The following is a 70,295-nucleotide window of genomic DNA, read 5'->3' as shown; positions in this document are numbered from 1 at the left end:
TGAGTGGTCAGGCTGAGAACAGTGACACTGGAGATGTGAATGTGAATTCTCCATGTTTTTCTTTCTCTCTTTGAATGAATACAACGTCGCCCGGTTGGAATATTATTGCTATTTTACGAGAAAAATCGCATAAAAATTGATTTTAAACAGCGTTTGACATGCTTCGAAGTACGGTAATGGAATATTTTGACATTTTTTGTCACGAAATGCGCTCGCGCGTCACCCTTCGGATTGTGACCTGAACGCACGAACAAAACGGAGCTATTTCAATATAACTATGGATTATTTGGAACCAAAACAACATTTGTTGTTGAAGTAGAAGTCCTGGGAGTGCATTCTGACGAAGAACAGCAAAGGTAATCCAATTTTTCTTATAGTAAATCTGAGTTTGGTGAGGGCCAAACTTGGTGGGTGTCAAATTAGCTAGCCGTGATGGCCGGGCTATCTATTCAGAATATTGCAAAATGTGCTTTTTTAAAATCTGACACTGCGATTGCATAAAGGAGTTCTGTATCTATAATTCTCAAAATAATTGTTATGTATTCTGTGAACGTTAATTGTGAGTAATTTAGTAAATTTACCGGAAGTTTGCGGTGGGTATGCTAGTTCTGAACATCACATGCTAATGTAAAAAGCTGTTTTTTGATATAAATATGAACTTGATTGAACAAAACATGCATGTATTGTATAACATAATGTCCTAGGAGTGTCATGTGATGAAGATCATCAAAGGTTAGTGCTGCATTTAGCTGTGGTTTTGGTTTTTGTGACGTATATGCTTGCTTTGAAAATGGCTGTGTGATTATTTTTGGCAGGGTACTCTCCTGACATAATCTAATGTTTTGCTTTCGCTGTAAAGCCTTTTTGAAATCGGACAGTGTGGTTAGATTAACGAGAGTCTTGTCTTTAAAATGGTGTAAAATAGTCATATATTTGAGAGATTGAAGTTATATCATATATGAGGTATTTGTATTTCGCGCCACGCAAGCGTCCCACCTTGCCCAGGGAGGTTAATTTAGGCGGATTTAAAATGGTTATAGTTTAAAAAGTATAAATAGTATCAAAAATCCTTTGCCGAGCAATCAGATGGTCAGTCTGAACATCTCAGTGGTTTGGTGATAGCTTAAATGTTGTAGGAGGAGATGCACGCCTACATTTTCACATTTTCCTATGCCTTCAGAAAGTATTCATACCCCTTGACTTATTCCACATTTTGTGTCACGGCCTGAATTCAAAATTGATTAAATAATTTTTTTCTCATCGTTTTGGAATATATATTTTCTGCACAGGCTAACTTATTTTTACTCTGTCATTTAGGTTAGTATTGTAGCCTAACTACAATGTTGTTGATCCATCCTCAGTTTTCTCCTATCACAGCCTTTCAACTCTGTAACTGTTTTAAAGTCACCATTGGCTTCATGATGAAATCCCTAAGTGGTTTCCTTCCTCTTCGGCAACTGCGTTAGGAAGGACGCCTGTATCTTAGCATTGATTGGATGTATTGATACACCATCCAAAGTGTAATTAATAACTTCACCATGCTCAAAGGGATATTCAATGTCTGCTTTTTTTTCTTACCCATCTATCAATTGGTGCCCTTTGAGAGGCATTGGAAAACCTCCGTGGTCTTTGTGGTTGAATCTGCTTTTGAAATGTACTGCTTGACTGAGGGACCTTACAGATAATTATATGTCTGGGGTACAGAGATGAGGTGAAACACTATTGCACACATTGTTATGTGACTTGTTAAGCACATTTTTACTCCTGAACTTATTTAGGCATGTGATAACAAAGGAGTTGAATACTTATTGGCTCAAGACATTTCAGCTTTTTATTTTAAATTAATTTGTCAGCATTTGCAAAAACACAATTCCATTTTGACATTATGGGGTATTGTGTGCAGGCCAGTGACACAAACTCTCAATTGAATCCACTTTAAATTCATGCTGCAAGACAAAAAATGTGGAACATGTCAAGGGGTGTGAATACTTTCTGAAGGCACTGTAAGTCAGTCTATGGCCCTTTTATTGCCATTTGGTTTCATGTTCATAGTTAAAATCGTTTTAAGCGATGAAGCTAATTGGTGAAGTTAGCCGTGTTCGAAAGCATCAACTATGATGTATCATGTAAATTGTGACTGACTGATCTACAAATAATGAGTCATTTTTTATTTACATTTACATTACATTTAAGTCATTTAGCAGACGCTCTTATCCAGAGCGACTTACAAAATGGTGCATTCACCTTATGATATCCAGTGGAACAACCACTTTACAATAGTGCATCTAAATCTTTTAAGGGGGGGGGGGTTAGAAGGATTACTTTATCCTATCCTAGGTATTCCTTAAAGAGGTGGGGTTTCAGGTGTCTCCGGAAGGTGGTGATTGACTCCGCTGTCCTGGCGTCGTGAGGGAGCTTGTTCCACCATTGGGGTGCCAGAGCAGCGAACAGTTTTGACTGGGCTGAGCGGGAACTGTGCTTCCTCAGAGGTAGGGGGGCCAGCAGGCCAGTGGTGGATGAACGCAGTGCCCTTGTTTGGGTGTAGGGCCTGATCAGAGCCTGAAGGTATGGAGGTGCCGTTCCCTTCACAGCTCCGTAGGCAATCACCATGGTCTTGTAGCGGATGCGAGCTTCAACTGGAAGCCAGTGGAGAGAGCGGAGGAGCGGGGTGACGTGAGAGAACTTGGGAAGGTTGAACACCAGACGGGCTGCGGCGTTCTGGATGATGCGTTTTATGATGCAAGGTGAGTTGTAGGTCAGTCAGTCGGCAGTCGCCTGCACTGTCGGCTGCAATGTCGAACAAGCCCGTAGGCTAGCACTTTCTAGCATAGGCAATTTCAAGATACAAGACCTGGTTAGACTGTTTTAAGTTATCTAGAAGGGTGAAAGACTAACTGTGTACTGTTTTGGCAGTGTGCATGTACAGTGGTTCCTCCGTTAAAAGTTGCGTCATACTGTGGCACACCTTGCGTGCTGCCTCAGCATTCTGTGGCACGTCATTTAATTCTCAGCCATTTCTTGTGTTACTGCAAGCTATTGCTAGTTTGACCACCAGAGGGCATCTTTGAGAAGCATTTGATAGTATTCCGTATCGGCATTACCAGAGAATTTAAAACCTTTTTTGTAATAACATAGTATACGGTCACCTAATCATTGTCAGTTTTATTTGTATTGCTTTTAAATCTTTTTTATTATAAATTTTTATCTTATTAACACTTTGTTCAAGCTAGCTATTTGGTAGGTAGCTATCAAGTAAACACTGGCTCATTCATCCCCCTCCTCTCCACTGTAACTATTCCTCAGGTCGTTGCTGTAAATGAGAATATGTTCTCAGTCAACTTACCTGGTAAAATAAAATACATTTAAATATGGGATTGATTTTAAGAAATATGGCTTAATTGTTTTGATTAATATTATGGTGTTTCTATTCAGAGAAAAATGAAAACCGAAACCCTCCGGGTTTCTATGGCGCTGTACAACGTGACGTCGGAAGTAGGCTACAGGATCGGATGATTCTAAATTCTTTGCCTTCATTAAACAACTGTGTTCCGATATTTCAGTAAATCAGTGATATTTATTCCCATAGTAATTCGTTATGGATCCATAACTAAATCAACATCTGCATTTTGAAAGAGTATTTTTTATCATTATTTTAACGAAATGTGTTTATTTGTTTATTAGGCAACTGTGCAGTCTTCAATAAATATTGTAGTAAACATGGGAAAGTGCCCAATTCCTTACATCAAATCAAATCTAATTTATTTACATAGCCCTTCTTACATCAGCTGATATCTCAAAGTGCTGTACAGAAACCCAGCCTAAAACCCCAACCAGCAAGCAATGCAAGTGTAGAAGCATGGTGGCTAGGAAAAACTCCCTAGAAAGGCCAGAACCTAGGAAGAAACCTAGAGAGGAACCAGGCTATGAGGGGTGGCCAGTCCTCTTCTGGCTGTGTCGGGTAGAGATTAAAACAGAACATGGCCAAGATGTTCAAATGTTCATAGATGACCAGCAGGGTCAAATAATAATAATCACAGTGGTTGTCGAGGGTACAACAGGTCAGCACCTCAGGAGTAAATGTCAGTTGGCTTTTCATAATCGATCATTCAGAGTATCTCTACCGCTCCTGCTGTCTCTAGAGATGAAAACAGCAGGTCTGGGACAGGTAGCACATCCGGTGAACAAGTCAGGGTTCCATAGCCACAGGCAGAACAGTTGAAACTGGAGCAGCAGCACGGCCAGGTGGACTGGGGACAGCAAGGAGTCATCAGGCCAGGTAGTCCTGAGGCATGGTCCTAGGGCTCAGGTCCTCCGAGAGAGAGAAAGAAAGAGAGAAAGAGAGAAAGATAGAGATTGAGAATTATAGAGAGCATACTTACATTCACACAGGACACCAGATAAGACAGGAGAAATACTCCAGATATAACAGACTGACCCTAGCCCCCCGACACATAAACTATTGCAGCATAAATACTGGAGGCTGAGACAGGAGTGGTCGGGAGACACTGTAGCCCCGTCCGACGATACCCCCGGACAGGGCCAAACAGGCAGGATATAACCCCACCCACTTTGCCAAAGCACAGCCCCCACACAACTAGAGGGATATCTTCAACCACCAACTTACCATCCTGAGACAAGGCCGAGTATAGCCCATGAAGATCTCCGCCACGGCACAACCCAAGGGGGTGCGCCAACCCGGACAGGAAGATCACATCAGTGACTCAACCCACTCACGTGACGCACCCCTCCTAGGGACGGCATGGAAGAGCACCAGTAAGCCAGTGACTCAGCCCCTTTAATAGAGTTAGAGGCAATGAATCCCAGTGGAGAGAGGGGAACCGGCCATGCAGAGACAGCAAGGGCGGTTCGTTGCTCCAGTGCCTTTCCGTTCACCTTCACACTCCTGGGCCAAACTACACTCAATCATATGACCTACTGAAGAGATGAGTCTTAAAGGTTGAGAATGAGTCTGCGTCTCTCACAAGGGTAGGCAGACCATTCCATAAAAATTGAGGAGAAAGCCCTGCCTCCAGCTGTTTGCTTAGAAATTCTAGGGACAGTAAGGAGGCCTGCGTCTTGTGACCATAGCGTAAATGTAAATGTAATGTACGGCAGGACCAAGTCGGAAAGATAGGTAGGAGCAAGCCCATGTAATGCTTTGTAGGTTAGCAGTAAAACCTTGAAATCAGCCCTTGCCTTAACAGGAAGCCAGTGTAAGGAGGCTAGCACTGGAGTAATATGATCACATTTTTTGGTTCTAGTCAGGATTCTAGCAGCCATATTTAGCACTAACTGAAGTTTACTTAGTGCTTTATCCGGGTAGCCGGAAAGTAGAGCATTGCAGTAGTCCAACCTAGAAGTAACAAAAGCATGGATGAATTTTTCTGCATCATTTTTGGACAGAACGTTTCTGATTTTTGCAATGTTACGTAGACGGAAAAAAGCTGTCCTTGAAACAGTCTTGATATGTTCTTCAAATAGAAAGCCATGTCTGTACTACAGAACGTGGGAGACCGGTGTGATGTCTTCACTATTATTCTACAATGTAGAAAATCCTGGAATGAGTAGGTGTCCAAACTTTTTACTGGTACTTGCTTAATTCATTTGATTAATATTATGGTGTTTCTATTCCATGAAAAATGAAAAACCCTCTGGGTTTCTGTTAGGATAGAACGGAAAATAAGGCGCTGTACAACGTGATGTCCGGCAGTACAGTACTGGGCTATTTAGCTAAAGAATCCCTGTGTAGTGCTTGTCTCAGAACAGCAGCGCGAAACAGTCCTAAACTTGTTGTAGGCTTTTGCTTCTAACTTCAATATGCTCTTTAAATAAATAACACCTACACAATTTTTAACAGTATATCTAAAAAAACTAACATTTTAATGATGTGACTCTCCGTCAATAATTACATTTAGAGGATTGGAGGACTCTATATTAATATCGAAGGGGCATTTTCCATTAGGCTCTGTGAGAATATCTAAGGGGCTTTTATATCATTCTAAATGAATTAATAATAATAATCACTTTGTTTAAAAAGTTACACTATTTTGGAGATTTCGTTTTAATTGAACCTAGTGTAAGCGAGAAAAAAGCAATTCTTGAACATAGGATGAGACATTCTCACTAATTTGTAAATAAAGCCAGTTATTTAGAATTATTTATTTCTGGAGAAACCTAACTTGATTATTTAGCAGACATCACTTGCTTATATTCAGTCAACACATATCTTAAGAATATCATGGAATATTTGAACATTTTTGTTTATCCATGCTTGTCTCAGAGCAGCGCGAAACGGTGCTGAAATGGACGGCCACAGCGGGAAGGCTATGTTGTCACAGTATCCAACGAAGGTGGCGCCCCTCCTCGGTCGGGCGGCGCTCAGCGGTCGTCGTCGCCGGCCTATTAGCTGCCACCGATCTATGTTTCTGTGTCTTTTGGTTTTGTCTGTCTATCCTCTATCCCCCACCTGTTTCGTGTCTGTCATTAGTGGGGGGTTATTTAGTGTGTATTTTCAGTTTGGGTTCTCGTGCGGGATTGTTTATTGTCCACTCAGGACAGTTGTGTGTGTGGCCTGTTTCGCTGGCCTGTGTAAGATTTATTGCCGGGCTGCGCCCCGTGCGCTTTTCCTCGTGTTTTTATTTTGGGAATGTGTTTCCCTGGCGGACTTTATTAAGCGCCCTGTGCCTTTCGGCTATTGTGTTTTGTTTACCGTGGCATTAAAACACTGTTGCTCCGGCCCTCTGTCTCCTGCGCCTGATTCCGCATCTCCACTGGTCCTAGAATTCCGTGACATATGAATTCTGTGCCCACTCATGGTATCTCTTTTCAGTTACACATCCTTGGAATAGCAGAACAGCATAAAGGTCCGGGCGGCCCTAGCTGTGCCTGGTGGTCAAGTTGGTCATGTTCTGTTGTCAGAAGAGGAATGGAAATGTCAGGGTGAAGAGAAAACCTGACAAACCCGCCACGTACTGTATGTTGACTCTGCCTGTTGGAGGTGGAGTTCCATAGCTCACAGGTGTGCCTGGCATGGATTGGGACTCCATCTCGTTCCTTTTCAACGCGTGAGTGAGTCAATGACTATTCAAGCCATTGACTCACTGATGAATGAAGATGATGAGTGATCGCCAAAGGCAATCTGTAATCTGCGGGCATCACAGCTCGGTAAGAAATGTTTTATAAATATATATATTTTTTTAACTCTCAGAACATTAACCATGTGTGTTCGCATGTTTTGTACTGTTCTGTAGTTTCGACCCAATGATTTGCTTCTTGCAGGCCCAGGCATGGATCAAAGCTGGCGAGACATCCAACAATGTCATCTTCACAGACGAATCAACCGTGGCCCTTGAGCAATTTGCTCAAAATTGCTACAGAAAGATTAACGAAAGCATAAAGATGTTGATGAAGAAATGCTGTTTTGAGTTACAAATGTAACACAGTCCTTAAGCATCGAATACTTTGCAAGTTGAGGGATTTTCACAACAGTAGCCGGGATATAAAAAGTCTATTGTCCTGCTAATAGGAATAATTTGCATGATGGGTCACATTCTTTATTGTAAGCACAATGTCACACATAATTTGTATCTACCTTTCCAATTACTTTTAGAGTTTGGGAATTACAAATGTGCACTTTATTTTAGTTACATTGTTTTAGTTCGAATGTGCAGACTTTTTTTCTATAAATGATTGTTTTATGTAGGATGCAACATTTTTGTCCAGTTGCAATTTTAAGTAGGCCTAATAAAAAAACACTACTTCTATTAGGCTGTTAAGCCTTGTCATGACGTTGCCCTCTTTGAGTACAGGGAGGACAGTTGACCCCCTCCCCCTTGCACCATCCCCCAACCTACCTCCCCCCACCCAGGCCCTGTGTGAAGGGGTTGTAAAATTCTAGAGGAGAATCTCTTGCCACATGGCCCAGTTGAGACACAGAGGGGTTTCATAGAGAGACACAGGAAATTCTTCCAACTCACAGAATTGGGGAACCGAACGACATTTATGTTCTGGAGAAGGTATGGAAGATTGGTGAAGAATCCAGCTACGAACTGGTCCGCTTGGTACAATTTTGTGATACTCAGAAGAGACAATATAGCCATATTACCATAAAACTGTTTATATAAAAGCCTCAGCTATGGGACTTGCATCCAAATGGTGTTATAAAATGTATTAATAAGGATAAAGCTATTTGTAATACGTTGAGATGCAATATACTGATGTTAATGTGATAGAATGTATTTCTGTTCAAAAGCTTAGATCAGTCATCGGCACGCCCCCCAGGGACATGGACAGGACAAGGCGTCATGTGACAAGCCTGTTCTATGTTCACTTATAAAACCCCACCTAGAAGTTATTTCTGTAGACCAGGCCTCCACTCCATTGCGAGTTGGCCAATAGGTTTGACCATCCAATTCCTCTACTGAAAGTGAACTATACCACGTGGTTAACTTTTAGACTATCGATACCGACAGAGTAAGAACAAGTCTTTGATATTAATTAATAGTCTGCAGCTAGAAATTATATCATTGAATGCGAAGACCGATGAAACATCCATTCTATGACGACATTAACCTGTTGGGGGTAGGGGGCAGTATTGACACGGCCGGATAAAAAACTTACCCGATTTAATCTGGTTACTACTCCTGCCCAGTAACTAGAATATGCATATAATTATTGGCTTTGGATAGAAAACACCCTAAAGTTTCTAAAACTGTTTGAATGGTGTCTGTGAGTATAACAGAACTCATATGGCAGGTAAAAACCTGAGAAGATTCCTTACAGGAAGTGCCCTCTCTGACAAGATCTTGTTCTTCTTGTCTCTGTTTATTGAAGACTGAGGATCTTTGCTGTAACGTGACACTTCCTACGGCTCCCATAGGCTCTCAGAGCCCGGGAAAAAGCTGAATGATATCGAGGCAGCCCCAGGCTGAAATACATTTGCGCTTTTGGCAAGTGGCCGATCAGAGGACAATGGGCTTAGGCGCGTGCACGAGTCAACCCCATGCTTTATTTTCTTTCCTCTTTTTACCTAAACGCAGATTCCCGGTCGGAATATTATCGCTTTTTTAATGAGAAAAATGGCATAAAAATTTATTTTAAACAGCGGTTGACATGCTTCGAAGTACGGTAATGGAATATTTAGAATTTTTTGGTCACGAAATGCGTCGTGCTCGTCACCCTTCTTTACCCTTTCGGATAGTGTCTTGAACGCACGAACAAAACACCGCTGTTTGGATATAACTATGGATTATTTGGGACCAAACCAACATTTGTTATTGAAGTAGAAGTCCTGGCAGTGCATTCTGACGAAGAACACCAAAGGTAATAATATTTTTCTTATAGTAAATCTGACTTTGGTGAGTGCTAAACTTGCTGGGTATCTAAATAGCTAGCCCTGTGATGCCGGGCTATCTACTTAGAATATTGCAAAATGTGCTTTCACCGAAAAGCTATTTTAAAATCGGACATATTGAGTGCATAGAGGAGTTCTGTATCGATAATTCTTAAAATAATTGTTATGCTTTTTGTGAACGTTTATCGTGAGTAATTTAGTAAATTTTTAGTAAATTCACCGGAAGTTTGCGGGGGGTATGCTAGTTCTGAACGTCACATGCTAATGTAAAAAGCTGGTTTTTGATATAAATATGAACCTGATTGAACAAAACATGCATGTATTGTATAACATAATGTCCTAGGGTTGTCATCTGATTAAGATCATCAAAGGTTAGTGCTGCATTTAGTTGTGGTTTGGGTTTATGTGACATTATATGCTAGCTTGAAAAATGGGTGTCTGATTATTTCTGGCTGGGTACTCTGCTGACATAAGCTAATGTTTTGCTTTCGTTGTAAAGCCTTTTTGAAATCGGACAGTGTGGTTAGATTAACGAGAGTCTTGTCTTTAAAATGGTGTAAAATAGTCATATGTTTGAAAAATTGAAGTTTTTGCATTTTTGAGGTATTTGAATAACGCGCCACGGGATTACACTGGCTGTTGAGTAGGTGGGACGCAAGCGTCCCACCTAGCCCATAGAGGTTAAGACAATTGATGTATGGATGACTCTTAGTAAAGGCTGGGTTCGTGCAGCTACAACAATTTACGACATTTGGAATGAGACTGGACGTGAGGTAAAATACACCATTTAAACCAGAAGATAATCAGCCTATACTATAATATAATATATAATGTTATAATATAGGAAAGTTATATTAGGAAAATTATAACTTTGTAATCTGAATATTTTCCTTGGTGCCCCGATCTCCTAGTTAAATACAATTAAACGATTAATCAGTTTAATCGCGTGATAATAATTACAGGGAGTTAATTGATAAACATGTCTTCAGTTTAATGGTGACCCAAAGACACGACAGCCTCATAACCTCATAACCTACCTTGACTGCTGGCTACGTCCCTTCCGTCTTCAAGAGAGCGAGAGTTGCACCCCTTCTCAAAAAACCTACACTCGATCCCTCCGATGTCAACAACTACAGACCAGTATCCCTTCTTTCTTTTCTCTCCAAAACTCTTGACCGTGCCGTCCTTGGCCAGCTCTCTTGCTATCTCTCTCAGAATGACCTTCTCGATCCAAATCAGTCAGGTTTCAAGACTGGTCATTCAACTGAGACTGCTCTTCTCTGTGTCATGGAGGCTCTCCACACTGCTAAAGCTAACTCTCTCTCCTCTGCTCTCATCCTTCTAGACCTATCTGCTGCCTTTGATACTATGAACCATCAGATCCTCCTCTCCACCCTCTCTGAGTTGGGCATCTCCGGCGAGGCTCACTCTTGGATTGCGTCCTACCTGACAGGTCACTCCTACCAGGTGGCGTGGCGAGAATCCGTCTCAGCACCACGTGCTCTCACCACTGGTGTCCCCCAGGGCTCAGTTCTAGGCCCTCTCCTATTCTCGCTATACACCAAGTCACTTGGCTCTGTCATATCCTCACATGGTCTCTCCTATCATTGTTACGCAGACGACACACAATTAATCTTCTCCTTTCCCCCTTCTGATAACCAGGTGGCGAATCGCATCTCTGCATGTCTGGCAGACATATCAGTGTGGATGACGGATCACCACCTCAAGCTGAACCTCGGCAAGACGGAGCTGCCTCAATCGGCCCCAACCTCAATTAATAAATTTGGGCACAGTCTATTCTGTGCTGGACATTTGGCTAGAATGTTGAGGGTTTGAAACCTGCTCCCTGCTTGCTATAACGAATGAATTTGATACACCTGGTATTGGATATGGCTGGAAAAAAACTCGCTAAATAACGAATTTCGTAAATTAACTTTGTGACCAAAAAATATGCACCATCGTTTGTCTCTACATTAACTAACATATTCCTCTCAATTGTACATGTTTTGATTGACTCGTTATGACATTATAACTACTTAAATGAGCTTCCCCGTAATGTTTTGTCAGCCATTTTTGCTGAAGTCACCATGGATGGGTGGCCCGCGTTAAATTCGTCATTGGAACCACTCGGTATGATTGGTCATATAAAATCCTTGGGACCCAAATGCATAATGAGTGCTCTAACTTCCCCTCGTGGTGGTCTGGAGCAATGAAGCCGTGACGCTGGGTACCTTTGAGTCCCGCGGTGTAAACTCGCAACTTTTAAAGGAGGAACCACTGTACAAACGCTTGGTGTGGCCTTATTACTGGTTTGTACCCTGTAGTATAACTTTATGCTGCCAGGAGCGCTATTTTGTATTTCTGGGCTCCCAGTCCCCACCTGCTGATAAACTCAGAAGAAAATGCCTAAGAAGTATTAAAAATGTGAGAGAAGAAATTAGCATTACCGCAGCAATATTAACATCACGGCAGCAACATTAAGACTTTTCGGGTTTTCCGATGTTGCCTTCAAAATAAAAGTATGCGGTCGAACGGTATGCGTATGATACGGAATCAATACTTTTTGCAGCTTTGCATAGTACATAATGTTACCAGATTTACGTAACTACATCAGTGGAAAATCGAAACTAAAGAGAGTTACTACTTTATATAAGGTGGAGCACATTGAGAAATTGTTGGAGCTTAAGGTAATGCATGTCAAGAACATAATATTCTACAGACCCTATTGATATATGGTGTTATTTCTTGAGGGACTATGGTCCACCCATTCCATTTGTCCCAATCCAATACAGTGTAATAAATTACATATTGGCTTATAGAGAAAAAACTATTATGTGTTGATGTAAAAGTTGGGTTGGGAATACTCAGTATATGGGGTCATTTCATGGGGCTATGAATAATACAAAGTGTTGCTGGCCTTTTACTGTGGTCAAACAGCTTAAAATGGGGTGCCTGGACACTATAGGAAAAACAATTATTTGTGCCAATGTAAAAGTGGGGTGGGGAGTACTCTGTAGGATCTGTGGAATCTATATTATGGTGTCATTTCACAGGGGCTCTGAATAATGCGGAGTGTTGCTGGCCTTTTACTTCGCTCATTACAATGGACACAATACAAATTACTGTAACATATTGGCTTATGGAGAAAAAACTATTATTTGTGCCAATGTACAAGTGGGGTAGGGAGTACTCAGTAGGATAGGCAGAATCTATATAGTGTAATTTCATGGGGGACTGAGGTTAATATGCCCAGCAACACTTTCTACTCCACCCACTCAGAAAAAAAGTGGTAGATATTTAAAAAAGTTCTCATTGGTAGGCCTATTTGCACCCCCGAGAAGCGGGGTCCAGAAAAGTTGAATCCTCTGCTTCGACCTTTTAGAAAACAGTAGCAGTTGTAGTGTTTATGTGTGCTTGTTCTCTAAAGTAGTTTTTTTTCACAATGGCATGCGAGACAATGTTTTACATGCGTTATCGGAGAGGAAATTACTTAGTTGAAAGAAGTTAAGGTTTTAAGCTTGACCAATACAGCAGACTGATGAAATTAAGCTATATGCTTAATAATGAAATTATATTTAAATATCAATATCGATTCAAAAAATGCTACTGATATTTTTATTTATTTTATTTCACCTTTATTTAACCAGGTAGCCTAGTTGAGAACAAGTTCTCATTTGCAACTGCGACCTGGCCAAGATAAAGCATAGCAATTCGACACATACAACAACACAGAGTTACACATACATTTTCCAAATCAGTGCCCATCCATAATTTAATGGATTTATTTGATGGGAGATTGAAATGACAACGTCAGACCATGAATTTTTTACTGACAAATTTTATGAAATATTTAATTGAAATGAATGAATGTATCCTAGTGTGTGTTTGACCATGAACTTTAACTGACACATTTTACAAAATTGGTGACATTCATTATGTTTAAATTGTAAATAAATGCGTTTTTTTTTACATAAGCCAATATGAAATGTATAGGCCTACAGTGTATTGTATTGTCTCATCGCTGCAACTCCCGTACGGAATCGGGAGAGTGCAAAGGTCGAGAGCCGTGCGTCCTCCGAAATACAACCCAACCAAGCTGCACTGCTTCTTGATACAATGCCCACTAAACACAGAAGCACCAATGTGTCAGAGACCGTGTCAGCTAGTGCGCAATGGGACAAGAACATCCCTGCTGGCCAAACCCTCCCCTAACCTGGACAATGCTGGGCCAATTGTGTACCATCCCATGGGTCGCCACCAGCTGCGACAGAGCCTGAACTCGAATCCAGTATTTCTAGTGGCACAGCTAGCACTGCGATGCAGTGCCTTAGACCACTGCGCCATCCAGGAGGTCCAAGTGTATTGCATGAATGAAGTGGATGGAGAAGAAAGTGTTTCTGGGTATTTAGACCTCAGTCCGCCATGACATAACACCATTTATACATTCCACAGACCCAACTAAGTATTCATAACAATACTTTTACTGCAGCTCCAATAATATTTTTTGCTCTATAAGCCAATGTATTCCATATACAGTGATTCGCATTGTGGCCATTTATTTGACATTGGAACATGTTTTAAATATCACATGTAAGGTAAATGTCACTTAAATATGAACAAATATGAATCATTGTTAATGTTTCGACAATAAATGTTTTCTACTATTACGTGGGACTTTATTTAGGACGTTTCCGAAATTCTGTGAACCGGAAGTACTTTTTTTTTTAGTGTCGCTGACAGAGAAGGAGATCCCTAGCGACTAGTTAGTGACAGTGAAAATAGAAAGAAAGGTAAAGCAGATTAAAAAGATAAACGCTACAATAACCAGTAGCCAAATCAAGATTTTCAGAAACGGTGCTGAGCGTCACTTGGATTCGGCGTTTGAACTGAACAAACCACTCGTTCTAGCCTACACACCACACCCAGATTCTGGATTAGTCGTCGAATAACTTCGTCCCGCAACTAGCCATTTAAGGTACCATTTATATTAACACGTTTGATTTACAGATAGCCATCTGTAACATAAAAGTAAAGTCTAAATTGTTAATGTAAATGGTCATTTAAATGACTAGTTGCGCGACGAAGCTAGTCGTTGCATAGCGTTAGAAGCAGGTTGTATTTGAGTTTCGTGAGGAACACGTTCGCTAAAGCACAAGTTTATACTGACGAATTGCATATGTTAATCTACACATCTATTTGACAGCAATTGTTGAGATGAATAGTGAAAACTTTTCCATAAGTGAGAAGATTGTGTCGCCATCATACATTCGCCAGGGGTCCCAGGCACGTCGCAGTCATGAGCAACTGATTCGACTGCTTTTGGAACAGGTATTATCCGATTTACAGACCTTAGAATTCTCTGAATAGGGACGTCAAACGTTCAGCCTGCTACACAGACCCTATTGACAATCTAGTCTAGAGCGCCTGGTTAAATTCTGTTTAAGAGCATTTAAAAACTATTTAAATGGTTAATACTAAGACCTATGTGATTATTGAACAAATGTGTGAATTTGCTTAATTTACTATCATCCTAAATTAAGATATTGAATTATTTTACCATATCTAATTAATGTATATTACTCTACTTTCCATGATGTGGACACTAAATTACACAAACTGACGTTATGACCACATCGAATTGGGGGGAATTACACATCCTTTTTACCTCAGATTGGTGTTTCTATTTGTATTTTTTATGGATCCCCATACTCTTCCTGTGGTCCAGCAAAATTAAGGCAGTTTATACAATTTAAAAAACATAACAATACCTTCACAGATTTCACAACACACTGTGTGCCCTCAGGTCCCTACTCCACCACTACCACATATCTACAGTACTAAATCCATGTGTATGTATAGAGCGTATGTTATCATTGTGTGTGTGCATGGGTCTGTGCCAATGTTTGTGTTGCTCCACAGTCCCCGCAGTTCCATAAGGTGTTTTCTTTTTTTTAATCTTGTTTTACTAATTTTACTGCTTGCGTCAGTTACTTGATGTGGAATAGAGTTCCATGTAGTCATGGCTCTATGTAGTACTGTGTGCCTCCCATAGTCTGTTCTGGATTTGGGGACTGTGAAGAGCAGGTGATGGTAATCCGAATCATGGTTAGTTTGGCAGCTGGGGTGAAAGAGGAGCAATTACGATGGAGGAAACCAAGTCTAGATTTAACTTTAGCCTGCAGCTTTGATATGTGCTGAGAGAAGGACAGTGTACCGTCCGGCAATACTCCCAAGTACGTGTATGATGTGACTACCTCAAGCTGACTGAACAGTAGTCAAGGTGTGACAAAACTAGGGCCTGTAGGACCTACCTTGTTGATAGTGCTGTTAAGGCAGAGCATCGCTTTATTATAGACAGACTTCTCCACATCTTAGCTACTACTGCATCAATATGTTTTGGCCATGACAGTTTACAATCTAGTGTTACTCCAAGCAGTTTAGTCATCTCAACTTGCTCAATTTACACAAGATTTATTACAAGTATCACTTGAGGTTTAGGGTTTAGTTCATGTTTTGTTCCAAATACAATACTTTTAGTTTTAACTTATTCCTTGCCACCCACTCTGAAACTAACTGCAGCTCTTTGTTGAGTGTTGCAGTCATTTCAGTTGCTGTAGTAGTTGACGTGTATAGTGTTGAGTCATCCGTATACATAGACACTCTGGCTTTACTCAAAGTTAGTGGCATGTCGTTAGTAAAAATCGAAAAAAAGCAAGGGGCCTAAACAGCTACCGTAGGGAGTTCCTGATTCTAACTGGATTATATTTGAGGTTTCCATTAAAGAACACCCTCTGTGTTCTGTTAGACAATAACTCTTTATCCACATTATAGCAGGGGGTGTAAAGCCATAACACACAAGTTTTTCCAGCAGCAGACTATGATCGATAATGTCAAAAGCTGCACTGAAGTCTAACAAGACATCCCCCACAATCATTTTATCAATTTCTGTCAGCCAATCATCAGTCATTTGTGTACGTGATGTGCTTGTTGAGTTTCCTTCCCTATAAGTATGCTGAAATTCTGTATAGCGTTGTATCTGGTCAAACACCATTTTTTCCAGAAGTTTACCAACGGTTGATAACAGGCTGATTGGTCGGCTATTTGAGCCAGTAAAGGGGGCTTTACTATTCTTGGTAGCGGAATGACTTTAGCTTCCCTCCAGGCCTGAGGGCACACTTTCTCTAATGGGCTTAAATTGAATATGTGGCAAATAGGAGTGGCGTTATCGTCTGCTATTATCCTCAGTAATTTTCCATCTAGATTGTCAGACCCCGGTGGCTTGTCATTGTTGATAGGCAACAATCATTTTTTCTCCTCTTCTTCACTGACTTTACGGAATTCAAAAGTACAATTCTTGTCTTTCATAATTTGGTCCGATATACTTGGATGTGTAGTGTCAGCGTTTGTTGCTGGCATGTCATCCCTAAGTTTGCTTATCTTGCCAATGAAAAAGTCATTAAAGTAGTTTGAGTTATCAGTGGGCTTTGTGATGAATGAGCCATCTGATTCAATGAATGAAGGAGCCCAGTTGGCTTTTTAATTTTTATTTAAGGTGCCCCAAAGCTTTTTACTATCATTCTTTATATAATTTATCTTTGTTTCATAGTGTAGTTTCATTTTATTTAGTTTAGTCACATGATTTCTTAATTTGCAGTACGTTTGCCAATCAGTTGGGCTGCCGAGACTTAATTGCCATACCTTTTGCCTCATCCCTCAACCATACAATTTTTAAATTTCTTATCAATCCAAGGGGATTTAACAGTTTTGTCATTTTCTTAATGGGTGCGTGCTTATTAGTAACTGGAATAAGTAGTTTCATTAATGCGTAAAGTGCAGCATCTGGGTTCTCCTCATTACACACCACAGACCAGCAAATATTCTTTACATCATCAACATCTGAATCACTACAAAGCAATTTTTGTTTACAAAAAGATTTTCAAATCAGGTCATGCTAGAAAAAGTCCCTGCTAAAACAGACTGTAGGTCTGTCTGCTGCCTTTTTCATTGGCACAGCCTAAATGCCAATCTCCAAACGAGGGGATTATTGCAAGTGTGGTAAAACATTTTCTTGTATATGCTGTCAAGTCTTCATTCTGCGATCGAGATGGGAGTAACAGCAACCTAATTTTGTTGACAACAATTTATATAAAACAGTGCTACCGTGCCGCTCTTTTTACAGATTTATAAACTCAGCGGAGAACGTGCTGTCCATTCAGCTCCATTATAATCTTGAGGTGTGTTTCTTTTACCTGGGCATCCAATTCCCTTGATGAGAATCTGTAGTAATCTCAACTAATCTCTTTGTGCCAATGTATATGGTAGAAGGCCAATGCGAAAAAGGAAACCAAACACTTTTTTTTGACTGGATAATGTCAACGAATCATCACCTTACAGGTAGTTCTACATAGTGACATGGGGTTGGCTTTCATTTGAGTAATAGCTTCACTGTCATATGTGTATTTGTTTGTGGACCTGATTTGAACTTGCCATTTGAGTTAGATGGACAGGCGCGTATAATAAAATGAACAGTACCAAACCAAATATATGAATCTGTTTAAAGCAATCGATTTAGTATCATCTTGATGACTATAAACTTTTTATATTAACATCACCAATCTGAGGTTAAAAGGATGTGTAATTCCACTCAATTCATGTGGTACAAATGCAAGCTTGTGTAAGGTAGTAACACAAACTGTCCACATTAGGGAAATTAGCGCAATGTAAAATAATCTTGACAAAAAAATCTAACGTCAATTTAGGATGATGGTATATGTTGTCCACTCACAAGCTATTGCAACAATTACACCTATTTGTCAAAAAATGTAGAGTGTTTAGAAATGCTCTCAAAAACTTTTTAACTGGGTCCTCTAGACTACAGATCCATAGTCTGTACAGCAGCTTGAATGTTCGATTGCACTACTAGTATTGGACAAATTCAGGTAGGTCCCTCCCCGTTTCGTTCTGTTTACTTCCGTTTGGTTCTTAAACGATTTCCGTTGCAAGACGTAATGGAACCAAACAGGTCCCTCATTTGTTTCTATCTAAATTTATCCAATAGAAACTCATTTTTATTGCAAAACGCAACAGTTTGGACTAATGATTACATCCATGATGTGAATGGAGATGGAGTGCACAACAACCATAATTTAGATGGATACAACACATACATTTGTTTACAGTTCTATTTAGCCTACATAATTCAGGTGTTGTGGCTGAAGCATGTACGTTGTTTGCGTATCCTGTAACTTATAGGGCAAATGTCCTGAGGAGGGATGGAGCGAGAGCACAATAGAACTCTTCCTGAATGAACTGGCTGTGATGGACAGCAACAACTTCTTGGGAAATTGTGGTGTTGGCGAGAGGGAGGGCAGAGTGGCCTCTAGTCTGGTGGCCCGACGACATTACAGGTTATCAGCTGTTACTTGTAGCATTTTCAAAATAGACATATTTACTTTAGCTTTGCTAAATTCCAAGTAGCCTTCAGTTTTGTCATACATGTCATGATCATGAGATCTGTGTTTATTGCTTTACACAGGTTAATCCATGGGATAGGACGATCTGGTGACATTGCTGCAATTCAACCCAAGGCTACAGGTTCCAGTCTGCTGAACAAGCTGACTAATTCAGTTGTGCTGGACATTTTAAAACTTTCAGGTATGTAACTAAGTTTCCATTCAGCCTACTGATAAATTGATGTGGGGAAAAATCGATAGTAAGCCAACATATCACAATATTATTTTGGACAATATTATATCGATACTTTCACTCCCAAGTATCTATTTGTTTGTTATTTATTTTTTAATAGTATGATTATTATAAACTCAGCAAAAAAATAAACGTCCTCTCACTGTCAACTTTATTTTCAGCAAACTTAACGTGTAAACATTTGTATGAACATAACAAGATTCAGCAACTGAGACATAAACTGAACAAGTTCCACAGACGTGACTAACAGAAATGGAATAATGTGTCCCTGAACAAAGGTGGGGTCAAAATAAAAAGTAACAGTCAGTATCTGGTGTGGCCACCAGCTGCATTAAGTACTGCAGTGCATTTCCTCCTCATTGACTGCGCCAGATTTGCCAGTTCTTGCTGTGAGATGTTACCCCACTCTTCCACCAAGGCACCTGCAAGCTCCCGGACATTTCTGTCGGGAATGGCCCTAGCCCTCACCCTCCGATCCAACAGGTTCCAGACGTGCTCAATGGGATTGAGATCCGGGCTCTTTGTTGGCCATGGCAGAACACTGACATTTCTGTCTTGCAAGAAATCACGCACAGAACGAGCAGTATGGCTGGTGGCATTGTCATGCTGGAGGGTCATGTCAGGATGAGCCTGCGGTAAAGGTACCACTTGAGGGAGGAGGATGTCTTCCCTGTAACGCACAGCGTTGAGATTGCCTGCAATGACAACAAGCTCAGTCCGATGATGCTGTGACACACTGCCCCAGACTATGACGGACCCTCCACCTCCAAATCAATCCCGCTCCAGAGTACAGGCCTCGGTGTAACGCTCATTCCTTCGACGATAAACGCAAATCCGACCATAACCCCTGGTGAGACAAAACCGTGACTCGTCAGTGAAGAGCACTTTTTGCCAGTCCTATCTGGTCCAGCGATGGTGGGTTTGTGCCCATAGGCGGCGACGTTTCCAGTGATGTCTGGTGAGGACCTGCCTTACAACAGGCCTACAAGCCCTCAGTCCAGCCTCTCTCAGCCTATTGCGGACAGTCTTAGCACTGATGGAGGGATTGTGCGTTCCTGGTGTAACTTGGACAGTTGTTGTTGCCATCCTGTACCTGTCCTGCAGGTGTGATGTTCGGATGTACCGATCCTGTACCGATCCTGCGAGGACGATCAGCTGGCCGTCCTGTCTCCATGTAGCGCTGTCTTAGGCGTCTCACAGTACTGACATTGCAATTTATTGCCCTGGCCACATCTGCAGTCCTCATGCCTCCTTGCAACATGCCTAAGGCACGTTCACGCAGATGAGCATGGACCCGGGGCATCTTTCTTTTGGTGTCGGTCTAGAAAGGCCTCTTTAGTGTCCTATAGCTTGTTCTCCATCTTCTTTTTAAGTAGTGAGCAAACATGTTTTCAGCACTTATTTCCATGACTTGCTGCAGCAGACGTATACAGATCAATATGTTTGGAACATCAAATCGCAATAAAATGGCAGTATCGATTTGAAATATCCTTAGAATAATTTATTTTATCTGCACCTACATTGCATTTGGAAAGTGTTCAGACCCCTTGACTTTTTCCACATTTTGTTACATTACAGGCTTATTCTAAAATAGATTATATTGTTTTTTTTCCCCTCATCAATTTAGACACCATACCACCCATAATGACAACGCAAAACAGGTTTTTAGAAATGATTGCAAAAAAATGACAAAAAATAATAAATTGTATCATATTTACATAAGTATTCAGACCCTTGGGTATGGGTATGACGCTACAAGCTTGGCACAGCTGTATTTGGGGAGTTTTTCCCCATTCTCTGCATATCTTCTCAGTTAAATAAAAAGAATCATAAAGATCCTCTCAAGCTCTGTCAGGTTGGATGGGGAGCGTCACTGCACAGCTATTTTCAGGTCTCCAGAGATGTTAGATCGTGTTCAAGTCCGGGCTCTGGCTGGGCCACTGAAGGACATTCAGGGACTTGTCCCGAAGCCACTCATGCGTTATTGTGGCTGTGTGCTTAGGGTCGTTGTCCTATTGGAAGGTGAACTTCACCCCATTCTGATAACCTGCTCCAGAGTGCTCAGGACTTAATCAAGGATCTCCCTTTAATTTTCTCCGTTCATCTTTCCCTCGATCTAAGAGAGCAAATATTCTATGCCAGGCAACATCTCGCATTAGCTCATTGTTATGGAGGTATCCCCAAAAAATCTATAGAAAACCGCTTAACCTGTCTGGGAACCTGGGACGTTTGCGTCCCACCCTAGTCAACAGCCAGTGGAATCGCGTCACGCGAAATACAAATACCTCATAAATGCTATAACTTCAATTTCTCAAACATATGACTATTTTACACCATTTTATAGATGCACCTCTCCTGAATCGAACCACGTTGTCCGATTTCAAAAAGGCTTTACAGCAAAAGCAAAACATTAGATTATGTTAGGAGAGTACCCTGCCAGATATAATCACACTGCCATTTTCAAAGCAACTAGCATGCATCACAAATACCCAAAACACAGCTAAATGCAGCACTAACCTTTGACAATCTTCATCAGATGACACTCCTAGGACATCATGTTACACAATACATGCATTTTTTGTTCGATAAAGTTCATATTCATATATAAAAACAGCATTTTACATCGGTGCGTGACGTTCAGAAAATATTTTCCCTCAAATGCTTCCGGTGAAACAGCGCTACAATTTACAAAATTACTATTCAAAAACATTGTTAAAATTTAATATTGTCATTCAAAGAATTATAGATTAACATCTCGTAAATGCAACCGCATTGCCAGATTTAAAAATAACTTTACTGGGAAATCACACTTTGCAATAAACGAGGTGCTATGCTCAGAAAAATAGGCTAGGCGATACAGGTTAGCGCCATCTTGGAACCATCTAAAATCAAATATACTATTGTAAATATTCCCTTACCTTTGATTATCTTCATCAGAAGGCACTTCCAGGAATCCCAGGTCCACAACAAATGTAGTTTTGTTCGAAAAAGTTAATAATTTATGTCCCAATAGCTCCTTCTTGTTAGCGCGTTCCAAAGGCTACTCATAATGTATGAGGCGCGCGGGACTTGTCGTCACGAATGTGCAAAAAATATATATTTACGTTCGTTCAAACATGTCAAACGTTGTATAACATCTTTAGGGCCTTTTTCAATCAGAGCTTCAATAATATTCAAGGCGGACGATTGCATTGTCTTACTAAACGTTTCGGAACAAAAGGGTACCCACGGTCGCCCGCGTCATAGTAGTAATGGCCCTCCCCCTATGACCAACTTTCCAGGCCTCTCGTTCGGTCAGTGTTTACCAGAGAAGACTGAAACCACTTTGTAAAGACTGTTGACATCTAGTGGAAGCCTTAGGAAGTGCTAAATGAATCCTAACTCACGGTGTGTTTCATAGGCAAAGTGTTGAAGGTGATTCCACAAATCAGATTTCCACTTCCTGCATGGAATCTTCTCAGGTTTTGGCCTGCCATATGAGTTCTGTTATACTCACAGACACCATTCAAACAGTTTTAGAAACTTTAGAGTGTTTTCTATCCAAATCTACTAATTATATGCATATTCTAGTTACTGGGCAGGAGTAGTAACCAGATTAAATCGGGTACGTTTTTTTTATCCGGCCGTGCAAATACTGCCCCCTAGCCCCAACAGGTTAAACGTGAATGCAGCACCTTTGCTGTTGTTCTGGCTGTTTTGTTTGATGTGACTGTCATAGCCAAAGTTGGCTAGCTAGCAAGCAAGGCATAAGAACATTGTCAGCCATCATGGCAATGGAAAATTTAGAACGGATGACTGGGTTGCTTAATAACTGTCTTGTCTCTGGTAACCTATTAGAACGAACGACCAGCCGGCATGGGTAGCAACCCTAGATTTGTGTCAGGACTATATCTTGTGGAAGTATGAAATAGTATCAATAAATTCATCAAAATAATGTTATGTCAATCATTGTTTGAATATGTTGGAGACCTGTTGTATTAAAGTAATAATGCCCTCAAAGCCAGTGTTTGGAGGATATATTGGCTCGGTTTGCCGACCAACAAAACCCATGCCAATATATCCTCAACACCGGCTTCTCGGGCATTATCACTTAATTGTGTGTGTTTGCAGGTGTGCGAAGTGTGGCCAGTTGTTTCGTAGTTCCAATGGCAACAGGGATGAGCCTGACACTGTGCTTCCTAACACTTCGCCACAAGAGACCAAAGGGGCGCTACATCATCTGGCCCCGCATTGACCAGAAGTCCTGTTTCAAAGCCATGATCACTGCAGGTTAGGCACTAACATTAACATAAAAGTATGTTCTGTTCCTAAAATGATCCATCAACAGTTTATTGTACTCTACATTCATGCTCTGATTTGTTATTCTTGCAATAGATTTACCTATCAGTTCAGTTGGGTTTGAAAAAATTAAGAGCTGCTTAACCCTTTCACGCGTGAGTTCCAAATATCTCTAACGGTCGCCCCAGCGTGAGTTTTTTTATGCACGTGATGTTCGAACGTTCTCTCCATTCCAGGATATGATTGTTACATAAACAACAACACTGAATGGCTCAGAGTGGGAGTGAGAGGTTACCGTGATTGACTGCCTAAACGCGCAATTTGTATCAATAAATCACTATCAGAAAATGTTTTGTGTGGTATTATTGATATATTTACTATTTTATTTACGTTTTTCAATTACCCGTGATAAATCATGTGTTCCGATTTTTGCATAAATTGTAAAGGGCGCATAGTATGTGTGTAAAATAATGTTTTGAAGGTTGTACTGATTATGATGAGCTAAGCTAATTCCAGCTTTGTGTATGGAGCCATGTTTGTTGACATACAATGCATTCTGGGTTTCACTTGATCGTCTGTCGGACCAAAGATGCTATAACAAAATAGGTGAGTAAGGGTTCACTCATTTTTTGAGAACTTCAGGAAGTGAATGTGGGATGTGAATGATGGTAGACCACACCCCTTCAACAACTCATCTTGTCTTCTCTTATTATCTTTGGTTTCTGTGAGGTAAAATAGCATGGCTGCGCGCTGAAACTAATCGTCGGATTACTTTCGATTTCTAGAAAGTGTTTAACTCAATTATTTTGATCAACGGTGAGCTCACCCGTGATGTGATTAATTGCTATTAGCTAATTCATAGTGTAGTTTATGTCAGCCGAGAGTTAGAAAAATTGACCGCTTGTGTTGCGTCAATCTTTCCTCAGCGCTAGGACAGGACAAATGTAGCCTACATTTTTCCGGTTAGGATGATTGTGTTATGCTATAGATACTTCTGTGAATATCTGAACATTGCATCCAAAAATAAACTGCTCACATTCTGGAGATAACTTTGTAAGGACTGTGTTTGTGTAAATAGTTTCTGAAAAAAGTGTGGCCAGCTCAAATGTTGATTGTTGCGTCATTCGAAACTGGCCGTTCTAAATGAGTGTTCTAATCACACGGGGTGTGATCGTACGCTTCAGGGACCACTGTAGAACGATCACACCCTGTGTGATTGTACGTGTGAAAGGGTTAACATGCATGCTATACTCGACGCATAGGGTCTAACTTTTGCAGAGTGTGACATGCTCCCATTAATTACAATGAAACCTGGGCATGAGCAGCATGGGTCAATGAGAGGCTCGCCCTGCTCAGCACAAAATTACTCTTGGTTTCTATTTTCAAGAATAAGTCTCATGGCTAGGGTTGCACATTTTGGGGAATATTCAGAGGGGGAAACCCAATACACATTGCCTGTGAGCATCAGAGCACCAGTTGCATACACAGCCCGAGCAAGACATTCATCAGCATTTCTCTGACTGTTCTTCCATTGAGTCAAAAAAACACATGATTCCAGGAGGACCATGAGCTGTTGCTATTGATAAGGTGTCTGATTCATCATTTTCACCTCGAATAGAAGTAGAGGGACTTTTGTCCGAGGTTGCTTGTTGTGAACGCTGAGGGAACTTTATGTACTTGGCCAGATGATTCTGCATCTTTGTTGCATTCTTCACATATGATTTGGCACAGTATTTGCAAATGTACACAGCTTTTCCTTCTACATTAGCTGCAGTGAAATGTCTCCACACATCAGATAGTGCCTGTGACATTTTCGTGTAAAGATTAGGAAAAAATGAGTAAAAAAAGAACAAATACAATTCCATGTACAGATTAACAGTTAAGCAGTTAGATTAAACATTTCCTTTGTTTGATAAATGTTTTAAAATTAAACATGTATGGAAACAGGTGAATGAACACTCAGTTAGTAGGCTCAAGCAAGCTAAAACCCACATGGTAGCAAAAACTAACTAGCAGAAATTGTTAACAAGTTAGAAATGATTTAAACACACTTTACTGTAGGCTACTATTTACTAGTTAACAAAAAAACATATGTCATATACAATATATTCACCCCACCCAGTATTGTAATCAAAACTTACGAGAAAGTATGTAGTCCTTGGCTCAGACAGTGTAGTAGTGTGAGCTCATTAGTGTGCAAGATCTTGAGAATCAGCTGTACATGTGATGGAAGAGTGCACATGTGATGGAAGAATGCACTGCATGCAGAGGGTTGCAATTCCATTGACTTGGTGATAGTTTAACCAAAATATGCCGCATGACTTAGAATTGCCTTATGTATATCCCACAAAAAACGGTTCACTATTATAAGCAAACTTTTTTGATGAATTTAAGCAAAATTCCCAGGCTTAACTTCCCATGGAAAATTTCCGGAAAGTTTCCGACCCTTTGCAACCCTACTCACAGCTCACGCCTGTGATTGCTTAATCAAGTATCTTGCTCTCTTGCTCAATTTATGCATCCACTGTGGCAGCTAAAAACCTACTGTTTTTGCGCTGCCCCAGTGTAGTTCACCATGAGGCAACTCTTGTCCAACCCCAACATTGACAACTCTCTTGCTCCTTGTAACCATGGACAGGGTTTGAACCAGTGGTGGTTGAGAACATTTTGGAGGGTGATGAGCTGAGAACAGATATGGAAGCTGTGGAACGTAAGGTGCAAGAGCTGGGAGCAGAGAACATCCTTTGCGTCCACTCCACTACTTCTTGCTTTGCCCCACGTGTCCCCGACAGGTATGCCTTGTCCTCAAGCCATCCAATCATGGTTCAGTAGAGCTGTGAAAGGTAGATGTGCATGTCCAATTATCATGTGCTATAATAAATGGTATGACTGGAAACAAATGTTATTTGTGTAATCTGCATGTTGTTTATTATATCTAATTCATGACATTATTGACAAACATACATCTACATTACTGCAGGGTATGTTAAGTCAAGAGTATGAGGGCATTATTTGATGACTTTTCTCTGTACTTGCAGATTGGAGGAGCTAGCCACTATGTCTGCCAAATATGATATCCCTCATGTTGTCAACAATGCTTATGGAGTGCAGTCATCCAAGTGTATGCACCTTATTCAGCAGGTACCAACTCATACTCAAAATTTGTTACATTACAGCCTTATTCTAAAATTGATTAAATCGTTTTTTTCCCTCATCAGTCTCATCAGTCCCACCCCAAATGGAAATTTTTTGCAAATGTAACATTTTTTAAAGATTTTTTTTTTTGTCACATTTATGGAGAATAAAAAACTGATATCACATTTACATACACTGCCGTTTTTAAAAAATGTAACCTGTATTTAACTAGGCAAGTCACTTAGGAACAAATTCTTATTTACAATGACGGCCTAGGAACAGTGGGTTAACTGCCTTGTTCGGGGCAGAACGACAGATTTTTACCTTGTCAGCTCGGGGTTTCAATCTAGCAACCTTTCGGTTACTGGCCCAATGTTCTAACCACTAGGCTACCTGCCACCCTGCCACAAAAGTTTGGGGTCACTTAGAAATGTCCTTGTTTTTGAAAGAAAAGTAAAACATTTTGTCCATTTAAAATAATACCAAATTGATCTGCAATACAGCATAGACATTAATGTTGTAAATGACTATTGTAGCTGGAAATGGCAGATTTTTTTACGGAATATCTACATAGGCATATAGAGGCCCATTATCAGCAACCGTCACTCCTGTGTTCCAATGGCACGTTGTGTTAGCTAATCCAAGTTTATCATTTTAAAAGGCTAATTGATTATTAGAACTCTTTTGCAATTATGTTAGCACAGCTGGAAACTTGTTCTGATTTAAAGAAGCAATAAAACTTTCCTTTAGACTAGTTGAATATCTAGAGCATCAGAGACTTGTCCCGAAGCCACTGCTGCATTGTCTTGACTGTGTGCTTAGGGACCTTCAATGCTACAGAAATTCTTTGGTACCCTTCCCCAGATCTGTGCCTCCACACAATCGTGTCTCGGAGCTCAACAGACAATTCCTTTGACCTCATGGCTTGGTTTTTGCTCTGACATTAACTGTCAACTGTGGGACCTTATATAGACAGGTGTGTGCCTTTCCAAATCATGTCCAATCAATTGAATTTACCACAGGTGGACTCCAAGTTGTAGAACATCTCAAGGATGATCAATGGAAACGGGATGCACCTGATCTCAATTTCGAGTCTCATGACAAATGACTCTGAATACTTATGTAAATTAGGTTTTTCAGTTTTTTATTTTTAATACATTTGCATAAATTTAAAAAAAAACTGTTTTTGCTTTGTCATGATGGGGTATTGTGTGTAGATAACTGAGGGAATCAAATTATGAAATACATTTTAGAATAAGGCTGTAATGGAAAAAAGGATGGGGTCTGAATACTTTCCAAATGCACTGTATATTATTTTTATACATAGCAAAGTTTGGTTATTTCTATAATCTCATTAGGGGGCTCGTGTTGGAAGAATCGATGCCTTTGTACAAAGCCTGGACAAAAACTTCATGGTTCCAGTAGGTGGTGCCATAATTGCTGGTTTCAATGAGTCTTTCATTCAGGAGATCAGCAGAATGTATCCAGGTTAGTGCTGTTTAAAATTCCTAAGGGCCATATGTGTTTGAACCAGGGCTGCAACCTTTTTGTGTAAAGTTGCCATTATCTGGATTTGTTACTAGTTTATTGTTATCATGTGAGGCTCATGTAGTGTACCGTAATATCCGGACTATAAGCAGCAACTTTTTTCCCACGCTTTGAACCTCGCGGCTTAAACAATGATGCGGCTAATATATGGATTTTTCCCGCTTTCAATTTATTTTTTATCAAAAAAAAACACATTCTGTGACGTGCTCAGTTTTTTGGCGGCATGAAGCTTTCATTAGACCAATGAAATTGCCGAACGGGTTAAGGTCAAACAACTTTTTTGTTTACTGTTTAGATTAAATCGAGCGCTCTCAAACTTCCCATCATTCTGATCATTTTGTCACCCTCATCATGGCAAAGACGCGGAGAAATGCATATGATGCAGCTTTCAAGTTGAAGGCGATTTGATCTGGCTGTTGGAAAAGGAAATAGAGCTGCTGCACGGGAGCTTGGTCTTAATGAGTCGATGATAAGACGTTGAAAACAGCAGCGTGAGGAATTGACTCAGTGTAAAAAGACAACTAAAGCTTTCAGAGGGAAGAAAAGCAGATGGCCCGAACTAGAAAATGAGCTCGAAGACTGGGTCAACACACAGAGAGCAGACGGCCGAGGTGTGCGGCTTATTTATGTTCAAAATAATATATATTTTTTAAATTCAGTGGGTGCGGCTTATATTCAGGTGCGCTCAATAGTCCGGAAATTACGGTAATTGTTCTGCCAGCAATTGTTCTGCCAGCAGTATTTTATACTGTCTCTGATGTTGGTGACAAATTCTGTTTCCCCTCTGGAATATTGAAAGTTAATTAATTTTGGGAGCTCACGGTCTCGATCCAACTCCAATCCTGGGGAGCTACTTGTTGTGCAGTATTGTATTCCAGCCCAGAAGTAACTCACCAGTTTAAAATAATCAACATGTCATGAAATCAGGTATGCTTGTGCGAGGCTATAATAAAGACCTGCATGTGGCTAGTATGTGTTGTAGTAGGATATGTTGCCTAAAAGATGAGAATAGAATAAACAGACTTCCATTTCCAACTATATCAAGTGAGTGCTTATCCTCTTTTTTTTCTTTGTGATCGACTGTTGACTTCAAGCACCCTTTTTCTGTTTATGCAAGAATATAGAGTTGAGCACATTCCTTCCATTTAGCTATAATAAAGTTCTCCCTGAATTGGAGTTAGATTTTAAGCATTCAAAGCCATAATAATGAGCTTATATTTAAATTATTGTATGAATTGGAACCATTAAGGAACCAAATCGTTGAGGAATTGATATTGATACCGAAATCGATACAATCCTAGGAAGGGTTCAGATTTGAAATTGTTTGTCTGTCCCCTTTAGTATGACACTGACTTCCCTCCGTTTCCAGGTCGCGCATCAGCCTCACCCTCCCTAGATGTGCTCATCACCCTGCTCACCCTGGGAGCCAGCGGCTACAGGAAACTCCTGGCAGAGCAGAAGGTTGGGGCCCAATTCAATATTCATTCAGTTTAGGAAATAAAGTGAAACTGATTAGCATGTATTTTAATTTAGTGAAACATCTTAGTACAACAAGGGTGTAAGTCGGCCGTTATCCGTTTTTTGGCCGATTGTCAGCACTGTGTTCTCTACATGTAAACTCCAGAGAAAAAAATTAAATTTAAGTAGAGGGGGAGGGCGACAGCATAGAGATCCATTCAAGTGAAGGTGAGGAGTTTCCAAAATATAGCCCCTGTTGGCTCCATTTACTAAAATAGAGCTAACAATACAGTATACTAAAACACGTTATGCACTACACCATTCCCAGACACTCCTAGGCAATATATGCTGAAAATCAGACTTGCAAAAGGGATAAAAATAAACTCAGCAAAAAAAAACGTCCCTTTTTCAGGAACATGTCTTTCAAAGATAATTCGTAAAAATCCAAGTAACTTCACAGATCTTCATTGTAAAGGGTTTAAACACTGTTTCCCATGCTTGTTCAATGAATCATAAACAATTAATGAACATGCACCTGTGGAACGGTCGTTAAGACACTAACAGCTTCCAGACGGTAGGCAATTAAGGTCACAGTTATGAAAACTTAGGACACTAAAGAGGCCTTTCTATTGACTCTGAAAAAAAACCAGAAGACACACGTTCATCTGCGTGAACGTGCCTTAGGCATGCTACAAAGAGGCATGAGGACTGCTTATGTGGCCAGGGCAATAAATTGCAATGTCTGTACTGTGAAACGCCTAAGACAGCGCTACAGAGAGACAGGATGGACAGCTGATCGTCCTCGCAGTGGCAGACCATGTGTAACAACTGCAACTGCATCACACCTGCAGGACAGGTACAGGATGGCAACAACAACTACCCAAGTTACACCAGGAACACACAATCCCTCCATCAGTGCTCAGACTGTCCGCAATAGGCTGAGAGAGGCTGGACTGAGGGCTTGTAGGCCTGTTGTAAGGCAAGTCCTCACCAGACATCACTGGCAACAACGTCGCCTATGGGCACAAACCCTCCGTCGCTGGACCAGACAGGACTGGCAAAAAGTGCTCTTCACTGACGTGTCGCGGTTTTGTCTCACCAGGAGTGATGGTCGGATTTACATTTATCGTCAAAGGAATGAGTGTTACACCGAGGCCTGTACTCTGGAGCGGGATCGATTTGGAGGTGGAGGGTCCTTCATAGTCTGGGGCGGTGTGTCACAGCATCATTGGACTGAGCTTGTTGTCATTGCAGGCAATCTCAATGCTGTGTGTTACAGGGAAGACATCCTCCTCCCTCATGTGGTACCCTTCCTGCAGGCTCATCCTGACATGACCCCCCCCCCCCCCAGCATGACAATGCCATATTGCTTGTTCTGTGTGTGATTTCTTGCAAGACAGGAATGTCAGTGTTCTGCCATGGCTAGCGAAGAGCCCGGATCTCAATCCATTGAGCACGTTTGGGACCTGTTGGATCAGAGGGTGAGGGCTAGGGCCATTCCCCCCCCAGAAATGTCCGAGAACTTGCAGGTGCCTTGGTGGAAGAGTGGGGTAACATCTCACAGCAAGAACTGGCAAATCTGGTGCAGTCCATGAGGAGGAGATGCACTGCAGTATTTAATGCAGCTGGTGGCCACACCAGATACTGACTGTTACTTTTGATTTTGACCCCCCCCCCCCTTTGTTCAGGGACACATTATTCAATTTCTGTCAGTCACATGTCTGTGGAACTTGTTCAGTTTGTCTCAGTTGTTGAATCTTGTTATGTTCATACAAATATTTACTCATGTTACGTTTGCTGAAAATAAATGCAGTTGACAGTGAGAGGACGTTTCTTTTTTGCTGAGTTTAGCTCTTGTATTTTGCACTGGAAATGGTGCGCTGGTCTTCCCAGACAGTATTTGGTTACTTCAAACATGGTTCTTCTGTGTCACCATAAAAGATTGATTCCTATGGTATTCCATACAATGACCAAAATGCTATCAGCTTAATGTTTGCTGAAATCCTCCCAGGAGATACCTCTTGCCACCATATGACCCGGCACTGCCAGAGTTGATTGATTTCAGTTGATTCTGATAATACATTTTTTTTATGTCTGAACCAGATTATGGCCATGTTAGAATGAATCAAAGCCGTATCATGGATAAATTCTGACTGACTGATCTACAAATAATAATGAGTAGTTACGATGCAAGATGTTTTGTAGATCAGTCAGTCTTGACTCTCCTTCAAAGACGGCTGCAATGTTGAACGCGCCCGTTAATACCATCTGCAGCTTACTGATTTCATAACATACCCTTGCGAGTCAACAGCTTTGAATAATTTGTCATAAAAGGACTCTCTCTCATTAAGAGCTGGTATACCTTTAGCTAAGGAAGTAAGCACTGTAAAGTAGGGGACACACAGGACTAATGATTGGTCAAAAACAGACCATCGCCCACAGTCCCAGGGTTTGTGTTCCGTACCATTCCCAGTGGTTGGCTGACTTTGTTGATTCAACAATCTTGGTTAGCATTCGGTGTGAAAAGACATCCAAAAAAACATCTGGCCGACCAGTGCTGAATCCTTTTGGTTTGCCTTTGTTAATTTCTTTGGGGCCATACTTGCCAACATTAGAAAAAGATTAAGGTTAACTTTAAGCATTAGCCAATTAGTCTGCATAGTGTCACGGGATAGAACACTACGTTGTAGCTGGTCCCATCAGAGAACCTGGCACACGTTAGCCCTATGCTAACATCACCAGGTGGCAGTGATTGATTTCCTGTAACAACTTCCTCATCAGCCTATCAAAGACGTTAAACTTTTTCTCCACAAGTCAATGGCATTTCTTAAAATGGGTCGCCAGAGGGATTTTGTAAACCTCAAGTCAAGGTGTACTTTTGTTGCAATTACCTTCAGCCTGCTAGTGAGCAACCGTGGCAAAATTGGTTTGACTTTGGATCTCCTGGGCTAGTTGGGGACCATCAATAAGTTACAAAATGTAAATGAGACAATTTTCATGTTGCACACCTTTTAGTTTTCTCATTAAATGTTTCTATATCAATTTATAAAATGTATAGTTGGTTTAAGGTTAAGTCATTGAGATTTGTAGCTATTGAATTTTAACATATTGTCCCATGTACATTGTGTAATTTACCGATTAGTCCCAAACTAGCACCATAGGGATATCCAAAGTATACCCGTATTTACCATAAGTATTATGGTCGGATCGTGTGTAGCTGCACTCTGAAATAATGGTTACTTGTGTGCTACCAGCTGTCAGCATGTGGGCAGGATTGAAACCAACCCAACCTTCATTTACATTGTGACACAGTCATGACCACAAGTCTCGCAAAACTCAGTTTTGGATGAGACTCACTCTATGACAAAATGTTATTTACCCCTTTTTCGTGATATCCAATTGGTAGTTAGTCTTGTCCAATTGCTGCAACTCCCGTGCGAACGAGAGACATGCACCTCCGAAACAGGACCCTGCCAAGCCGCACTGCTTCTTGACACACTGCTCGCTTAACCTGGAAGCCAGCCGCACAAATGTGTCGGAGGAAACACCGTTCAACTGACGACCAAAGTCAGCCTGCAGGCGTACGGCCCACCACAAGGAGTTGCTAGAGCGTGATGAGCCAAGTAAAGCCCCCCCGGCCAAACCCTCCCCTAACCCGGATGACGCTGGGCCAATTGTGCACCGCCCTATGGGACTCCTGGTCACGCCCGGTTGTGATCGAACCCCAGGTTGTAGTGGAGCCGCAACACTGCGATGCAGTGCCTTAGACTGCTGCGTCACTCTGGAGGCCCTTTTATCACCATATCTTTATTACTAGTCTTTTGGAGCATTATTGCAATGACCGAGAATAGGGTAGTGTATTTGCAGCTAAATAGCTGTAATTGGAATACTTTTTTATGATTGTCTTAAATGAATATGATTGGGCAGTACAGAGACTGTAGGCGTTACCATAAAAGATCAGACACACCAGTAAGATTATCAAAAGTTTGCCTGCCAACAATACTTACCACCCCCTGAGTGTCAGCAGTCAATCTCTTTTGTGTTCATACAGCAAAGACCTTGAAGTCATTGTTAATATACTCCAAACCAGGAGTCAGTAGCGTCGTTTGGCAATGCATGTCCGCGTGTGTTTCTTAGTCAGAGAGGAAGAGGCAAAGTGAGAGGTTTCAGTCTCGCCAAAATCTGTACAAAATAAGCCCAATGCGTTTCTGTGGGCTTATTTTGGACCTAAGCTTGTTGCCTGCCTTCCTGCCTTTGGGACAACGACTCCCATTGTTAGGGCAGAGACATGAGCATCTCATCATTATATACAGATTACTGGCTTAGTTAATGGTCTATATTCCAATGTTAACTAGCTAACTATGCTAATGTTGCTATTTTGTATAACACCCTTGTTCATACTAGCCAGATGGCCACAGCTAGATAACTACCTAGCAAGATGGCGAAGAAACAATTTAGTTCACTCGCCATAGTCCCATACTGCCAGCGCCAGTCCGTAGCCAAATGTTTAGTTAGCTAATGTTAGCATATTCGCTAGCTAGCACAACATAGTTAGCTTAAGGACGCTGGACTAACTCGGCAGTGAACACGAGAAGGGTCAATCTGCAGACCTTGTTTACTACATGCCGTGCCCACAACGTGCTGCGCCCAGTACGCGCGTCACTTACTACATGCTGCGCCCACTGCCATTGAGGCTGCTAGCGACACAACATGGCCAAAAGTATGTGGACACCCCTACAAATTTGTGGAGTCGGCTATGTCAGCCACACCCGTTGCTGACAGGTGTATAAAATAGAGCACACAGCCATAGACCAACATTGGCAGTAGAATGGTCCGTACTGAAGAGCTCCATGACTTTCAACGTGGCACCCTGATAGCATGCCACCTTTCCAACAAGTCAGTTTGTAGAATTTCTGACCTGGTAGAACTGCCCCGGTCAACTGTAAGTGCTGTTATTGTGAAGTGTAAGTGCTGCCACGAAGTGGTAGGCCACACAAGCTCATAGAATGGGACTGCTGAACCCTGTAGAGCGTAAAAATTCTGTCCATGTTTTCAACACTCACTACCGAGTTCCAAACTGCCTCTGGAAGCAACGTCAGCACAAGAACTGTTCGTCAGGAGCTTCATGAAATGGGTTTCTATGGGCCGAGGAGACGCACACAAGCCTAAGATCACCATGCGCAATGCCAAGCATCGTGCTATAGCTAGCTACTTCCCTCGCAGTAACATTAACAGAACTATGGGAAAGCAGTGCTCAGCTGGCGGGGACAAAGGACACTGTGTAGCAAGCTAGCAGCCTCCTTCTGTGGGGTTTTTCAGCAGTTGGTGCATTACCGCCACCTACTGTGCTTTGAGTGTGGGCCAGAGACGGCGCTAGTAGCCTCAATGGCAGTGGGTGCGGCATGTAGTAACCGCAGTCTGCAGATAGACAGACATTATTGGCTAACACAGGCAGCTGTTTCATAGAAATGAATCTATAGTGACTTAATTATGTCAATACTAGCTGCAGCGGTTAGCTAACTTGGAGGAAGTACAGCGCCTTCAGAAAGTATTCATAACCCTTGACTGAATTCAAAATTGATTAAATAGATTTTTTTCTCACCCATCTACACACACATACCCCATAATGACGAAGTGAAAACATGTTTTTTGACATTTTTGCAAATGTATTTAAAATTAAATACAGCCATATCTTATTTACATAAGTATTCACACCCCTGAGTCAATACTTTGTAGAAGCACCTTTTGACGGTGATACCGAAGACGACTCAAAGCTGTTATGTCTGTATCAGCTTTGCACATCTGGATTTGGGGATTTTCTCCCATTCGTCATTGCATATTTCCTCAAGCACTGTTAAGTTAGGATCAGCAGTGAACAGCAATCTTCAAGACTTTCCACAGATTTTCAATTGGTTTCAAGTCTGGGCTTTGTCTGGGCCACTCAAGGACTTTCACATTCTTGTTCTGAAGCCATTCCAGCATTTCTTTGGCTGTATGCTTGGGGTTATTGTCCTGTTGGAACACATATCTTCACCCCCAGTCTAAGGTCGTTTGCACTCTGAAGCAGGTTCTCATCAAGGATTTGCCTGTACTTGGCTCCATTCATTGTACCTTCTATCCTTACCAGTCTCCCAGTCCCTGCCACTGAAAAGCATTCCCATGGCATGTTGCTGCCACCACTATGCTTCACGGTAGGGATGGTGTTGGACGGTGATGAATTCCTGTGTGAGGAAAGGTCATACTCTACGGATGTTGTAGAGCATGAACCTGAAGGAACAAGTCACTGATTTGATGTTTGCAGAGAACAACAGGGTATTGTTCAGGGTCACGCCAAGTTTCTTTGCACTCTCAGAGGGGGACACCATGGAGTCGTCAACTGTGATGGTTAGGTCCTGGGCAAGCTGAGATGTCTACCAGGCACACAGAGATGCGTGTCGCCACCTGGGTGTCAGAAGGGGGGGGGGGGGGGGGGGAATAGTTAAGTGTCACCCGCATAGCAATGATAGGAGAGACCATGTGAGGATATGAAGGGCCAAGTGACTTTGTGAAAAGAGGAGTGCGCCTAGAACCGAGCCCTGGGGGACACCAGTAGAACGAGCAAGTGGTGCAGACACAGATCCTCTACAAGCCACCTGGTAAGAACGACCTGCCAGGTAGGATGCAATCCAGGAGTGTGCAGAGCCTGAGACACCCAACCCTGAGAGGGTGGAGAGGAGGATCTGATGGTTCACGGTGTCGAAGGCAGTTGATAGATCTAGGAGGATAAGAACAGAGGAGAGAGTGTCAGCTTTGGCAGTGCGGAGAGCCTCTGTGACACATAGGAAAGGAGTCTCAGTTGAGTGATCTGCCTTGAAGTGGGACTAGTTAGGGTCAAGAAGATCGTTCTGAGAGAGATAACTAGAGAGTTGGTCAGAGACGGCACACTCAATTGTTTTGGAAAGAAAAGAAAGAAGGTATACCGGTCTGTAGTTTTTGACATCAGGGGTTGAGTTGGTTTCTTGAGGAGGGGCCAACTTGAGGTCAGAAGGGACGCAGCCAGTGATCAAGGGATGAGTTGATGAGCGAAATGAGGAATGGGAGGTCTCCAGAGATGATTTGGAAAGGGAGGAGGGGATGTAGTCAAGTGGGCAGGTTGTCGGGCGGCCAGACATCACTAGTCGCAGGATTTCATCTGGAGGGAGAGGGGAGAAAGAGGTCAAGGCCACAGGAGGCTGCTGAAGGGAGAACGGTTCATAATAATGTCCGGAACGGTGCAAATGGAATGGCATGAAACACCTGGAAACCATGTGTTTGATGTATTTAATACCATGCCACTTATTCCGCTTCAGTCATTACCACGAGTCCGTTCTCCCCAATTAAGGTGCCACCAGCCTCCTGTGGTCAAGGAATATGGCAAAATCAACTGTTCACAGGAGACAGAGTGAGTCAGGCCTTCATGTTCGAATTGATGCAATGAAACCACTACTAAAGGACACCAATAATAAGAAGAGACATGCTTGGGCCAAGAAACACGAGCAATGGACATTAGACCGGTGGAAATCTGTCCTTTTGGTCTTATGAGTCCAAATTTTAGGTTTTTGGTTCCAACTGCCATGTCTTTGTGATGTGCAGAGTAGGTGAACGGATGATCTCCGCATGTGTGGTTCCCACCGTGAAGCATGGAGGAGGTGTGATGGTGTGCTTTGCTGGTGACACTGTCTGTGATTTATTTAGAATTCAAGGCACACTTAGCCATGCTGGATATCACAGCATTTTGCAGCGATACACCATCCTATATTAGTGGGACTATCATTTGTTTTTCAACAGGACAATGACCCAACACACCTCCAGGCTGTGTAAGGGCTATTTGACCAAGAAGGAGAGTGATGGAGTGCTGCATCAGATGACCTGGCCTCCACAATCACCTGACCTCAACCCAATTGAGATGGTTTGGGATGAGTTGGACCGCAGAGTGAAGGAAAAACAGCCAATAAGTTCTCAGCATATGTGGGAACTCCTTCAAGACTGTTAGAAAGTATTCCAGGTGAAAATGGTTGAGAGAATGCCAAGATTGTGCAAAACTGTCAAGGCAAAGAGGCTACTTTGAAGAATCTTTGTTTAACACTTTTTTTTGGTTACTTCATGATTCCATATGTGTTATTTCATAGTTTTGATTTCTTCACTATTATTCTACAATGTAGAAAATAGTAAAAACAAAGAGAAACCCTTGAATGAGTAGGTGTGTCCAAACTTATGACTGGAACTGTATTATAATAGATGTGGCCTAAAGACGAGATTAAATTAACAATAGTGTGATGTGTGTCAATATTATCAATTGTAAAATTGAGAATGAAGAGACTGATGACCAGCGCTGTGTTCATTGACAAAGAAAAGAATGGAGCTTACCAAGTAAGCTCTTCCATATCATCTGACAGAGGTCCATGCAGGCCAGACGTTTTGATTGCTATACCCTATCAAAAAGAGCAGATTCCAAGGTTTCTAATGAACCTGTTTTTGCCAAACAACATCATCAAATCAAAGTTTATTTGTCACATGCTCTGAATACAACAGGTGTAGACCTCACAGTGAAATGCTTACTTACAAGCCTCAACCAACAGTGCAATTTCTAAGGAAAACATAGGTATTAGGTAAACAATAGATAAATAAGACATAAGTAAATAAATAAAGACAGTAAAATGACAGTGAAAATAACAGTAGCGAGGCTATATACATGTGGTACTGGTACAGAGTCAACATGCAGGGGCACCGGTTAACCGGGCTGATTGAGGTAATATGTACATGTAGGTATAGTTAAAGTGACTATGAATAGATGATAAACAGAGAGTAACAGCAGCGTAAAAGAGGGGGTTGGCGGGACACTATGCAAATAGTCCGGTTAGCCATTTCATTACCTGTTCAGGAGTCTTATGGCTTGGGGGTAAAAGCTGTTGAGAAGCCTTTTGGTCCTAGACTTGGTGCTCCGGTACCGCTTGCCATGTGGTAGCAGAGAGAACAGTCTATGACTGGAGTGGCTGGGGTCTTTGACAATTTTTAGGGCCTTCCTCTGACACCGCCTGGTAAAGAGGTCCTGGATGGCAGGCAGCTTAGCCCCAGTAATGAACTGGGCCGTTCGCACTACCCTCTGTTGTGCCTTGAGGCCGTGAAGTTGCCATACTAGGCAGTTATTCAACCAGTCAGGATGGTCTCGATGTTGCAGCTGCAGAACCTTTTGAGGATCTGAGGACTCATGCCAAATCTTTTCAGTCTCCAGAGGGGGAATAGGTTTTGTCGTGCCCTCTTCACGACTGTCTTGGTGTGTTTGGCCATTCTAGTTTGTTGATGTGGACACCAAGGAACTTAAAGCTCTCAACCTGCGCCACTACAGCCCTGTTGATGAAAATGGGGGTGTGCTGAGTTTCCTGTAGTCCACAATCATCTCCTTTTGTCTTGATTACGTTGAGGGATAGGTTGTTATTCTAGCACCACCCGGCCAGGTCTCTGACCTCCTCCCTATAGGCTGTCTCGTCGTTGTCGGTGATCAGGCCTACCACTGTTGTGTGGTCTGCAAACGTAATGATGGTGTTGGAGTTGTGCCTGGCAATGCAGTTGTGGGTGAACAGGGGGTACAGGAGGGGACTGAGCACGCACCCCTGAGGGGCTCCAGTGTTGAGGATCAGTGTGGCAGATGTGTTGCTACCTACCCTTACCACCTGGGGGCAGCCTGTTAGGATGTCCAGGATCCAATTGCAGAGGGAGCTGTTTAGTCCTAGGATCCTTAGCGTAGTGATGAGCTTTGAGGGCACTATGGTGTTGAACGCTGAGCTGTAGTCAATGAATAGCATTCCTCACGTAGGTGTTTCTTTTGTCCAGGTGGGAAAGTGCAGTGTGGAGTGCAATAGAGATTGCATCATCTGTGGATCTGTTTGAGAAACCCTGGAGTAGGTCTAGGGTTTCTGGGATAATGGTGTTAATGTGAGCCATTACCAGCCTTTCAAAGCACTCGATGGCTACGGACATGAGTGCTACGGGTCTGTAGTCATTTAGGCAGGTTACCTTAGTGTTCTTGGGCACAGGAACGACAGTGGTCCGTTTGAAGCATGTTGGTATTACAGACTCAATCAGGGACAGATTGAAAATGTCAGTGAAGACATCTGCCAGTTGGTCATCACATGCCCGGAGCACATGTCCTGGTAAACCTTTTGGCCCAGCGGCCTTGTGAATGTTGACCTGTTTAAGGTCTTACTCACGACGGCTACGGAGAGCGTAATCACACAGTCGTCCGGAACAACTGATGCTGAAATGCATGCCTCAGTGTTGCTTGTCTTCTCAAGTTCTCTCACGTCACCCCGCTCCTCCGCTCTCTCCACTGGCTTCCTGTTGAAGCTCGCATCCGCTACAAGACCATGGTGCTTGCCTACGGAGCTGTGAGGGGAACGGCACCTCCGTACCTTCAGGCTCTGATCAGGCCCTACACCCAAACAAGGGCACTGCGTTCATCCACCTCTGGCCTGCTCGCCTCCCTACCTCTGAGGAAGCACAGTTCCCGCTCAGCCCAGTCAAAACTGTTCGCTGCTCTGGCACCCCAATGGTGGAACAAGCTCCCTCACGACGCCAGGACAGCGGAGTCAATCACCACCTTCCGTAGACACCTGAAACCCCACCTCTTTAAGGAATACCTAGGATAGGATAAAGTAATCCTTCTAACCCCCCCCCCCCCCCCCTTAAAAGATTTAGATGCACTATTGTAAAGTGGTTGTTCCACTGGATATCATAAGGTGAATCCACCAATTTGTAAGTCGCTCTGGATAAGAGCGTCTGCTAAATGACTTAAATGTTAAATGTCGACGCGAGCATAGAAGTGATTTAACTCGTCTGGTAGGCTTATATCACTGGGTAGCTTGCGGCTGTGCTTCCCTTTTGTAGTCTGTAATAGTTTGCAGGCTCTGCCACATTCAACGAGTGTCGGTGCCGGTGTAGTACGATTCAATCTTAGTCCTGTATTGGCGCTTTGCCTGTTTGATGATTTGTCGGAGGGCATAGCAGGATTTCGAATAAGCTTCCGGGTTAGTCCCACACCTTGAAAGCGGCAGCTCTACCCTTTAGCTTAGTGCGAATGTTGCCTGTAATCCATGGCTTCTAGTTGGGGTATGTACATACAGTGACTGTGGGGACGATGTCCTCGATGCACTTATTGATGAAGCCAGTGACTGATGTGATGTACTCCTCCATGCCATCGCAAAACAGTCCTATAGATTACCATCTGCTTCATCTGACCACTTTTTTTTATAGACCGAGTCACTGGTGCTTGCTGCTTTAATTTTTTTGGTTGTAAGCAGGAATCAGGAGGATAGAATTATGGTCAGATTTGTCAAGTGGAGGGCGAGGGAGAGCTTTGTACGTGTCTCTGTGTGTGGAGTAAAGGTGATATAGATGTTTTTTCTCCCTCTGGTTGCCCATTTAACATGCTAATAGAAATTTGCTAACACTGATTTAAGTTTCTCTGCATTAAAGTCCCTGGCCACTAGGAGCGCCGCCTCTGGGTGAGCAGTTTGCTTATTTCCTTATACAGCTGACTCAGTGCAGTCTTAGTGCCAGCGTCCGTCTGTGGTGGTAAATAAACAGCCACGAAAAAATAGATAAACTCTCTTGGCAATTTTCTTTTTACATTTTAACATTTTATTTCACTTTTTATTTAACCAGGTAGTCCAGTTGAGAACAAGTTCTCGTTTACAACTGCGACCCGGCCCAGATAAAGCAGAGTAGTTCGACAAAAACAACACGATTTACACATGGGATAAACAAACGTACAGGTGCAGTGATCGGTAAGCTGCTCTGACAGCTGATGCTTAAAGTTAGTGAGGGAGATATGTTTCCAGCTTCAGTGATTTTTGCAATTCGTTCCAGTCATTGGCAGCAGAGAACTGTAAGGAAAGACGGGAGATAAGAGATACGGCGGAGCTATACCTAGCAAAGCCTTATAGATGACCTGGAGCCAGTGGGTTTGGCGACGAATATGAAGCGAGGGCCAGCCAATGAGAGCATACTGGTTGCAGTGGTGGGTAGTGTATGGGGCTTTGGTGACAAACGGATGGCACTGTGATAGACTCCAATTTGCTGAGTAGAATGTTGGAGGCTATTTTGTAGATGACATCGCCGAAGTCAAGGATCGGTAGGATAGTCAGTTTTACGAGGGTATGTTTGGTAGCATGAGTGAAGGAAACTTTGTTGCGAAATACAAAGCCAATTCTAGATTTAATTTGGGATTGGACATGCTTAATGTGAGTCTGGAAGGAGAGTTTGCAGTCTAGCCAGACACCTAGAATATGTGGTCAACTACAAATATCTAAGTCAGAACCGTCCAGAGTAGTGATGCTAGTCGGCCAGGCGGGTGCGGGCAGCGATCGGTTGAAGAGCATGCATTTAATTTTACTAGCATTTAAGAGCAGTTGGAGGCCACGGAAGGAGTGTTGTATGGCATTGAAGCTGGTTTGGAAGTTTGTTTACACTTCTGGCCCTTCTTTGGACCCTGTGTTCAGAATGTTGTCTGTGTAGAGGTGGATCAGAGAATCACCAGCAGCAAGAGCGACATCATTGATATATGTAGTCAAAAGAGTCGGCCCGAGAATTGAACACTGTGGCACCCCCATAGAGACTGCCAGAGGTCCTGACAACAGGCCCTCCAATTTGACACACTGAACTCTATCTGAGAAGTAGTTAGTGAACCAGGCGAGGCAGTCATTTGAGAAACCAAGGCTGTTGAGTCTGCCGATAAGAATGTGGTGATTGACAGAGTTGAAAGCCTTGGCCAGGTCGATGAAGATGGCTGCACAGTACTGTCTTTTATCGATGGCGGTTATGATATCATTTAGTACCTTGAGTGTGGCTGAGCTGCACCCGTGACCAGCTCGGAAACCAGGTTGCATAGCGGAGAAGGTACGGTGGGATTCGAAATGGTTGGTGATCTGTTAACTTGGCTTTCGAAGACTTTATAAAGGCAGGGCAGGATAGATATGGCTCTGTAACAGATTGGGTCTAGAGTGTCTCCCCCTTTGAAGAGGGGGATGACCGCGTCAGCTTTCCAATCTTTGGGGATCTCAAACGATACGAAAGAGAGGTTGAACAGTCTACTAATAGGGGTTGTAACAATTGCGGCGGATAATTTTAGAAAGAGAAGTTCCAGATTGTCTAGCCCAGCTGATTTGTAGGGGTCCAGATTTTGCAGCTCTTTCAGAACATCATCTATCTGGATTTGGGTGAATGAGAAAAGGGGGTCTTGGGCAAATTGCTGCGGGGGGTGCAGAGCTGTTGGCCTGGGTAGGGGTAGCCAGGTGGAAAGCATGGCCAGCCGTAGAAAAATGCTTATTGAACTTCTCGATTATCATAGATTTATCGGTGGTGACAGTGTTTCCTAGCCTCAGTGCAGTGGGCAGCTGGGAGGTGCTCTTATCCTGGACTTTACAGTGTTCCAAAACTTTTGGGAATTTGTGCTACAGGATGCAAATTTCTGTTTGAAAACGCCTTTGCTTTCCTAACTGCCTGTGTATATTGGTTCCTAAGTTCCTTGAAAGTTGCATATCACGGAGGCTATTCGATGCTAATGCAGTACGTCACAGGATGTTTTTTTGCTGGTCAAGGACAGTTAAGTCTGGAGTGAACCAAGGGCTATATCTGTTCTTAGTTCTACATTTTTTGAATGGGGCATGCTTATTTAAGATGGTGAGGACTTTTATCGAATAACCAGGCATCCTCTACTGACGGGATGATGTCAATATCCTTCCAGGATACCCGGGCCAGGTCGATTAGAAAGGCCTGCTCGCTGTGTTTTAGGTAGTGTGGTCTACAGCTTATCATGTGATTCTCTACTTTAGTCGAGCAATTTTGTGCACTAACTGTTGTCTACAAATATGCACCCCCCCTCGTCTTTCCGGCGTGTGCTGTTCTGTCTAGCTGGTGCAGCGTATATCCCGCTGGCTGAATGTTTTCTATGTCGTCGTTCAGCCACGTTTCGGTGAAACATAAGATATTACAGTTTTTGATGTCCCGTTGGTAGGATATTCGTGATCGTACCTCGTCTAATTTATTGTCCAATGATTGTACGTTGGCAAGTAATATTGATGGTAAAGTCAGTTTTCCCACTCGCCGTCGGCGGATCCTTAAGAGGCACCGCCCTGTGTCCTATACCGCGTTTCTTTCTCTTGCCAATGATGGGGATTTCGGCCTTGTTGGGTGTCTGAAGTACATACTGTGCGTCCTGCTTGTTGAAGAAAAAAAAAATCTTTGTCTCATCCGAGGTGTGTGATCGCTGTCCTGATATCCAGAACAATTTTTTTGCCTTAAGATATGGTGGCAGAAACATTACGTACAAAATAAGTTACAAATAACGCAACAAAAAAAACAACATAGCACAATTGGTTAAGCGCCCATAAAACAGCTGCCATTTCTTCCGGCGTCAGCTTCACCTTCTTACAAATATTGAAGATGGTACGGTGCATTAAGAAAGTATTCAGAGCCCTTGACTTTTCCACATTTTGTTACGTTACACCCTTACTCTAAAATTGATTAAATAGTTGTTTTTCCCTCATCAATATACACACACTACCCCAAAATGACAAAGCAGAAACAGGTTTTTAGATTTTTTTTCAAATGAATTAAGAATAAGAAACTGAAATCACATTTACATAAGTATTCCGACCTTTACTCACTACCTTGTTGAAGCACCTTTGGCAGTGATTACAGCCTTCAGTCTTCTTGGGTATGACGCTACAAGCTTGGCACACCTATATTTGGGGAGTTTCTCCCATTATTCTCTACAGATCCTCTCAAGCTCTGTCAGGTTGAATGGGGAAAGACGCTGCACAGCTATTTTCAGGTCTTTACGGAGATGTTCGATCGGGTTCAAGTCCGGGCTCTGGCTTGGCCACTCAAGGACATTAAGAGACTTGTCCCGAAGCCACTCTTACTTTGTCTTGGCTGTGTGTTAGGGACATTGCCCTGTTGGAAGGTGAACCTTCGCCCCATTCAGAGGTCCTGATTGCTCTGGCGCAGGTTTTCATCAAGGATCTCTCTCTACTTTGCTCCGTTCATCTTTCACTCAATCCTGACTAGTCTCCCAATCCTTGCCGCTGAAAAACATCCCGACAGCATGATGCTGCCACCACCATGCTTCACGTTAGGGATGGTGCCAGGTTTCCTCCAGATGGCAATGCAAAGCGTCACAAAGAGTTCAATCTTGGTTTCATCAGACCAGATAATCTTGTTTCAGAGTCCTTTAGGTGCCTTTTTGCAAATTCCAAGCGGGCTGTCGTGCATTTTACTGAGGAGTGGCTTCCGTCTGGCCACGCTACCATAAAGGCCTGATTGCTGGAGTGCTGGTTGTCCTTCTGGGAGGTTCTCCCATCTCCGTAGAGGAACTCTAGAGCTCTGTCAGATTGACCATCGGGTTCTTGGTCACATCCCTGACCAAGGCCCTTTTCCACCGATTTTTCAGTTTGGCCGGGCGGCCAGATCTAGGAAGTCTTGGTGCTTCCAAACTGACCATCGGGTTCTTGGTCACCTTCTTGACCAAGTTCCTCTTTTTCTGAGGTCTTGGTTGATTTCCCCATGATGTCAAGAAAAGAGGCACAGAGTTTGAAGGTAGGCCTTGAAATACATCCACAGGTAAACCTCCAATTGACTTCTCAAATGATGTCAATTAGCCTATCAGAAGCTTCTAAAGCCATGACATCATTTTCTGGCATTTTCCAAGCTGTTTAAAGGCACAGTCAACTTAGTGTATGTAAACTTCTGACCCACTGGAATTGTGATACAGTGAATTATAAGTGAAATAATCTGTCTGTAAACAATTGTTGGAAATATTACTTGTCATCCACAAAGTAGATGTCCTAACCGACTTCCTAAAACTATAGTTTGTTAACAAGAAATTTCTGGAGTGGTTGAAAAATGAGTTTTAATGACTCCAACCTAAGTGTATGTAAACTTCCAACTTCAACTGTAAGTCTCCAACTTAAGTGATTTTTGCAATTCGTTCCAGTCATTGGCAGCAGAGAACTGGAAGGAAAGGCAGAGGTGGCTTTGGGGATGACCAGTGAAATATACCTGATGGAGCGTGTGCTATGGGTGGGTGTTGCTATGGTGACCAGTGAGCTGAGATAAGGTGGAGCTATACATTTACATTTAAGTCATTTAGCAGACGCTCTTATCCAGAGCGACTTACAAAATGGTGCATTCACCTTATGATATCCAGTGGAACAACCACTTTACAATAGTGCATCTAAATATTTTAAGGGGGGGGGGGGGGGTTAGAAGGATTACTTTATCCTATCCTAGGTATTCCTTAAAGAGGTGGGGTTTCAGGTGTCTCCGGAAGGTGGTGATTGACTCCGCTGTCCTGGCGTCGTGAGGGAGCTTGTTCCACCATTGGGGTGCCAGAGCAGCGAACAGTTTTGACTGGGCTGAGCGGGAACTGTGCTTCCTCAGAGGTAGGGGGGCCAGCAGGCCAGTGGTGGATGAACGCAGTGCCCTTGTTTGGGTGTAGGGCCTGATCAGAGCCTGAAGGTATGGAGGTGCCGTTCCCTTCACAGCTCCGTAGGCAATCACCATGGTCTTGTAGCGGATGCGAGCTTCAACTGGAAGCCAGTGGAGAGAGCGGAGGAGCGGGGTGACGTGAGAGAACTTGGGAAGGTTGAACACCAGACGGGCTGCGGCGTTCTGGATGAGTTGTAGGGGTTTAATGGCACAGGCAGGGAGCCCAGCCAACAGCGAGTTGCAGTAATCCAGACGGGAGATGACAAGTGCCTGGATTAGGACCTGCGCCGCTTCCTGTGTGAGGCAGGGTCGTACTCTGCGAATGTTGTAGAGCATGAACCTACAGGATCGGGTCACCGCCTTGATGTTAGTGGAGAACGACAGGGTGTTGTCCAGGATCACGCCAAGGTTCTTAGCACTCTGGGAGGAGGACACAAGGGAGTTGTCAACCGTGATGGCGAGATCATGGAACGGGCAGTCCTTCCCCGGGAGGAAGAGCAGCTCCGTCTTGCCGAGGTTCAGCTTGAGCTGGTGATCCGTCATCCACACTGATATGTCTGACAGACATGCAGAGATGCGATTCGCCGCCTGGTTATCAGAAGGGGGAAAGGAGAAGATTAATTGTGTGTCGTCTGCATAGCAATGATAGGAGAGACCATGTGAGGATATGACAGAGCCAAGTGACTTGGTGTATAGCGAGAATAGGAGAGGGCCTAGAACAGAGCCCTGGGGGACACCAGTGGTGAGAGCGCATGGTGCGGAGACAGATTCTCGCCACGCCACCTGGTAGGAGCGACCTGTCAGGTAGGACGCAATCCAAGCGTGGGCCGCGCCGGAGATGCCCAACTCGGAGAGGGTGGAGAGGAGGATCTGATGGTTCACAGTATCAAAGGCAGCAGATAGGTCTAGAAGGATGAGAGCAGAGGAGAGAGAGTTAGCTTTAGCAGTGCGGAGAGCCTCCGTGACACAGAGAAGAGCAGTCTCAGTTGAATGCCCAGTCTTGAAACCTGACTGATTAGGATCAAGAAGGTCATTCTGAGAGAGATAGCAGGAGAGCTGGCCAAGGACGGCACGTTCAAGAGTTTTGGAGAGAAAAGAAAGAAGGGATACTGGTCTGTAGTTGTTGACATCGGAGGGATCGAGTGTAGGTTTTTTCAGAAGGGGTGCAACTCTCGCTCTCTTGAAGACGGAAGGGACGTAGCCAGCGGTCAAGGATGAGTTGATGAGCGAGGTGAGGAAGGGGAGAAGGTCTCCGGAAATGGTCTGGAGAAGAGAGGAGGGGATAGGGTCAAGTGGGCAGGTTGTTGGGCGGCCGGCCGTCACAAGACGCGAGATTTCATCTGGAGAGAGAGGGGAGAAAGAGGTCAAAGCACAGGGTAGGGCAGTGTGAGCAGGACCAGCGGTGTCGTTTGACTTAGCAAACGAGGATCGGATATCGTCAACCTTCTTTTCAAAATGGTTGACGAAGTCATCCGCAGAGAGGGAGGAGGGGGGGGGAGGGGGAGGAGGATTCAGGAGGGAGGAGAAGGTAGCAAAGAGCTTCCTAGGGTTAGAGGCAGATGCTTGGAATTTAGAGTGGTAGAAAGTGGCTTTAGCAGCAGAGACAGAAGAGGAGAATGTAGAGAGGAGTGAGTGAAAGGATGCCAGGTCCGCAGGGAGGCGAGTTTTCCTCCATTTCCGCTCGGCTGCCCGGAGCCCTGTTCTGTGAGCTCGTAGTGAGTCGTCGAGCCACGGAGCAGGAGGGGAGGACCGAGCCGGCCTGGAGGATAGGGGACAGAGAAAATCAAAGGATGCAGAAAGGGAGGAGAGGAGGGTTGAGGAGGCAGAATCAGGAGATAGGTTGGAGAAGGTTTGAGCAGAGGGAAGAGATGATAGGATGGAAGAGGAGAGAGTAGCGGGAGAGAGAGAGCGAAGGTTGGGACGGCGCAATACCATCCGAGTAGGGGCAGAGTGAGAAGTGTTGGATGAGAGCAAGAGGGAAAAGGATACAAGGTAGTGGTCGGAGATTTGGAGGGGAGTTGCAATGAGATTAGTGGAAGAACAGCATCTAGTAAAGATGAGGTCAAGCGTATTGCCTGCCTTGTGAGTAGGGGGGGAAGGTGAGAGGGTGAGGTCAAAAGAGGAGAGGAGTGGAAAGGAGGCAGAGAGGAATGAGTCAAAGGTAGACGTGGGGAGGTTAAAGTCACCCAGAACTGTGAGAGGTGAGCCATCCTCAGGAAAGGAACTTATCAAGGCGTCAAGCTCATTGATGAACTCTCCAAGGGAACCTGGAGGGCGATAAATGATAAGGATGTTAAGCTTGAAAGGGCTAGTAACTGTGACAGCATGGAATTCAAATGAGGAGATAGACAGATGGGTCAGGGGAGAAAGAGAGAATGTCCACTTGGGAGAGATGAGGATTCCAGTGCCACCACCCCGCTGGCTCGATGCTCTAGGGGTATGCGAGAACACGTGGGCAGACGAAGAGAGAGCAGTAGGAGTAGCAGTGTTATCTGTGGTAATCCATGTTTCCGTCAGCGCCAGGAAGTCTAGGGACTGGAGGGTAGCATAGGCTGAGATGAACTCAGCCTTGTTGGCTGCAGACCGGCAGTTCCAGAGGCTGCCGGAGACCTGGAACTCCACGTGGGTCGTGCGCGCTGGGACCACCAGGTTGGAGTGGCAGCGGCCACGCGGTGTGAAGCGTTTGTATGGCCTGTGCAGAGAGGAGAGAACAGGGATAGACAGACACATAGTTGACAAGCTACAGAAGTGTTGTTTCTTGTATTATTGTCTCCTGTGTCTTTAGAGAACTGTTTCACTTTGATATCCTTTTTCTTCTGTCCTGATTTTCTCTTTCTTTTCTTCTGTTAACTAGATATTCTTTGTTGTTCTTCGTTAGCTAGCTAGCTTCTTCCAAAAGAGTCCCTAGCAACTGCTTAGCAACTGGTAAACAATTCAGCTAGCTAAGATAACTACAATTTTATGAAAAATAGTTATTTTTCAAAAGCCTATCTTCTTTGTTTGTTGCTTGTTTTTTCTCCTATTCAGTCTTGCAGTTTTCTTTTGCTTTTTTCCGATGTACTTCACTCTAAAAACCATGTAAATTTCAATATTTGTAGGAGCTCATTTTTCAGCTGCTGCTGCTCAAATTGGAGTTCCGGAACACTATATAACACTATACCTAGCAAAGACTTATCGATGACCTGGAGCCAGTGGGTTTGGCGACAAATATGTAGCGAGGACCAGCCAACAAGAGCATACAGATCGTAGTGGTGGGTAGTATATGGGGCTTTGGTGACAAAACGGGTGGCACTGTGACAGACTGCATCCAATTTGCTGAGTAGAGTGTTGGAGGCTATTTTGTAAATGACATCGCCGAAGTCAAGGAACGGTAGGATAGTCAGTTTTACGAGCGTAAGTTTGGCAGCATGAGTGAAGGAGGCTTTGTTGCGAAATAGGAAGCCGATTTAACTTTGGATTGGAGATGTTTAATGTGAGTCTGGAAGGAGAGTTTACAGTCTAGTCAGACACCTAGGTATTTATAGTTGTCCACATATTCTATGTCAGAACCGTTCAGAGTAGTGATGCTAGTCAGGCTGGCGGGTGCGGGCAGTGATCGGTTGAAGAGCATGGGTTTCGTTTTACTAGCATTTTAAGAGCAGTTGAAGGCCACGGAAGGAGTGTTGTATGGCATTGAAGCTCATTTGGAGGTTTGTTAACACAGTGTCCAAAGAAAGGCCAGATGTATACAGAAAGGTGTCGTCTGCGTAGAGGTGGATCAAAGAATCACCCGCAGCAAGAGTGACATCATTGATATATACAGAGAAAAGAGTCGGCCCGAGAATTGAACACTGTGTCCGGACACGGAACACTGTGTCCGGACAACAGGCACTCCGATTAGACACACTGAACTTTCTCAGAGAAGTAGTTAGTGAACTAGGCATTGCAGTCGTTAGAGAATCCAAGGCGGTTGAGTCTGCCGATAAGAATACGGTGATTGACAGAGTCAAATGCCTTGGCCAGGTCGATGAAGATGGCTGCACAGTACTGTCTTTTGTCGATGGCGGTTATGATATCGTTTAGGACCTTGACGTGGCTGAGGTGCACCCGTGACCAGCTCGGAAACCAGATTGCATAGCGGAGAAGGTACTGTGGGATTCGAAATGGTCGGTGATCTGTTTGTTCACTTGGCTTTCGATGTTTAGGCTACTGATATTTTCTTAATTGACCGCGCATCTTACTGACCGTGCGTCTCGGTGGTTTGGGTATTTTATTTGTCAAAAATACACTTACTGTGTTCCAACGCACATGCTTTTTGTTTCATAGTTGTAACAAAGGCATCCAACCTTTTTACATGCTGTATATCCTACAGTAACAAAGTAAGGAAAATGTAATGTTCTTTCAAATATTTAGATTTAACATTCTGTTTCCTAAGACCTATATAAACACAACCAAATGACATTGGCACGAAGGGGGGGAGGGCAGGGGGTCCAACTTCATGCTGCTTTGAGGATGAAATGCTCAACGTTTTTGTGTTCTATGATATTTGTCTCAAGGCACTGCTAGAGTGTAAAATACACATATTTAGGAAGAGTCAAGGACAGGTGGGTTCAATGTTTTTATTTAAATTAAGTTCTTGACCGTCTTAGCGGTTCTAGTGTTAAATGCTTAATAAAAATGGAGGGCAAATGTATCTTTGTCATATAAACCATATTGCTTAAAGTAAATTACAATGGATTAAGAGCTATTGCTCATTTTTATATTTATTTAACCTTTATTTAACCAGGCAAGTCAGTTAAGAACAAATTCTTAAATAAAAATTCTTCCATTGGTCGTTCCCCACCCAGAAGACCCCTCCCTCCCTGTAATGGAGTCTCTTAGCAGGTATTACAAAATTAACTAAAACAAAATAACCAAAAAAATGTTAGACCTGGATAAGTCGGGGTGGGTAATGAAGAAAACAACCCGAAAAAGTAAATATAACAACAGATATGCAAGCCTAAACAGTCAAATAGGATACTGTAGCTGTAGGCGCACAACAGGCCCAGCATCATCCGAGTTAGGGGAGGGTTTGGTCGTGGTAGGCCGTCATTGTAAAATAAGAATTTGTTCTTAACTGACTTACCTAGTTAAATAAAGTTTTAAAAAATGGGTGTGTTTCCCTGTGGGCCCTGCTTTTTGTTACACATCCATGGGCTTGTCAACACTAAAGATAACAATTATATAATTAATATAACGTTCCTTTATGAAAAACAATGCTAATGCTATTCCCATGTAGTCAGGCAATCCCACTTGCTGGGCGGCAGGTAGCCTAGTGGTTAGAGCGTTGGACTAGTAACCGAAAGGTTGCAAGATCAAATTCCCGAGCTGACAAGGTAAAAATCTGTCGTTCTGCCCCTGAACAAGGCAGTTAACCCACTGTTCCTAGGCCGTCATTGAAAATAAGAATTATTTATTTAACTAGGCAAGTCAGTTAAGAACAAATTCTTATTTTCAATGACGGCCTAGGAACAGTGGGTTAACTGCCTTGTTCAGGGGCAGAAAGGTAAAATACAAATTATCTTGGAATTTGAAAGGCCAAAATGTTCCTAATAAACGTTCCAGCTTTCTTCATATCCTAGCAAGAAACCATATTGATTTAGTAATGCTCCAAGAAACACACCTGCTCCATAAGGACGCACATAGAATGTGGAAACATTTGTAGAAACTGGCTGCTTTTTCATCAGCCCCAAACCAAACTAAAGGTGTAATCATAATTATACATAAGAAACTCAATCACCATCTTGGGTTAAGGCGAAGACCAAGAAGGCAGAATCACTTTCCTTAAATGAATCCATAATGGAAAGACAATTACCTTTTATTAGTGTGTATACTCCGAATTCATATAATTTTGATGCTCTGAACAGCATATTGTTAGAATTAACTGAATTGCATCTGGTTATTGGGAAAACATGAATGCCATTTTGGACATGCGAGACAAATCTAATAAGACCAACTGCATTCCATACACAACCAAGGCTCTCCAGCATATACTCTCTGATTACAACCTCATTGATGCATGGCGAACACATAATCCTAAAGCTAAAGAGTACACTTTCAACTCAAACAGGGATAAAACATTCTAACAAATTAATTTCATACTATTTCCTACAACTCTTTTCTTTGATCAAGAAAATAGAAATTTGACATACTGGATGACCACCACGTTTACTACTGCCAACTTCAAATCTTGGATATCTACTATTCTCTGCCTTGTTTAAATGTTTTTTTTTACCAGGTCCTAGCCTATTAGAGGCGTTCCAGAGGATTGCAAACAACCTTGTTATTTACATCCTATTTTGGACTCGGAAGTGTCAATGTATGGTTCATACATACATAATAAAACATCTGCAGTCCTCTCCCAGCGGTGAAAGGCACAGAATCCTTACATTTTTACCTGGCATCATTTAGTGCACGAGACACGCGCTCGTTCACGTCATGTAGCCTAGTGAGGCATGTGCTCTGAAGCGAGCGGGATTGCCTGACTACATGGGTTTAACATTAGTTATTTTCATAACAGCGAAAATACATTGAATAAATCTATCAAATCCACGCATCATAAGTTAGATCTATTAGACCTTGTCGTTTTTTCATTTCATTTTCAATAGGCTACATTTTTCTGAAAACCAAACACAAAATGTGCAAAAAAATTGCATTTTAGCCAGACAAATACATTAGAAGACAATTGTCAAACCGATCAGAAACACTATGCTCACAATCTGTATCTCCTAAATGGTGTCGCTGGTGTATTTAGTTAGAAGTTTGGAATATATTGCACAATAGACTAGGGTTTTTACCGGGTGTGAATCTCAACACAACAAACATAACTTTGATGTGCTAGAGAAATATATACTTCCAAATTTCACCCATTTTTCAGATGAAAATACATCACCCTACCTTTCTATTGTTTCAACCATCCATATCATATAATTCCATGCCATTTTTCCTTATAGACGTACACACAGGTATTCCATGATATGTGGTAATAATCCATCACTGCAGTTAATTGCCAGTGATCATCATTCATCACGTACGCAAATGCAATATATAATCATTACACTACTTTCAAAGAGTCGGGCAATTGATGCAATCATGTCAGTAGGCATTAACCTTTCCATTATATGAAATGCATTCTCACAATTGCTTGCTTGCCATACTAGTCTGTACAACAAGGGATTAGCCAGCCACAACCAAACTTTGAGAGACGATGTTGATTGGCAGGTGGAATGATGTTCCAATGATGTTGCAAGGTTAAAGACCAAATAGTTAAAAAGTATAAGATTGATGGTGTTCATAATTTTGTCTCTGCGCTCTACAGACAATTCCTTCAACCTCATGGCTTGGTTTTTGCTCTGACGTACATTGTCAACTGTGGGACATTATACACTGCATTCGGAAGGTATTCAGAACCCTTGACTGCACTCGTCAATCTATACACAATTACCACATAATGACACATTTTTGCAAATGTATTATTAAAAGTAAACTGAAATATCACATTTACATAAGTATTCAGACCCTTTACTCAGTAATTTGTTGAAGCACCTTTAGCAGCGATTACAGCCTCAAGTCTTCTTGGCTATGACGCTACAAGCCTGGCACACCTGTATTTGGGAAGTGTCTCCCATTCTTCTCTGCAGATTCTCTCAATCTCTGTCAGATTGGATGGGGAGCGTCACTGCACAGCAATTTTCAGGTCTCTCCAGAGATGTTCGATCGGATTCAAGTCCGGGCTTTGGCTGTGCCACTCAAGGATCCTGACTAGTCTCTCAGTCCCTGCTGCTGAAAAACATCCCCACAGCATGATCCTGCCACCACTATTCATTCCAAAGAGTTCAATCTTGTTTCTCATGGAGAGTCAGAGTCGTTTAGGTGCCTTTTGGCCTTTTGGCAAACTCCAAGCGGGCTGTCATGTGCCTTTTACTGTGGAGTGGCTTCCATCTGGCCACTACCAGTGGTGGAAAAAGTACCCAATTGTCATACTTGAGTAAACGATACCTTAATAGAAAAGAAACTCACCCAGTGAAATACTACTTGAGTAAAAGTCTAAAAGTATTTTCTTTTAAATATACTTTAGTATCAAAAGTAAATGCAATTGCAAAAATATACTTTTAAAAGTAAAATTATAAATTATTTCAAATTGCTTATATTAACCAAACTGCACAATTTGTTTGTTTTTGTTAATTTACGGATAGCTAGGGGAACACTCCAACACGAAGCTTATGTGTTTAGTGAGTCCGCCAGATCAGAGGCAGTAGGGACAAAATAACCTAAATGTGGAATAAGTCAAGGGGTCTGAATACTTTCCGAAGGCACTGTATACTTGGGATATTGTTTTTCAACAGGAAAAGTAAAAAAAAAATAGCTGGATTGTGTCTTTAATGTCAGACCAGGCAAGACTGAACGGGCATTATAAAGAAAGGAAAAGCTGCACACTAGTAGATCCGATGCATTAATCTATTCAACAATCTTTTGACAGCTAAACTGTCTTAATCAGGGTGCATAGATCCCCAAATTTATATTGGTCTATTTATTTTGAAGTGACCTGTATTCTGTTTGTAATGAAAAGCGCTATATAAAATAAATGTATTATTGTTATAATGCTAGCACAGTTTGGGAACGGGAGTTAAAAGGAGTGAAAACTAGCAGTTGAGAACTGACTAAATCAGTCTGGTAACCATCTGAGGGACTGGTCAGCATCATCCCAGGGACCGGTGCCGGTCACAGACCAGAGGTTGAGAAACACTGGTCTACGTAGAGGAAAACTGCTAGATAAGTAATAAACAGCCCTCTGCTAAAATAAGGCTGAGGGAGAGAGTGGGAGTGTAATGCTATTTATATCCATCTCTGTTTGCATGGCCTGAAGGAGATGTACACCTACCTGGCACAGGAGCTGAAAAGGCTTGCTGCGGCTCATGGGGAGAGACTGCTGCACACCCCACACAACCCCATATCACTGGGTAAGATACAGCGCACACAACCCCATATCACTGGGTAAGATACACCCTCACACAACCCTATCACTAGGGAAGATACAGCGCACACAACTCCATAGCAGTGGTTAAGATGCCTCTTACACAACCCTTATCACACTTAAGAATTGCAATACCTCAGATCCAGTAATTTAGGGCTAATCCAGAGATAAGAAATTAGCCCAGAGGTTCATCCAGAGATCTCTGGATTAGCCCTAAATTACTGGATCTGAGGTATTGCAATTCTTAAATCAGAGTAAAGTTCCTTTCACATTACACAATATTCACCTGAAATGTCATATTGGTACGATATTCTTAGTTTGGGGCATCCTATGGGAATATTGGAGCAAAATTTGTGTGGTGTGAAAGTTTCTACGAATGCTGTCTACATCCGAAATCTAAACATGCTTGATTGACCCCAATGCAAATTTCATTCTACATTACAACTTAGTGTGTAGAGTGAAAGGTAATATATTTCAAAATGTCTATTAGTAGCTATTTTCTCTCCATAGTCAGTCCTTGTAAGCTTGCAATTAATCTAAAGCTTTAACTCCAGTAAAGTTCAAACAAGCTAGCGTATGCATGTCACAGCACTTTTCTGCTCGATGCATGCTGGGTGAATATTGCTTCTATGTCTGTAAAATTGGGGACTTATGACAAAGTAAAAGATGTACATTTCCTGTGAATTCCAATGTTGTGTTGACCTTTTTGTTTGTGCATGTTTTCATGTAGCCATGTCTCTGGATGGCCTCCAGACACAGAGCAGCAAGTCTGTGACTCAACTGGGCTCCATGCTGTTCACCAGGCAGGTGTCTGGGGCCAGGTAATTATTTAACTAGGCAAATTCTTATTTACAATGAGGTCCTAACCCGGGTGACACTGGGCCAATTGTGTGCCGCCCTATGGGACTCCTAATCACGGCCGGTTGTGATACAGCCTGGAATCGAACTAGGGTCTGTAGTGACGCCTCTAGCACTGACATGCAGTGCCTTAGACCGCTGTGCCAAACAAAGTTTTTTTCCCCAGCTCAGTGGAGACCAGCGGGACAATTTAATATGTGAGTTGAGGTAGTGGGGGGAGTCTCTGAAGAACCTCTTTGTATACAAAAAGTAGCCAGTGCGGGGCCCTTCTGGTAGTCAGAGACTCCCAGCCAACAGAACTATACAAAATGCAGTGATGTGTAAGAAAATTGTCCCCAGTGATAAAACGCAGTGCTGAGTGATAGAATGAGTCTAAAGGTTTTAAAACAGAGGCTGCCGCATGCATGTAGATTATATCACCATAATCAAGTACTGGGAGAAGCATTGCTTGAACAATCTTCCTTCTACTTTCCAAAGTGAGGCAGGATTTATTTCTATAAAAGAAACCAATCTTAATTCTGTGCTTTTTTAGTCAGTTTTTCAATGTAAATCCAAATACCGAACTACTTATAATGGAGAACTTACTCAATTTGGGCTCCCTTTAATGTGCAAATACACATGTCGTCAGGGTCAATATTACAACACCTAGAGACAACATAAATGTGGCTTTATTAGGATTTAGAACTAGTTTAAGATTAGTATGCAATTATTTCTTTTTTTGAGTCAAAACCATGATGGTCATGAATGGCCTGCTGCACTGAGTGGGCACAGGAGTAAATAACTGTATCATCTGGGTAGAGATTAATGTTACAGGTTTTAACAGATAGACTAATATTATTTATATAAATCGCCAAAATCGACCCCTGCGGCACACCTTTTATAATATTGAGGAAACTGCATTTGATACCGTCAGTAAGCACACATTGTGTCCTGTCCATTAGATTGTTTTTGAACCAATTGCAAGATGCCTGATCTAGGCCTATTTCAGACAACCTTTGAACAAGTATGAAATGGTCAACTGTATCAAACGCCTTTGACAGGTCAATAAATAAGGCTGCACAATGATTTTTATAGCACATCATTTAAGACAAGTGTAGCCGCTGAAACAGCGATAAAACCAGATTGGTGCTCATTAAGAATAGAATGAGAAGGTAAAAAAGTTATAAGCTGAGAGTTGGCGAGGGAAATTGGACGGTAGTTATCCAAGTCAGAAGGATCTTTGTGTAGGGGGAGGACTTGTGCCGTTTTCCAGACTTTGTCAAGTTTAAAATACAACATACAAAATGCATATAAATAAAAATAACAAGTACTGGTAGATAGAACAGTCCAAGTAAACCAAGACAACAGCCATATTTGTAAATTAATAAAGAAAATACAATCCTCAACATGTCTCTTACTAATGTCTTGAAGTGACCAAAAAACACTTGGGAGTCTGATTTTAGGGTATTTTTGAATACATTCCAGTTATGGGCATGTAAAAACTAAAAGCCGGTTTACCTAGGTCAGTAGGGACAAAAGGGTTTAAAAGAAATTGCCATTCATGGGCGCGAGTGAGGTATTTCTCCTGTATGTCATGAGCGATGTGAGGTAGTATGGTAGTTTCTGCAGGAGAGCTTTGTAAAATATATCCTGGTTTACAGAGGGGGCAGAAGAGTGAAGCACAGTGTCATCAGCATAAAAGTGTTGCTTACAGTTCTTCATTAAGGAACCAATATCGGTAATATAAAACGTGGACAGAACTGTCCCTAAAATGGACCCCTGAGGAACACCTTTTGTGACCTCTAGGAATAGTGAAGTTTCAAATGTTATTAGTCGTATGGAATGTGCATGGTATACAGGCAAGTTCCTTCTCGACAATGCAACAACAATAAGATATAATGAAATATAAGAATACAAACATAAAGTAAATGGCAGCAACTATACATTAAGATCTATCCGTAGAGGTAGTTATTGTACCACTAGAGGACAATCTACGCAGTAAAGTCCACAGTACAATTGTTTTATTTAAATGTTTTTAAAAAAAAAAAAATTATCTAAAGAGCATGCAATAACATTATCAACAAAGAAAGCAGCTGAGATGGTACTATGTCCCTGTCTAAATCCTGATTGATACAGTTGATGTCGGAAGTTTACATACACCTTAGCCAAATACATTTAAACTTAGTTTTTCACAATTCATGACATTTAATCCTAGTAAAAATTCCCTTCCACAACTTTGGAAGTATGCTTGGGGTCATTGTGCATTTGGAAGACCCATTTGCGACCAAGCTTTAACTTCCTGACTGATGTCTTGAGATGTTACTTCAATATATCCACATCATTTTCCCGCCTCATGTTTCCATCTATTTTGTGAAGTGCGCCAGACCCTCTTGCAGCAAAGCACCCCCACAACATGATGCTGCCACCCCCGTGCTTCACAGTTGGGATGGTGTTGTTCGGCTTGCAAGCCTCCCCCTTTTTCCTCCAAACATAACAATGGTCATTATGGCCAAACAGTTATATTTTTGTTTCATCAGACCAGAGGACATTTCTCCAAAAAGTACGATATTTTTCCCCATGTGCAGTTGCAAACCGTAGTCTGGCTTTTTTTATGGCGGTTTTGGAGCAGTGGTTTCTTCCTTGCTGAGCGGCCTTTCAGGTTATGTCGATATAGGACTCGTTTTACTGTGGATATAGATACTTTTGTACCTGTTTCCTCCAGCATCTTCACAAGGTCCTTTGCTGTTGTTCTGGGATTGATTTGCACTTTTCGCACCAAAGTACGATCATATCTAGGAGACAGAACGCGTCTCCTTCCTGAGCGGTATGACAGCTGCGTGGTCCCATGGTGTTTATACTTGCGTACTATTGTTTGTACAGATGAACGTGGTACCTTCAGGCGTTTGTAAATTGCTCCCAAGGATGAGCCAGACTTGTGAAGGTTTACAATTATTTTTCTGAGGTCTTGGCTGATTTCTTTCGATTTTCCCATGATGTCAAGCAATGAGTTTGAAGGTAGGCCTTGAAATGCATCCACAGGTACACCTCCAATTGACTCAAATGATGTCAATTAGCCTATCAGAAGCTTCTAAAGCCATGACATCATTTTCTGGAATATTCCAAGCTGTTTAAAGGTAGAGTCAACTTAGTGTATGTAAACCTCTGACCCACTAGAATTGTGATACAGTGAATTATAAGTGAAATAATCTGTCTGTAAACAATTGTTGGAAAAATTACTTGTCATGCACAAAGTAGATGTCCTAACCGACTTGCCAAAACTATAGTTTGTTAACAAGAAATTTGTGGAGTGGTTGAAAAACTAGTTTAAATGACTCCAACTTAAGTGTATGTAAACTTCTGACTTCAACTGTATGTGTTTAGAATACAGTTCCTGGATAAGGAGGAATGAAGTTGAGTTTATCAAGAGTACATTCAATTGCAACTTTTTATGCATTTTCTTTTTTATTCTGGTCCCACCTAATAGTTTGTGATGAGGCAAGGAAGACAAAAGGAAGGTGGACATATTTTTAAACATCCTCATAAATTATTAATTTGGTCTTTCAGCTGTGAATTTTTTTTTTCTTCCAAGTGTCAAAGCACCTTGTCCTATTACCACAGGGTTACCTCCTATTTTCCTGGAAGTGAACACATTCATTTTCAATGTTTTAAAGAAATGAATCTGTCATACAATAATCGTATAGCCTAGTACAGCTGAAATAACATTTTCCCCTTTTCAGATATTAATGAGCTTTGCATGTTCGTTCAAACAGGAAGCAATTTTGTAGTATGGGATACATTTGCTATCCCTTTCTCTTTTGTGGGCGTTTCTTCCAAGCAGCATTTTTAAACTTGCTTGTTTCAAGACAATTGCTGCAAAACAAATTTGAAATAAACGGATGAAAACAAAAAAAAGGGGGTAATTATTAACACATGATCTCATTGCAAAAACCAGAGGTTCTCTCTCCCCACTTGAACCAAATCCAACAATTACAATAAAAGTACCTGTAATAACAGTAGTAATAATAATAAGCATTGTAGTTACTCTTTGGCTGTGTGGTAATGGTAATGTCTGTTTTCAGGGTGGTTGCCCTTGGTAACAAACAGATGGTGAGCGGTCACATGTTCTGTGGCTTCATGTCCCACTCGGAGGCGTACCCACACCCCTATCTCAACGCCGCCTCGGCTGTTGGCATCACACGGGATGACGTGACACTGTGCATCAAAAGACTGGACAAGTGCCTGAAGAGCCTCAGGAAGGAAAGCAGTACAAGAAGTGGTTCACCATTGCCTCTCACAGGCCAGGAGGACCATGCTGGAGAGTGAAGAAAAAGATGTAGGGAAAAAGTGCTCATGTACTTTTTCAGATAGTAACATTTTATGCCTAGTGAAAATCTTCAAACCCCTTCCTTTCACAGTTGTCACATTTTGCTGCCTTAAATGTTAACCTTAAAAAGGATTACAATTACAGGAGTCTTTTCAAATGAATAAAAAACAAAGATTTATTAATTGCATAGGTCTTCACACCTCTTGCTGTGGCATATCTAAGTAAGTTCAGGAGCAAATAAATGTGACACCTGTGGTGTGAAGACACTGTATATGAGCTTAAACCTGAAATAATGATTCTTGGTCCATGGAAGTATAGGTCTTCTAAAATGTCACCATTATTAACACGACAATACTGCATTCCAGCGGCACTGTGGAAAGCAAGTTCTGTGTGACTAATGCTATTTGCTTGTACAGATTTACACTGATAATTTATCCAATGTCTGTATGAATTGGTTGCATTCACTAAAGACACCACTGATCATAATGACATTGAGGCAATAGTGTGGTCTGTATACAGTACCTTCAGAAAGTATTCACACCCCTTGACTTTTTCCACATTTTCTTGTTACAGCATGAATTTAAAATGGATGTACATTTTTTGTCACTGGTCTACACACAGTACCCCATAATGTCAAAGTGGAATTATGTTTTAGACAATTTTACAAATTTAATAAAAAATGAAAGGGTTGAGCCAATAAGTTTAACCCCTTTGTTAGGGCAAACCTAAATACTTACCCAGAAAGACTCAGCTGTAATCGCTGCCAAAAGTGATTCTAACGTATCGACTTGGGTGTGAATACTTGCACTAAGTAACCAAAAGTATGTGGGATACCTGCTTGTCGAACATCTCATTCCAAAATCATGGGCATTAATATGGAGTTGGTCCCCCTTTTCTGCTATAACAGCCTCCACTTTTATGGGAAGACTTCCACTAGTTGTTGGAACATTGCTGAAGGGACTTGCTTTCATTCAACCACAAGAGCATTAGTGAGGTCGGGCACTGATGAGTGATTAGGCCTGGCTCGCAGTCGGCATTCCAATTCATCCCATGGGTGTTCAATGGGGTTGAGGTCAAGGCTTTGTGCAGGCCAGTCAAGTTCTTCTAAACTGATCTCGACAAATCGTTAATGTATGGACTTTGCTTTGTGCACGGCGGCATTGTCATGCTGAAACAGGAAAAGGCCTTCCCCAAACTGTTGCCACAAAGTTGGAAGCACAGAATCATCTAGAATGTCATTGTATGCTGTAGCATTAAGATTTCCCTTCACTGGAACTAAGAGACCTAGCCCGAACCATGAAAAACAGCCCCAGACCATTATTCCTCCTCCACCAAACTTTACAGTTGGCACTTGCATTGGGGCAGGTAGCGTTCTCCTGGCATCCGCCAAACCCAGATTCATCAGTCGGACTGCCAGACGGAGAAGCGTGATTCATCACTCCAGAGAAGGCATTTCCACTGCTCCAGAGTCCAATTGCCGCCAGCTTTACACCACTCCAGCTGACGCTTGGCATTGCATATGGTGATCTTAGGCTTGTGTACGGCTGCTCGGCCATGAAAACCAGACGAACAGTTCTTGTGCTGATGTTGCTTCCAGAGGCAGTTTGGAACTCGGTAGTGAGTGTTGCAACCGAGGACAGACGTTTTTTACGCACTACACACTTCAGCACTCGGCGGTCCCGTTCTGTGAACTTGTGTGGCCTACCACTTCGCGGCTGAGCCGCTGTTGCTCCTAGACGTTTCCACTTCACAATAACAGCACTTACACTTGACCGGTGCAGCTCTAGCAGGGCAGAAATTTGACAAACTGACTTCTTGAAAAGGTGGCATGCTATGACGGTGCTATAAGGCCAATCTATTGCCAATGTTTGTCTATGGAGATTACATGGCTGTGTGCTTGATTTTATACACCTGTCAGCAACGGGTGTAGCTGAAATAGCTGAATGCACACATTTGAAGGGGTGTCCACATACGTTTGTATATATAAACTCAGCAAAAAAAAAGAAACGTCTCTTTTTCAGGACCCTGTCTTTCAAAGAAAATTCGTAACAATCCAAGTTACTACACAGATCTTCATTGTAAAGGGTTTAAACACTGTTTCCCATGCTTATTCAATGAACCATAAACAATTAATAAACATGCACCTGTGGAACGGACGTTAAGACACTAACAGCTTACAGACGGTAGGCAATTAAGGTCACAGTTATGAAAACTTAGGACACTCAAGAGGCCTATCTAATGACTCTGAAAAACGCCAAAAGAAAGATGCCCAGGGTCCCTGCTCATCTGCGTGAACGTGCCTTAGGCATGCTGCAATGAGGCATGAGGACTGCAGATGTGGCCAGGGCAATATATTGCGATGTCAGTACTGTGAGACGCCTAAGACAGTGCTACAGGGAGACAGGACGGACAGCTGATTGTCCTCGCAGTGGCAGACCATGTGTAACAACACCTGCACAGGATCCGAACATCACTCCTGCAGGACAGGTACAGGATGGCAACAACAACTGCCTGAGTTACACCAGGAACGCACAATCCCTCCATCAGTGCTCAGACTGTCCACAATAGGCTGAGAGAGGCTAGACTGAGGGCTTGTAGGCCTGTTGTAAGGCAGGTCCTCACCAGACATCACCGGCAACAACGTTGCCTATGGGCACAAACCCACCGTCGCTGGACCAGACAGGACTGGCAAAAAGTGCTCTTCACTAACGAGTAACGGTTTTGTCTCACCGGGGGTGATGGTCGGATTCACGTTTATCGTTGAAGGAATGAGCGTTAGACCGAGGCCTGTACTCTGGAGCGGGATTGATTTGGAGCGGTATGTAACAGCATCATCGGACTGAGCTTGTTGTCATTGCAGGCAATCTCAACGCTGTGCGTTACAAGGAAGACATCCTCCCTCATGTGGTACCCTTCCTGCAGGCTCTGGTTTGCTTAATATAAGGAATTTGAAATGATTTCTACTTTTACTTTTGATACTTAAGTATATTTGAAACCAAATACTTTTTAGACTTTTAGTCAAGTAGAATTTTACTGGGTGACTTTTACTTTTAAGGTATCTTTACATTTACTCAAATATGACAGTTGGGTACTTTTTCCACTACTGCGTGAAAATCTCTCTAGGACAAGATGACTTATCAATATATTTGCCTGTATTTACCCCCCAAAAATGAAACGTTAATTAGCTGCTAATGTGGTTAAAGAACTACAAATTCCATGATGATCTGGGCAAGACTGCCGAAACGAAGCAAAGGTAAGAATATGTGTATTAACTATCTAAATGTAGTGAATAAATTGGCAACATTTCTTTAAACGGACTGTTAACGGTCTTGTTCAAGTTTTAAATTGACACAATACCTGTAAGCAAAGGTGTCAGCTAGAGATGATGTGCAGGAGCTTGCAGGGATTTGTAGTTTTGCACGGTCTACTTTGATGCTAATTAGCATTTTCGAATCTGAGAGTAAAGAGAGCCAAATATATTGATAAAAGTCACCTTATCCGAGAGAGATTTACATGTGATCGATTCTATTAAAATGTAACATGTTTCAAGTTTAACTGTAGTTTGTATCCTGTTTAGTGAATGATTACTGTGAGAATTAATGGAGTTTAGGCCATTAATTTAGGAAGGTTGACCTAATCAGAAAAGAGGAAATTGCCTAGGATCAGAGAGCAGGGTCAGGCCCAGGACAATGAAGATGGACAGGTTGTGATTCTGACATCTAGCTAAACCAAGAGAGGACCATGGACATTCCACAGGGGGAAAGGAGGGAAACTCATCGGGTTCATAAAATGTATAGCTGGGGAGGTGACACCTACAAGAGGGTGGGGACCAAAAGGAGGGAAGAGTATAATATGTTTTGTGAACTTTCTAAATGTGTGCACACAGCTGACTGTATCCTTGGTATTAAATACTTGAAACTTCTCTTGAGCTTTTGGTCTTAATTCCTTATTGCAGAGAGGTTGCAATAGCATTTTTCTTTTTAATACATGGTTATCAAAACGTCACGCCAGGGTAAGCCTTCACGAAACACAGCCCTTATTTTAAGTGTTTCTAAAATCCCCAAGTAAAAAAAATGAATGGTGGAAAAACTATTGGAACCATTTCTGTTTGACTGCTAAGTTTTATGGGTATTATGGCACCTCCAATGTGGGGCTCTATGGTCTAGGCTAAAATAGCCTCTATCATGCTCTATGGATACAATCTAATAATACCAGGTGGGTACAGTAAATCAATTACATTTACATTTACATTTAAGTCATTTAGCAGACGCTCTTATCCAGAGCGACTTACAAAATGGTGCATTCACCTTATGATATCCAGTGGAACAACCACTTTACAATAGTGCATCTAAATCTTTTAAAGGGGGGGTTAGAAGGATTACTTTATCCTATCCTAGGTATTCCTTAAAGAGGTGGGGTTTCAGGTGTCTCCGGAAGGTGGTGATTGACTCCGCTGTCCTGGCGTCGTGAGGGAGCTTGTTCCACCATTGGGGTGCCAGAGCAGCGAACAGTTTTGACTGGGCTGAGCGGGAACTGTGCTTCCTCAGAGGTAGGGGGGCCAGCAGGCCAGTGGTGGATGAACGCAGTGCCCTTGTTTGTGTGTAGGGCCTGATCAGAGCCTGAAGGTATGGAGGTGCCGTTCCCTTCACAGCTCCGTAGGCAATCACCATGGTCTTCTAGCGGATGCGAGCTTCAACTGGAAGCCAGTGGAGAGAGCGGAGGATTACCTTGGCTAGTCTTTCAACCAGTCTGTAAAGAAGCATGTAAACACTTTTCGATTACTTTAGTAATGTGGAATACATTGAAGGCTTTTGCATATGTAATTTCTGTGTTCAATATTTGCAATTACAATCCTTGCCAAACCTTTCAATGGGAACATTATGCCATAGACATGTCAGATGACCATAGTGATATGCAAAAATTGTTTACTCAGTGGTGTCACAGGCCGGCTCATAGCCTGTGGTAAAAATGAGGGGACATCATCAACAGGCCAATTCAAAAGGTTCTTTATTGTAAACAAATCTATTAACTCTAAACAAAGAAAAAGGAATGAGGTGTGGAAATGTCATAATGTAGGGTGTATGTTAAGTGCATGGATGTGTGACCATGACTGTGTGGGAACAAACAAAACAGGATCATACCTGGAGGAACAGGGAGAGCGAAAGAGAGATGTTAGTGGAGCAGTTTTATACCCTGAGCCCAGGTGGCTCCAATCACGCCAGCTCCAATCACTAATGACCCTCCTCTGCCTGCAGGAGGAACCGCCCCTACACTGCAGAGGAGGAGCCGTGACAGTGGTTTAACATGGAGGAATTTCCTTTATCTGCCACAAATGTGAGATTCCTTCTACTTTTGTCTAATCCATTCAATAACTTTTTGTTGCCACTGGATTTCAAATAATCAAACGGATTGCATAATGTAAAAAACAACTGTTTCCATTTGAAATGTTTTCTGCTGGACATAAATACTTTGGAATGAGATACAGTGCACATCCAAACATTATCCCATTCAGATCACATGCCTCTGATGTAAACGTCATGCACGTGCATATATGCGGTTTCATCAGATTGCAAGTAAAAAAAAATATTTACCAATCCCAGTCTGCCCCTTTAAAGCTTTTGTATTGATCAAGTTGACTGCAATATGTAAATCTTAGGAAGTCTATCTGCCACTATAGTTTCATTTAAAGAAGCACTTAAGGAAGCAATATCCCACATATAAATACAGTAATGTACACATGCTTAAGGGTAAACTAATATGTTTTGAGCAATATTTTCAAAAACTTAAGGAGTAGGCCATTCAAGGAGTTGGTCTAATGGTTCCTTCTGATGAGAAATAGGCAAGCTCGTGTACTGTGTGAAGGCATTGGGCGCAAGCCTCTGTCCAGGCGTTACTTATGCCTGCCAGATTTTACAACGCCTGGATAGGTATTTTGCGTATCAGCTAACCATATCATATATTATAGCAATATGTCCATCAGTGACACAGTCGATGACATGGCACGCAACCATTGGTTGATGCATGCAACGTCTGAGCGGGAGAACACGACCAAATCATGTATTGCTTGAGTGGACTTTATGCAAACTGGAAACCACATATCCTGTGGCTGCATTTATTGTAGCTGGGGATTTTAACAAAGCAAATTTGAAGAAAATGCTACCGAAGTTCTAACAACACAGACTGCAGTACTCGTGCTGCTAAAACACTCGATAAGGCCCTCCCTTCGGGAAATCTTACCACGACTCCATATTGGCTCCTCCCTTCGTATAGGCAGAAATTCAAACAGGAAGTCCCCGTGCTAAGGACTATTCAACGCTGGTCTGACCAATCAGAATCCACGCTTCAAGATTGTTTTGATCACGCGGACTGTGATATGTTCCGGGTAGCCTCTGACAATAACATAGACAAATACACTGATACAGTGACTGAGTTTATCAGGAAGTGTATAGGAAGAAGAATTATAGTAGACGGTTTGTGTTCGAAAGTGAATGATGACCTATTTTATGTGTCACGTGGTTGTGCCCATTTATGTACATCTGGTCCGCATGTTCTCACGTTATCGAATGAGTGCTTATGTAACCTGATAGTGCAGCTGTTTGGGGTAAAGCCTGTGTTTGCACTAAAGCTGTCCTGGTGAATGTTGTGTAGTGACCTTGTTGAACTGTGGAATGTGTTTGAACATTTGAAAGAGTTGTGAATTAGTTTTTTTGTAGTGAGCTTATGTCTCTGCTGTTTAGTGATCTTGTATATGAAACAGTAATTTCCGGGGAGGGGGGGTGGGTATGCCTCAGTATAAGTAAAGAGCTGTGAACACTACAAGTGACAAGACACCTCAAGAGAGAAGAACCACAGATAATTCTAAAGAAGAAAGAAATAAAACATGTCTCATAGACCAATTGTTGGTGTATTGTGTCCTTCGTATTATGAACACAATGACAAAACCATCGAAGCCATTCTTTGTGAGGCCCCTGATTGTTTTAATGCTGTGGTGGATATGAGTGACGGACATATGGGTTACATTTTGCAACCGGACGATTCAACGGTGAAGATTTTCACAAACGGCTGCCTCAACACCCTTTTTCAACCAAAAACAGGGAGTTTTTCTCCTGCGTTGCGGATGAGAGAATGGCTTAAGTTAAGACTTGCTCTAGTTTAGATCGAACAGGCCCTCAGTGGAACATCCCTGCCGGGGTACGCATTGGAAGAGGAAGTCTGCGGGCGAGATGATTTGAAGGCCATAAGAATCTCTTCAGTGCCATATAGTCCAATCTCCAAAGTGACCATTTTAGGTTGTGCCGAATTCAATAGTCCAAATGTAACCAAATCCGTTAGTTCGTATGTATTTTAAAAAGCCTGCACAGAGGTCAACTATTTTGTGCCCGTCTTTAGCTTTAGGTGGGGAGATTACTTTAAAGTCCTTGAAATCATGAAACAAGTAGAAAATCTTTTCCAACATCGTGAACATTTACGTCGATGGGCCCTTCTGTCTTCATGACATAACATGGGCCTAAAGGCAAGAAGGCTGATCTATCAGGGGAAAGAAAACATACAAAACCTGGAAGGCGTTGGAGATCAAGGGGGGATGAGACAGTGTCGGAACCGGTCACATCTTGATGATGGGGATTTAGAGACGGATCGTAGTGTTGGCTTACAATAGATCATTCCCAAAGCCTTTTTCTCTAAGAAAGGAATTAAAGAATAATTACGTATAAACAGTTGAATGTACAGTTGAAGTCGGAAGTTTACATACACCTTAGCCAAATAAATTTAAACTCAGTTTTTCACAATTCCTGACATTTAATCCTAGTAAAAATACTCTGTCTAGGTCAGTTAGGATCACCACTTTATTTTAAGAATGTGAAATGTCAGAATAATAGTAGAGAGAATGATTTATTTCAGCTTTTATTTCTTTCATCACATTCCCAGTGTTATGTCGTGTGTGTAGGTGGCAGGAAAGTCAGGCGCAGGAGAATCAAACTTGGTATAAATGGGGTAGTTTAATAATGTAAAACAAAAACTCCAAAACCAAAGTACATAATAAAATAAACGTGGGTACAAGAACCAGTCGCGCACCAATCCATAATCACGAGCATAACAACAAACAATCTCTGACAAGGATATGAGGGGGAAACAAATGGTTAAATACATAACATGTAAAGAATGGGATTGGAACCAGGTGTGTAGGAAGACTAGACAAAACCAATGGAAAATTAAAAATGGATCAATGATGGCTAGAAGACTGGTGACGTCGACCGCCGAGCACCGCCCGAACAAGGAGAGGCATCGACTTCGGCTGAAGTCGTGACACCCAGTGGGTCAGAAGTTTACATACACTCAATTACTATTTGGTAGCATTGCCTTTAAATTGTTTAACTTGGGGCAAATGTTTTGGGTAGCCTTCAACAAGCTTCCCACAATAAATTGGGTGAATTTTGGTCCATTCCTCCTGACAGAGCTGGTGTAACTGAGTCAGGTTTGTAGGCCTCCGTGCTCACACACGCTTTCTCAGTTCTGCCCACATATTTTCTATAGGGTTGAGGTCAGGGCTTTGTGATGGCCACTCCAATACCTTGACCTTGTTGTCCTTAAGCCATTTTGCCACAACTTTGGAAGTATGCTTGGGGTCATTGTCCATTTGGAAGACCCATTTACAACCAAGCTTTAACTTCCTGACTGATGTCTTGAGATGTTGCTTCAATATATCCACCTAATTGTCCTGCCTCATGATGCCATCTATTTTGCGCACCAGTCCCAATGTATGTACATGTACAGTTGAAATCGAAAGTTTACATAAACTTAGGTAGGAGTCATTAAAACTCATTTTTCAACAGCTCAGTAAATTTCTTCTTAACAAACTATAGTTTTGGCATCTACTTTGTGCATGACACAAGTCATTTTTCCAACAATGGTTTACAGACAGATTATTTCACTTATAATTCACTGTATCACAATTACAGTGGGTCAGAAGTTTACATACACTAAGTTGACTGTGCCTTTAAACAGCTTGGAATATTCCAGAAAATGATGTCATGTCATTAGAAACTTCTGATAGGCTAATTGACATCATTTGAGTCAATTGGAGGTGTACCTGTGGATATATTTCAAGGCCTACCTTCAAACTCAGTGCCTCTTTGCTTGACAACATGGGACAATTAAAATAAATCAGCCATGACCTCAGAAAAAAGAATTGTAGACCTCCACAAGTCTGGTTCATCCTTGGGAGCAATTTCCAAAGGCCTGAAGGTACCACGTTCATCTGTACAAACAATAATACACAAATATAAACACCATGGGGCCACGCAGCCATCATACCACTCAGGAAGGAGAAGCGTTCTGTCTCCTAGAGATTGACGTACTTTGGTGCGAAAAGTGCAAATCAATCCCAGAACAACAGCAAAGGACCTTGTGAAGATGCTGGAGGAAACAGGTACAAAAGTATCTATATCCACAGTAAAACGAAACCTATATTGACATAACCTGAAAGGCCGCTCCGCAAGGAAGAAGCCACTGCTCCAAAACCACCATAAAAAAGCCAGACTACGGTTTGCAACTGCACATGGGGACAAAGATTGTAGTATTTGAGGAAATGTCCTCTGGTCTAATGAAAGAAAAATATAAGTGTTTGGCCATAATGACCATCGTTATGTTTAGAGGAAAAATGGGGAGGCTTGCAAGCCGAAGAACACCACAGCACGGGGGTGGCAGCATCATGTTGTGGGTGTGCTTTGCTGTAGGAGAGACTGGTGCACTTCACAAAATAGATTGCATCATAAGGAAGAGTTATTAAAATGACTATGCATAGATGATAACAACAGAGAGTAGCAGCGGCGTAAAGGGGGGGGGGGGGGCAATGAAAATAGTCCAGGTAGCCATTTGATTAGGTGTTCAGGAGTCTTATGCCTTGGGGGTAGAAGCTGTTTAGAAGCCTCTTGGACCTAGACTTGGCGATCTGGTACCGCTTGCTGTGCGGTAGAAGAGAGAACAGTCTATGACTTGGGTGGCTGGAGTCTTTGACAATTTTTAGGGCCTTCCTCTGACACCGCCTGGTATAGAGGTCCTAGATGGCAGGAAGCTTGGTCCCAGTGATGTACTGGGTTGTTTGCACAACCCTCTGTTGTGCCTTGCGGTTGGAGGCCGAGCAGTTGCCATACCAGGCAGTGATG

General features: G+C 42.3%; 1 protein-coding gene across 3 annotated transcripts; it reads left to right on the top strand.

The window, feature by feature from the left end:
* The first annotated feature begins 14,057 nt into the window (after window positions 1–14,057).
* sepsecs (Sep (O-phosphoserine) tRNA:Sec (selenocysteine) tRNA synthase) lies at window positions 14,058–60,621 on the top strand. Of its 3 annotated transcripts, none has more exons than XM_014207463.3 (12): window positions 14,058–14,327; window positions 14,556–14,680; window positions 18,605–18,759; window positions 18,888–19,006; window positions 23,168–23,326; window positions 25,974–26,127; window positions 26,374–26,476; window positions 27,829–27,958; window positions 29,388–29,479; window positions 54,864–54,957; window positions 55,702–55,792; window positions 59,888–60,621. In XM_014207463.3, the coding sequence occupies exons 2-12, from the start codon at window positions 14,567–14,569 to the stop codon at window positions 60,129–60,131; spliced, it is 1,455 nt and encodes a 484-aa protein (XP_014062938.1). In that variant the 5' UTR covers window positions 14,058–14,327; window positions 14,556–14,566; the 3' UTR covers window positions 60,132–60,621. The 3 variants fall into 3 exon arrangements, with proteins under 3 accessions (XP_014062938.1, XP_014062940.1, XP_014062939.1); XM_014207465.3 differs by having other exon boundaries at window positions 54,864–54,991; XM_014207464.2 differs by having other exon boundaries at window positions 14,068–14,142.
* The last annotated feature ends 9,674 nt before the right edge of the window (window positions 60,622–70,295 follow it).

Source organism: Salmo salar, chromosome 07 (assembly GCF_965601325.2).
Source record: "Salmo salar chromosome 07, fSalSal1, whole genome shotgun sequence".
NCBI lineage: Eukaryota > Metazoa > Chordata > Actinopteri > Salmoniformes > Salmonidae > Salmo > Salmo salar.
Note: the sequence above shows the minus strand (reverse complement) of the source record. Positions and strands in the feature narration are given on the sequence as shown.

What these genes read in the sequence shown, in the direction of transcription:
- sepsecs (XM_014207463.3), top strand. Translation starts at nt 14,567, where the DNA reads ATGAATAGTGAAAACTTTTCCATAAGTGAGAAGATTGTGTCGCCATCA. An exon ending in CAAAGCCATGATCACTGCAG is followed by an intron (nt 23,327 to 25,973) that starts GTTAGGCACTAA and finishes AACCATGGACAG; the next exon opens with GGTTTGAACCAGTGGTGGTT. An exon ending in AGGCAGGTGTCTGGGGCCAG is followed by an intron (nt 55,793 to 59,887) that starts GTAATTATTTAA and finishes GTCTGTTTTCAG; the next exon opens with GGTGGTTGCCCTTGGTAACA.